The following is a 72,089-nucleotide window of genomic DNA, read 5'->3' as shown; positions in this document are numbered from 1 at the left end:
GGCTCCAATTATCTAATACCATGGAACAGCTGATTGGTCAGACTGATGCAAAGCTACCATATGTGGGTGTAAGGGGTGGCCCTGGCCCTTACTTTCCCATTACAAGGGTCAGAATTCAGCCTAATAACTGCAACTGGTGTGCTCCTATTCAGATGGTTAGCAGAATTCTCTTCGAGCCTTTTGCTTGGCACCCCATTATTTTCTCTACTGCCTGAGGTGGACTGTTCAGACACTGTTCCTTTTAAATTTTGCTTCCTAATTCACAGCCAAATATAGATGTCAATGTACTTCTGAGGACCCATTGATGTGATCTCATTTTATTCCTGAAACCTTAATCCAGAATGTAGTCCTCAATCAAATGTTTAGTATTTTGTTTTCCTACCAGCAAGTAGCTCATGAAGGATGATCATTATCCACAAGTTAGTGCAGTTCTACATGCAACTTGAGTGGAATGGGAAATTCCTGCTGCATTAAAGCCCAGCGTTAGAGACGCTAAGGTGCTAACATGCAAGCTAACATGGAGAGTGGCTATACCGCTCCTAATCAGGATAAAGTTCTTTTTTTCAGCAGGGGGCTTATTATTTCAGCAAATTACAGTGTGGAATTCTTGCTTTCATGCTTCTGAATTTATATGTTGAAGAGTAGCCAAGTTCCTTAACAAAAATAAATGGACAGCTGCAGTATGGTGTGTTGCAGTAATTATTTCTGTTTAGCGGGGAAAGTTACACTGATATCTAAGCAGGAGTCTAGTAGCAATATGAAGTGTACACACACGCTGGTTAAAGGGAACAGTCCAGAGAAGGGAATGGCATACCATACATTGTATCAGGATTTTCTCCATCCACACTCCCCATCATGAGGTTGGTAATGAACATGCTGTTTGCTAGTATGGTTTTGGCCCAGTTTACCATCCATTCATAGCTATTTTTAAGAAGACTCTTTGAGCATGATTGATCTTGTAAATGTGTTTGTTGCTGATAGGGCCCATCTGTCTGACATTTAATGTGATCTGGTAAGCAATGGTAATGAAAGTGCTGGAGCCACTTCTCCAAAATTGTATTGTCACAAAGAACTGAACTCCCTTTAGGAAAGATAGAGATGATGCGAGATTCTTACACCGTTCCAGTTTCAAATACACAAGCCCAAACATTCTATTTGTTAGCTCCCTGGCACATCAAACATATACATGATCTATCAGGAATTCCCCATCATATCCCCTCTCACCCCCTACAGATTTATCAGCTGAGAAGCAGGTGTTTTTCACATCTAGGCCCTTATCCTGCAACCTGGGTCACACAAGTGGACCCTCATTAACTTCAATACATCTTCCTGTGAATTAAAAACTATTCACATGCATGTGTGTTTGCAGGACTGGGGCCCTAAATCAGATTCCCTCTTTTCATATCTTAGATGCTCTGGGTTTCGGGTTTTTATATATATATATATATATATATATATTAATCAGAATGCTGATATTATGAGAGAAGAACATAAAGGAAAACTGGCAAAAAGCTGTAAGCAGATTCCAGTTCCTACCAGGCACTTGTTGAAATGTTTTTTTTTACATCACAGTGAAACACCCAAAGTTACCTTGGGCTCCACAATATTTCTCCTTTTGCAAAGTGCTATCTCCATATTTAAACAGAAACAGGAATTTATGAGTTGACAGGGCTACCAAGCCACCTGTTGATCCCTTTTACTAGAGATGGGACTGAACCAAAGCATCGGATTCTAACTTTGGGGAAGGCTGGAGCTGAACTTTGGCTGCGAATGGGTCCATCTCTACCTCTTAGTAAAATAAGGGGATGGGGAGTTGGAGGGTGAGCAGAAAATAAAATAATAAACGTGAAAGAAAAGGATCTTATGAAGGATCTGCAACACCAGAGCCTTCGGGATGCAAATGAGCCTGCAAACATAGCCCATCTGCTCTGCTTCACTTCTTTCCTGACAGTTCGGTGCATCATTTCTTTGGTTAAATATTTTTCTGACCTTCCTCCAATCCTCCCTGCTCCAAAGAAACAAACTTGACCTTAGAACTGTGCAGAGAACACTTACAAGGAACCATTTCCAAAATAAGCTCTAAAAACAGTGCATTGAAATAATTTAAAAAAAAACATGACAAAATGTTAAGAGCTGAAAAATTCTCATGAGCAGTGTGAAGAGCTTTTCTGCTCTTGGGCATCTGTTCTTCCAGGTAATGCCAAAGATGGAAGGAAGAATTCAATAACAGTAGTAAATAATTCATAGTTCCAGGGGACTTCCCCTGATTCGCCAAGGTTTTTATGCACAAAATCAGCCCAGCCCCAGTGGACTCACTTTCTGTCTTAAGTTCCACTAAGTGCAGGATATCTGTTCCCTGCCCTGACGTAAAGGAAACATCAGAGCATCACATTCGCTCTTCCAGCCATAACCATGTCTGGCTTGCAATGATAAATACCTACTGTAGGCCGGGAACAGCTGAGCTATGCGTGCAAGTCTGGGGAAGGCAAGAGGCAGCATCCGTGCTTAGCGGGGTTTTTCCAAATGGAGGGGAGGAGAGACTAGCTGCTCAAGCAAAAATGGGCTAAGTTTTCAAATTCAAGAATGTAAAACCAAAACAAACAAACAAACAAAACCCCTCACAGCTGTTATTACTGATCTTTTGTGTGACTCAGAAAGTAGACTATACAGTATAAATGGAAATGTGTTACTTACAATTTGACTGATAATATGCCTTGGTTTTTGTAAGAAAAATGGCTTTTGAAGAAATACTATAGCAGGGTGGCAAGCTGTACCATATGTTCTTTTCCACAGCTGACTTTATAATGCATTTCAGTTACACTTTAAACTGTATAGCACTGATTGCATTATAGCTGCTATGTCCTTCACAGATAACCTTATGTAAATATACTTCATAATGCTGATGCTTCAGTGATGTCCCATTTCAATCAGCAGGCATCAGAAGAGCACCTGCTTCTGTAAACTTTCTCCCCTTGCTTGCCTGCACTCAGAAGATTCGGAGCAGCAAATTCTCACTTTCCTGATTAATAATGAGCATTAGTAAAGTAGGGTTTAAAGCAAACAAACAAATTCAGGCATGCTGCTGTTGTGCTTTTGTTACATTTATTAACCTAAATGGGCTGGGAGCTGGAAAGGGCCTTTTGCCCTGGCAGGGGTCAGAGTATGTTCTCCCTGCACAAGAACAATGATAGAATTAAACTTCCATGCATCTCTGTGTCTCTCTCACACATGTTCCTTAAAGATGAAGTAGATTAGGGGCTCTATACAAAGCAGTCATTACAAGCCTTGCCAGCTGAAGCGTTAACTCTTAAAGAAAAGGAGATACTTAGCTATGGCTTGTCTAATATTCCCATAGACAAACATTTGCCCGCTTAGCAACCTGCTACATCCCAACCTCTCACCATGGAAATATCAATGGTGATAAAACTTTGACATGACTAACAAGCCTATTAAAAATGAGAAGCCTGGGGATTTTTAGCTGGGAGGAAACCAAATTTAAGTATTTTCTGAGTCAGAAAAATGCCTTCTCCCTGGCATATCTTGAGCTATGAGTCTGCACATCCACAGCTTGCTACACTATACGCAGCTTGTTTTGGGGAGATATGCAGCTATGAAACTGGTTTTCCCTCTCCCCTCATGCAATGTCACTGAAGGCCTCCTAAGAGGAAGCTTTTTAAATTACAAGAGAGATGTTTGGAGGATAGGCCTGTGTGGAGCCAAGAAGCTAGGATACCTTTATTCTTTATGTGCCGCAGAGTACAGCGTCTGTGCAGGGAGAGCAGCCCTTCTGCTTGGAGACCTGCAGTAGCCTGTGCAAGGGAAATATACCCACTGAGCTCTCTCAGACAGCTAACTTTTGTTCTTTTTTGTGCTTCTTTCCCTTCATCTACAATAAGCCCCAAATATATGATTAGTCCTTGTTTATGGAACAACCCAGCATAATTCTACCCGGGGATAGAAACCGATCGGGAGTCTCCTGTTAATCTGGAAAAAGCCCTTCCTGCCATTGTAATTTGTTTATAGGGGCTTCCCCCCACCCCTTCTACTTCAGAAAAGTCACTTATCCATACTCTCAATCTATTCCCTTCCTGCAGCTTAATAGCACACAGCCTCCAAACAAAAAGTAAAAAACTAAACCATGACGCTCTCATACTTCAGTCTACCTCTTAAAACTTGGGTGAAATGTGCTTAGCTCCTTTTTAAGTCTCTCAGCTTAACTGGGTTCAGCTGTACCTGATTAGCTCAGTTGCAGAGAGGAAGGTGGTATTTTACCCTTTTACATCCACATCACTTTGTCTAAACTCCCCCCCGCACCTCCGATAGAAGGAAAAGGGCTTGGTCCCTTTTTATACATTCTGTGTTTAAATGAGAGCTCTCTTTCTTTATGCTCACATGATGTAAAGATGAGCTGCAAAGGGAACTTCCCTCCACTTGAGTTCCCTGAAAGGAAGGCTAAGGACTTATCTACATTAAGGATTCTTTGTAACCCCTCCCATAAATGTGTTGCCCTGATATAAAATGGAGCCCATCAGTGTGGTTTATCCTGGTTTGAAGCATTTACCAGGCTTTAAGCCAGGATGAGCCACACTGATGCAGGATGTGCAGTGGTGGCTACACAATGCAAAATAAATGTAGACAAGACCTAAGAAGGGCAATTGGCACATTAGTACCTAAAACCTTCCTTATTTCTTTTTCCATCATAGAACTCACAGCATCTAGCCCTCTGGAGTCACGGGCTTCTATCATAGAATATCAGGGTTGGAAGGGACCTCAGCAAGTCATCTAGTCCAACCCCCTGCTCAAAGCAGGACCAATTCCCAACTAAATCATCCCAGCCAGGGTTTTGTCAAGCCTGACCTTAAAAACTTCTAAGGAAGGAGATTCCACCACCTCCCTAGGTAACGCATTCCAGTGTTTCACCACCCTCATAGTGAAAAAGTTTTTCCTAATATCCAACCTAAACCTCCCCCATTGCAACTTGAGACCATTACTCCTCGTTCTGTCATCTGCTACCACTGAGAACAGTCTAGATCCATCCTCTTTGGAACCCCCTTTCAGATAGTTGAAAGCAGCTATCAAATCTTCCCTCATTCTTCTCTTCCACAGACTAAACAATCCCAGTTCCCTCAGCCTCTCCTAATAAGTCATGTGTTCCAGTCCCCTAATCATTTTTGTTGCCCTCCGCTGGACATTTTCCAATTTTTCCACATCCTTCTTGTAGTGTGGGGCCCAAAACTGGACACAGTACTCCAGATGAGGCCTCACCAACATAGAATAGAGGGGAATGATCACATCCCTCGATCTGCTGGCAATGCCCCTACTTATACATCCCAAAATGCCATTGGCCTTCTTGGCAACAAGGGCACACTGTTGACTCATATCCAGCTTCTCGTTCACTGTAACCCTATGCCAAAGCGATGTCCCACGCTGTGCTAATGACCTTGTATCAGCAGGCAGAGTCCTGCTAAAGCCTGGAGCTATAGCTATCCTGCATGGGGTTAGATACATGGTTGTTTGGTTCTTAGTCCAGTGCACATTTCTGCAAAGTTCTTTACTTTACTTTGTTACTTTTGAAGCAACGAAAATCGGACTTTCATGTCAGGGATCCTGCCTCCAGCCGCGGCCAGTACCGGATGGCTTAGAAATACCACTCTAAAGAAACCTCCAGAATGCATCTAGATATTATTGCTATCTGATGATGGGGAAAAATCCTACCTGTTGGCACAATGTGCAGCCACCTGGAGGTTCTGAGTTAGAACCTGACCTTCATTATTCAATCTCTTGGCCTGCAGAGCCTGGAAATCCTGCAAAAGTAGTACACACCGGGATCTATTCCTTGTGGCCCTACAGTGCCTTCCCACTAACTATGCTGGTGCCAAGGAGTCATAGCACAGGGGTGAAGCCCTCCCAAAGAATAGCATCAGCACAGAGGGCCTATCAGACACAGAGCCACCACCATTGCCCACTCTGCACATCCCCTGCAGGAGCCCCTCCCTCTGGCGTGGCAGACATATTAAAATTGTTCCTGGCCAGGTCAGGGCTTGGCAGAGGATGGGAGGAATCATGACCAGGGTTTTCCTCTAGCAGAGCAATTGTCAACAGTCCTAATGAGTGCTATAGCAGCAGGGCATGCAAATTAGGGCAGCTGTTGAAACTATCCTAGCCTGCTCCGGGAGTTGCACTGACCCTGAGAAATGGTGAGCAGAGGAAGTACAAGATGCCTCTCCTCTGCTTGTCCTTGCACTAACCCTAATATTTGCACAGGGATGAAGTCCATACCTCAGTCATAGCTTCTTGTGAATGGATGGAGAACTTTGTGTCATACTGTTTCAAGCAACTCCCTCCTTGGACCCTCCCTCAGCCAATTCAGTCATAATTGTAACACCGCTGAATTTCCGGAATGCGCCTTTTTGAGTCTTCTGCAGTCAGGACAGGTTGACACATCTGTATGAACGTGTTTTGTAAGGCATCTAGTGTTCAAGACAGGCTGGGACCAACGGGAGGGCTGTGGAGAGAATCTGAGAAGACATCCCTCCCTTAAAAAATAGTTTCTGGAGTAGAACCTTTAAATCCAAAAATTCAGTTTGAATTAATTTTAGCTCAGTGTTTCTTAACCTTTTTGATACCAGGGACTAGCTTGCTGCCTTCCTAAACTGTGTCAGGGAAATCTCAGGGACTGGTGCCGGACCGTGGACCGGTCATTGAAAAATACTGTTTTAGCTGATACTTGAATCTCTGGAACCTGCTCTCTGGAAGTACAGACACGATGTGGAACAGCTCTGGCCTGGTCAACGCCCCCACAATTATTGCTGTATTAAAATTTGATATTGAAGAAGGTTGAAATCATCTGAAGTGCTGCAATGCTTTCTCCAGTCAATATCTTGCTGTGGTTTTTACTAAAGAGAATCTCGCATCACTCTGTCTGTTGGAAAACAAACTGGCAAGGCTTCTAGCTGCACTTGAAAGGCTATTTATTGACCAAGGCAGAGCATTTTAATGCTCCAACTAAGGGGCGCGCCTTATCAAATCTTTTAAATAAAAAAACCAAAACATGCTCTCCCTTAAAAATTTTTATTTTCTCCTGTGTCACTTTGCTCCAGACCAGTGACTCAATTCACCACTGCCTTGCAGTTGTATGGTAATTTACAGCTGTACAAAGTGGTTGTCAACTCAGAATTCTACTTCTGTAGTACTTATATGACACCCATTATATAGTATCTGAGTCCCTCAGAATCTTTACCCATTTATCCTTATGACCCTCCCCCCCCCGGAATATATTCTCATTTTATAGTTAGGGAACTGAGACACGGAGAAAAAAGACTGACCTAAGGTCACACAGAAAAGCTGTGGAAGAGCAGGGAACCAAAGCTGGTCTCCCACATCTGAGGCTAGTGCCCTAACTACTGGACTTCTCCACTCACTCAAAGCAGCAGTAACAGTTTGTGCCTGCTTTGCACATAAATGGCCACCCAGTATGCAAGGCAGTGGGAAGCCAGGCCCACCGTGTGCCAGGCAAGCCCAGCTGAATATCAGCGGAATAGCGGTCTCCTCTTCCACAGGAAGAACTGTAGCATCAAAGAGGACACAAGGAGGCCCACTGTGCTCTGAAGAAGGAAGAGTCCATTTCTGCAGATGATCAAAAACGGATTGTTGATAGCCAGAGGACGAGGAGAGTTACCAGTGTTAACAATGCTATTCTTAAATATAGCCAGCTAGGGGCCATGTCGAGGGCTGCAGCTGAACTGCACAGAGCACTGGTCAGGGCTGTGTGTCCACGAAGGTGGGTCTCCTGATTCTGGTGTAGCCTCTGTGCAGAGCCAGGCTCTCTGTGCTTACTAAGAGCAGCCTGAGGATTGTAGTCAACAGCAGCTGCAATCATCATAAAGGGCCAGAACCATAGCTGGGATCGGTATTGCACAGATGTGTCCCGGCCATGTCCCCTTTGCTGCAACCAAGCCATTTTTCCTTTCCACGCCACCAGCAGGGGGCAAGGAATTATAGATGAGCCCCTATGCTAGCTCAATGTCACTGGAGGATTGCTCTTACCTGAGGGTGATCCTCCCCGAGCTGGTTATGGTGCATTCAGGCCCAGATTCTTCTGATGGTTCATCAGTCAGAAGCTGCACCATACCAGAGAATCTGTTCTTCCTGTATTGTCCCTGAGCGAGGTCACCCTGAAAAGTTATCATTTAATCTATGCATTGATCACAGTTATTTCCCAGCATATCTGGCAAACAACTAACAAACAGGAAAATGTTGTGAAATTCAGTGCTGGAGATGATAGTGCAATACAGTGTCATAGGTCTCATTTGTAAATAGCAGCTGTAACACATAGTATCACAAAGTGCTTTATGGTAAGAGATAGGCTAAAGATTGAACAGAAGATTTAATGTGAGGTTTAAAGAATGACTCAGTGGCTTGCAGAGATCATTCCAGATATGGTCGATGGGGCAGCACAAGAGAGAGACTGACTCACAGCTATGGAGAACTGCAGGGAGGAGATTGAGAAGAGGCCAAAATTGGAGGAGATAGGGAACAAGGTGGCTATAAGGTCAGGCAGGCAGGCAGGATGGAGCAAGCCCATAGAAAGTTATGAAAGCCATAAGGACATTTTGGAAATGGACTCACAGGTAGGCAGGAAGCCACTGTAAATAGCAGAAAGAGGTGAGTGACATAGCATATAGTCAACAGGCCTCCTGAAGTTTAGAGAGCAAGAATTTAGGAAGATCAAGAAAACAAGAAAAAATTATCACAGTAATGTAATTAGTCACTCTCTTTGTTAAAAGCTCCCCCTTGTGGTTGAAGGGAAGAAAGCAGAGATGTCCCTGAAGCATGAGCAGGGCCTGATCTTGCAATGGGCTGAACACCACCTGTGAGGTGCTGAGTGCCCTTGCTCAGCACCTTGAGGGAAGTGCTCCATGTCTTGCAGTATGAGATCCTCTATTCAATACTGATACATCAGATGTGTGTGGATTAAGCAGCAGGGTGTTGTTCAGAGAGGTGGAGCAAGCTTGGTTTGATGATAATTTTATGCTCTGCTCAGTATTATATTTAAATGGAGCAACTTAAAGGTGAATATCTATCTGAGACTATTGCAAAGGGTTTGATTTGAATGACAGGGTGGAAATACTGGCTCCAGTGAAGTCAATTTCAAATCTTGTATTGACTGGGCCCAGGATAGTGTCTGCTATATTCCTATTTGTTAGGAGTGCCTGGGAACAGTCCAAAAGATATTGTAACTAATGCTCTAGTTATAATCTGGAGCTGTTTGAGAGAATAGTCTGGAATCTGGTAATGAAGAACTCTTTGCTGCCTTTAAGAAAATTAAAGCATCCCAAGTGGATGTGCCATGATTCTTCCCTACCCAGCCCTCAATAACTTCATTTCCCGCTCCTAGATAACCGCCTTGTTGAAAACAACCATTTCTGGCATCCATTGGGAATAACTGTATGAGATACTAAAAAGGTTTGTTAAAGACATCTGTGGCATAGCAGCCCCTTTCAGCTAGGGACTGAAGAAATCAATACAAAAAAAGCCGTGGCAGGTTGATTATAATGTAGAAACCGAGGCGCCACCTACTGAGGAAAAGAGAAAATTGAAAGATATGAGCTCATGGATATATGCAAATACCTTCTCAGATTGAAGCTCCTTGGGGCAGGGACTGTGACTTCTTGTCTAACTGCATGGCCAGCACCCAGCACATTGTGGAGGCTACCATAACACAAAAATAACAATAACTAGAAGCAAAATGAAATCTGATTTATTAGTATTTGTTAAGCACGGAGGATGGTTCAGTGCTTCACGAGACATGGATATGAAGATGGTTGTTGTTCCGCTCTTTGAGTTAACTGTGGCAAATTGTAATATTTTGGAAATAGCTTTAGTGTAGCAGGGGGAAGCTGTCTCAGTGAGTTAGCAAACTGCACTAAGAACACGAGACTGGAAGAAGGTAAGGCCCCAATCCCTAAACACATACTTAAGTGGTTTGCTAGATCAAGGCCTAAGGTAGGAATAACAATTTCAGCCAAGGTGAAAAGAAAGATGAACTCTAGCAATAGTCCAGAAATTATAATAGGATGTTTTACAAAGAAGGGAGATAAGGAAGAAACAAACTTCGGATCAAAATTACCTCCAAAGAGGACTTACCCAGGAAAACTTAAGTCTCCAAAGCCTTCTGTAGCCAGCAGCTGGGATATAAGTGGTAGCTGACAAAGCAAGACAACCAGATAAAGACAATCAGATTAAGATCCAGGGAGATATATAGTTCAGTGTCAACCATAAAGAAGCAATGGGTAAGATTGAAATTACTAAGGGAATGTCCCAGAAGGAAATAGGAGCTGGAGTTGTTGAAGAAGGCCAGGAATACAGCAGCCTTAAGGCACTCTCAGGAGGCAAGAAGAAAGAGTTAATGTAAAGCTTCCATTGGAAACTATAAAGGTAGCAGTTAGAGAAATAGGAGTGAATCAAAAGAGAAGATGAGAGCTCTCGGGATACTGGTCTCTTGCTTCAAGTGCTCAATAAAGAGAGATTGGAACTCATGCTAACAGCAGCTGAGCCCTTACTACACCTAGCAGTACTGAAAGCACAACTGATACCAAGTACGGTAAGGTGAGAAAAGAAAGGAACCCACAGCCACAGAAAGCAGTGACTTCCCACTGCCTGGGAAGTATAACACCACCTTTGTAACTATGTAACTATTCAATGTGCGTTGTGAAGGGAAAAATACAAATATTTATTGCAGAATGTGAGTCTAAGCAATGAAAAGTCAGGCCTAACACTGAGAACAAGACATTTTAAGTAACTGTTTGCTGTAAGGTTTCAGAGTAACAGCCGTGTTCGTCTGTATTCACAAAAAGAAAAGGAGTACTTGTGGCACCTTAGAGACTAACGAATTTATTTGAGCATAAACTTTCGTGAGCTAATGCATCCGATGAAGTGAGCTGTAGCTCACGAAAGCTTATGCTCAAATAAATTGGTTAGTCTCTAAGGTGCCCCAAGTCCTCCTTTTCTTTTTGCGAATACAGACTAACACGGCTGTTACTCTGAAACCTGTCATTATGCAAGGCACTGCACTTATCCTGTCATATCCTGTGGGCCTCCTAGTGAGATTATGATCCACGATTCACTCTTGTGGATACTGTTGTACAGTAGCTGTAATGTGTAACCTTATTTGTACTTTGCCAGTAATTGATGTCCATTCTCCCCTTTTTGCAGCTAGGCACACACACATGTATCTGTATGACTACAAGGCTGAGCTACAGTTGTAAAAAATATGATATTTATATATCACCATTCATCCAATCATATCAAAGTACTTTATGTAGATGAGTATTTACATCCCAATCTCACTAATGGAAAAACTGAGGCACAGAGCTTGTAAATGATTTGCCTACAACAGGGAAGTGGTCAATCAGAAAAAGAATGTGAGACCAGAGATCTTGGTTCTCAGTCGCAAACACTCAAAGCTTGTGTTCTGTATAAAGGCTTGGGTGCGCCAGCTCTTCTGAGGTGAATGTTTATTAATATGTCAATTTCACAAAATAAAGATTTCTTACTAAATGTTTGTGCCAAGAGAAACTGCTCACTTGAATATTTCAGAAAAGCCAGTAGAAAAGGGTACAGATGCGGATGGGTCCAATCAGCAATCAGTTTTAGCAAACAGGCTGTCAGATATATTTCTCCCCACATACCCTTTGCACAGTTCTGCAGCTAGTACTCAGTTGGCAATTGTCTATATATAGCTAACACATCTTCTGGTGAATGCCCATGAAACTGCAGTGTTGGAAGAAATAGAAACCCAACTCAGAGGGGTCCGTTACACATGCCTATTAAATTCACCCCTTACAACCTTCTCCTGCCTTTTCCATGTGAATGATGCGAAACAGAGTGTTTGTCCCTCTGCTTTTCCAACATTAAGATGTCAGGGACAGCAAAGGCCCCAAAGACAGCAAAGAAAGATCTACAACACAGTTGCTGCTTCTTGCTTCTGACTAATTAAATAGCTCCTGCCTCCTTGACACAGCTCCAATGCAATGGAGCTTGACTAGTTAAACATTAGTGAGGCACTCTGGCCAGTCACTGTCACTAATATGTGGATTGTTTGATGGAAATAAGTTATAAAAATCTGTCAATGCTTTTTAATGGCTCTTTTGTGCACACTGTGTCTGGAGAATGGAGGAGAAAATGCATTCTCCCCATAGGATTGTCAGGGATAGGGAGGGAATCAATTGGTGTCCTCCATAAACCTGACTCTGATCTCACTTAACTTGGAATTAATTACTCCTGATTTAGAACATGAGTAGGTAGCATCAAAAGCAGACCCTAAATGGGCATGGGTGGGAATTTTTCATGTTATCACCCAATTGCTAAACTAAAGCAGGGGCTGACTTCTGTCCTTTCCAATCTCTAACATCAGCAGAACTCCCAACTCCTAACACTTCCCCTCACTTGAACAAGACTTCACCTCCACCACTACTCTATCGCCCTCCACCCAACAGCAAAACGGCTTCTATTCCCCAGAGGAGACCAAGAGCTTTACCCTCTTGAGCTGCCTCCCTTTAACCGCCAGCTCCCCTCCCTGCCTGGAGTCACTCTGGGCTCCATGCTAGTTCCTTTCCGATCACAGCATGACCACTCAGTGACTCGCACCTTCCCTTCCATTACTCCCCACTTGAGAGAGGAGTTAGAAATTGGCAGTGAGATAGCCTACGCCAGAGAAAGAGGTGGGTCCCCAGCAGGCAATCCAGGCAACAGCCCGAATACTTTCCTGATTCCCAGCAGCCATAACTCTGTATATAACTCAACCCTTTCCTAAATGGACATCTTTTACCCATGGTAACTTCCCCTCAGACTACAAAGGGCTACTCCATAATGCTTAGGCCAGTCCCCTAGTTATTAAATACCTAGCGATAGAGCTAATTGACTTGTTCATTGTGAATAACTTCTCCAACACACTTAGCTCCTTTTTTGTTCACAAATTAGCCACAATCAGGTCATAATTTCTACAGATTTGCTTGTTATCCTCAATTGTTTAGAGCCTAAGGTTTGTTAACAAACTGGCTGCTATTAGTATTCATGCCACACGATTGGTCACATGTTATTGTTTCTGTTCCCTGACTGGATACATTAAGCTTCATAAATGAGACAAATCCTTTTTTTTCTGTTTGCAAGTGATACATGAACATTTGTAGCTGTTTGAAAATTTCAGTGTGAATAATAAAAGACACTTTCAAAATGCCGGGAATGGAAATCCAGCGTGAATACTCCTGCATATACTTAATTGTGCTAGTGTTTGCAATGTTTTACTGTTTAATGGATTTATCTACGGTATTTATCAATCAATTATTATTGCTTTTGTTAATGAATTCAAATTTAACTAAGTAGTATCCAGAAAAAAAATCTATCAAAGCTAAAAGAAAACTTCCCTATAATATAAAAACCATTGGAAATAATTACAATTGGTTATAGCCATATGGTGTTTAGACTCTGCATAAATGGGTACTTTACAAATAACTTTGGAAGCAAGCAAGCCACTACAAAAGTGTCTTAAATATAATAATCAAATAGAAAACTGCCACCTCAGCAATTTGGTAATGCAGAGTAGGATGAAGAGAATAGTTGTTCTCCTTACCGGTAGTGGATGTACAATAAAGATGAAAAGAGGTTCAAAACACAAAATATGAAGTAGGGAGAAAAACAGAAATGTATAAGTAAAAAAAAGTCATAAGTATGAGACAGGCTTAGGTAGATATCATACATGTTTAGTTATTCAATAGTTTTGGGATTAGCAGTGTACAGTCTGGAAAGTCCTGACAGACCAGCACAAGACGAGCGCCATTCAGTAGGGGCGTAGCATCCTCAATTGCACCGCATTTGTTGTGTCCTCCCTTTACATGATAGGTTGCAGGGCAGCTACTAGCAGATCAGGCTTCTGTACGCATTTGATCTGGCTAGAGCACTTCCATCATGGAGAAAGATACAAGAGATGTGTTTTCTTTTTGAGATATTTTCATGCACTGCCAGCTCTGGCTAATACCAGCTGTCATAAATATAAAGGGAAGGGTAAACCCCTTTGAAATCCCTCCTGGCCAGGGGAAAGCTCCTCTCACCTGTAAAGGGTTAAGAAGCTAAAGGTAACCTCGCTGGCACCTGACCAAAATGACCAATGAGGAGACAAGATACTTTCAAAAGCTGGGAGGAGGGAGAGAAACAAAAGGGTCTGTCTGTCTGTCTGATACTGGTTTCTGCCGGGGATAGACCAGGAATGGAGTCTTAGAACTTTTAGTAAGTAATCTAGCTAGGTATGTGTTAGATTATGATTTCTTTAAATGGCTGAGAAAATAATTGTGCTGAATAGAATAACTATTTCTGTCTGTGTATCTTTTTTGTAACTTAAGGTTTTGCCTAGAGGGGTTCTCTATGTTTTTGAATCTAATTACCCTGTAAGATATCTACCATCCTGATTTTACAGGGGGGATTTCTTTATTTCTATTTACTTCTATTTTTTTATTAAAAGTCTTCTTGTAAGAAAACTGAATGCTTTTTCATTGTTCTCAGATCCAAGGGTTTGGATCTGTGGTCACCTATGCAAATTGGTGAGGCTTTTTATCCAACATTTCCCAGGAAAGGGGGGGGTGCAAGTGTTGGGAGGATTGTTCATTGTTCTTAAGATCCAAGGGTCTGGGTCTGTAGTCACCTAGGCAAATTGGTGAGGCTTTTTACCAAACCTTGTCCAGGAAGTGGGGTGCAAGGTTTTGGGAAGTATTTTGGGGGGAAAGATGCGTCCAAACAGCTCTTCCCCAGTAACCAGTATTAGTTTGGTGGTGGTAGCGGCCAATCCAAGGACAACGGGTGGAATATTTTGTACCTTGGGGAAGTTTTGACCTAAGCTGGTAAAGATAAGCTTAGGAGGTTTTTCATGCAGGTCCCCACATCTGTACCCTAGAGTTCAGAGTGGGGGAGGAACCTTGACATGGTGGCATAGTGGTGGGATTAACCTGAAATCATTTTGAGATCCAGTTGAGATTTTTTTGAACTAGAAATACAGATTTTAAAAAGGAATTTTTTTTTCCTTTGGAAAGGAAGTCCAGAAAGCAGCTGAAACTGAAAGCAGCTTGTTTTTTCTCTGCTTTGTGGCCAAGCAGAGACAAAAGGGGATTATCTTTGTGAATTGCAGGTTTTCTTTGCCTGGAGGCAGGGTACTTAACTCCTGCAGGGAAATTCACAGTCTTCCAACCCAGAGTTTTTTTTTTCTTTTCTTCCTAAAAGTAAATAGGGGGGGTGTGTTCTACCCATTTGCTTTTACTTTGGGCTGGGTAAGCAGGTTTCCAAGTAGTTGGAGGTTTTTTGCTTTAATTTGGGCCCAGAGCAGAGACAAAGGAATTGTCTTTTTCTGTAGGCTGACAATCACTATCAGAGAATAGGTATTCTATTCCAGCACAGCAAAATTTTACAGCCAAGTTTTGTTTGTTTATTTCTAAACCTCGGGTGTAAAGTTAATTAAAAACAGAGAGGTTAGAATGACAAAATCCGCAGCTCGACTACAGCTGGAATTAGCCAAATTTCAGGCTGAGGAAAAACAAAGGGAACATGAAAGACAGATAGAACTCATGCGGCTGGAGAAGGAGGTACAGGAGGCTGCCTACAAGAGGGAAATGGAAGCAAGGAAGCATGTGGAGGAGGAGAAGGAAAAAGAGAGGAAGCATGTGGAGGAGGTGGAGAGGATAAAGGCCCAGCAGAATATACCAACAAACCCTAGCAATCCTTCTCCAGGTACCACTTCCCATCCCAGAAAGTTCCCCACCTACAAGGCAGGTGATGATACTGAGGCCTTCTTAGAAAACTTCGAAAGGGCCTGCCTTGGGTACAACATCTCTAATGACCAATACATGGTAGAGCTGAGGCCGCAGCTCAGTGGACCCTTAGCTGAGGTGGCAGCTGAAATGCCTAAAGAACACATGAACAAGTATGAACTGTTTAAATCCAAGGCGAGAGTCAGAATGGGGATAACACCCGAGCAGTCTCGTCGGAGGTTCAGAGCCCTAAGGTGGAAACCAGACATGTCATTTACCCGACATGCCTACCACATTGTGAAACATTGGGATGCCTAGATATCAGGAGCAAGTGTTGAATCTCCAGTAAATTTGCCCTTCCTAATGCAAATGGAACAATTCTTAGAGGGTGTTCCTGAGGAAATAGAAAGATACATCCTAGATGGGAAACCCAAAACTGTAATCGAGGCATGAGAGATTGGGTGGAGGTGGCAGAGAAGAAGAAAACTGGTCGCAGTTGGAGCAGAGACCAGAAGGGACCACCCCAGACCACACCCTATTACCGGGGGCTGCCCAAGGCCCCACCTACCTCCCAAAGAACCCTCCAGACCCCTTATCGTCCCACCACCCCGTTCTCCAGCAACCCACCTCGCCCCAGTGACCCGTTAGCTGGACAATGTTTTAAATGTAACGAGCTGGGGCATGTAAAGGCCAACTGCCCCAAGAACCCCAACAGATTACAGTTCATTGCACTGGAATCACACCAGAGGTCCACAGGCCCAGATACCTCCCAGATACCCTTGGAGTGGAGGGAAACTGTGAGTGTGGGCGGGAAGAAGGTCACCGCGTGGAGGGACACCGGAGCACAAGTGTCAGCTATCCATGCTTCCTTAGTGGACCCCAATTTAATCAACCCAGAGATCCAAGTGACGATTCAGCCCTTCAAGTCCAACTCTTTCAATTTGCCTACAGCCAAGTTGCCTGTCCAGTACAAGGGCTGGTCAGGAATGTGGACTTTTGCAGTCTATGATGATTATCCCATCCCCATGCTGTTGGGGGAAGACTTGGCCAATCATGTGAAGCAGGCCAAGAGGGTGGGAATGGTCACCTGCAACCAGGCTAAACAAGCCGTGAGGCCTAGCTCTGTTCCGGAAACTTCTATCAGGACCCAATCAGAGGTGATGGACCCGGACCCCAGGCCAATGTCTGCAACAGCAGTAGTGGATCCAGTCCCAGAGACCCAGACGGAACCAGTCCCAGAACCGGAACCAGCCGAACAACCAACACCAGACCCCGTGTCAGCACTGAATCCAGTACTTGCAACCTCAACACCAGAGGGCCCCACCGACCCTGAACTGGCAGCAGCCGATAACCCGACACAAGAGGCTCAGCCGGAGCCTGAATCCCAACATAGTGCACCAGCGGAGAGCGGTTCAGAGTCAACAGAAACAGCTCCATCCCCTATATCGCTTCCAGAGGGACCAAGCCTAGGTCCACAATCCAATGAGGGACTGATGTCTCCAGCATCAAGGGAACAGTTCCAGTCCGAACAGGAAGCAGATGAAAGCCTCCAGAAAGCTTGGACGGCGGCACGGAGCAACCCACTGCCTCTCAGCTCTTCTAATCGATCCAGGTTTGTTGTAGAAAGAGGACTTTTATACAAGGAAACTCTTTCTGGTGGACACCAGGAAGACTGGCATCCTCAGAGACAGTTGGTAGTTCCAACTAAATACCGGGCCAAGCTCTTGAGCTTAGCCCACGATCACCCTAGTGGCCATGCTGGGGTGAACAGGACCAAAGACCGTTTGGGGAGGTCATTCCACTGGGAGGAAATGGGCAAGGATGTTTCTACCTATGTCCAGTCTTGTGAGGTGTGCCAAAGAGTGGGAAAACCCCAAGACCAGGTCAAAGCCCCTCTCCAGCCACTCCCCATCATTGAAGTTCCATTTCAGCGAGTAGCTGTGGATATTCTGGGTCCTTTTCCGAAAAAGACAGCCAGAGGAAAGCAGTACATACTGACTTTCATGGATTTTGCCACCCGATGGCCGGAAGCAGTAGCTCTAAGCAACACCAGGGCTAAAAGTGTGTGCCAGGCACTAGCAGACATTTTTGCCAGGGTAGGTTGGCCCTCCGACATCCTCACAGATGCAGGGACTAATTTCCTGGCAGGAACTATGAAAAACCTTTGGGAAGCTCATGGGGTAAATCACTTGGTTGCCACTCCTTACCACCATCAAACAAATGGCATGGTGGAGAAGTTTAATGGAACTTTGGGGGCCATGATACGTAAATTCGTAAATGAGCACTCCAATGATTGGGACCTAGTGTTGCAGCAGTTGCTCTTTGCCTACAGAGCTGTACCACATCCCAGTTTAGGGTTTTCCCCATTTGAACTTGTATATGGCCGTGAGGTTAAGGGGCCATTGCAGTTGGTGAAGCAGCAATGGGAGGGATTTACACCTTCTCCAGGAACTAACATTCTGGACTTTGTAACCAACCTACAAAACACCCTCCGAACCTCTTTAGCCCTTGCTAGAGAAAACTTACAGGATGCTCAAAAAGAGCAAAAAGCCTGGTACGATAAACATGCCAGAGAGCGTTCCTTCAAAGTAGGAGACCAGGTCATGGTCTTAAAGGCGCTCCAGGCCCATAAAATGGAAGCATCGTGGGAAGGGCCATTCACGGTCCAGGAGCGCCTGGGAGCTGTTAATTATCTCATAGCATTCCCCACCTCCAACCGAAAGCCTAAGGTGTACCATATTAATTCTCTAAAGCCCTTTTATTCCAGAGAATTAAAGGTTTGTCAGTTTACAGCCCACGGAGGAGACGACACTGAGTGGCCCGAAGGTGTCTACTACGAAGGGAAATGTGCTGGTGGTGTGGAAGAGGTGAACCTCTCCATGACCCTTGGGCGTATGCAGCGACAGCAGATCCAGGAGCTGTGCGCTAGCTACGCGCCAACGTTCTCAGCCACCCCAGGACTGACTGAACGGGCATACCACTCCATTGACACAGGTAATGCTCACCCAATTAGGGTCCACCCTTACCGGGTGTCTCCTCAAGCTAAAAATGCTATAGAACGGGAGATCCAGGATATGTTACAGATGGGTGTAATCCGCCCCTCTGAAAGTGCATGGGCATCTCCAGTGGTTCTAGTTCCCAAACCAGATGGGGAAATACGTTTTTGCGTGGACTACCATAAGCTAAATGCTGTAACTCGCCCAGACAACTATCCAATGCCACGCACAGATGAACTATTAGAGAAACTGGGACGGGCCCAGTTCATCTCTACCTTGGACTTAACCAAGGGGTACTGGCAGGTACCGCTAGATGAATCTGCCAAGGAAAGGTCAGCCTTCACCACACATCTCAGGCTGTATGAATTTAATGTACTCCCTTTCGGGCTGCGAAATGCACCCGCCACTTTCCAAAGACTTGTAGATGGTCTCCTAGCGGGATTAGGAGAATATGCAGTCGCCTACCTTGATGATGTGGCCATATTTTCGGATTCCTGGGCAGACCACCTGGAACATCTACACAAAGTCCTTGAGCGCATAAGGGAGGCAGGACTAACTGTTAAGGCTAAGAAGTGTCAAATAGGCCTAAACAGAGTGACTTACCTTGGACACCAGGTGGGTCAAGGAACTATCAGCCCCCTACAGGCCAAAGTGGATGCTATCCAAAAGTAGGCCTGTCCCAAAGTCAAAGAAACAGGTTCAATCCTTCTTAGGCTTGGCCGGTTATTACAGACAATTTGTACCGCACTACAGCCAAATCGCTGCCCCACTGACAGACCTAACCAAAAAGAAACAGCCAAATGCTGTTCAGTGGACTGGAAAGTGTCAGAAGGCCTTTAACAAGCTTAAAGCGACACTCATGTCTGACCCTGTACTAAGGGCCCCAGACTTTGACAAACCGTTCCTAGTAACCACAGGTGCGTCCGAGCGTGGTGTGGGAGCAGTTTTAATGCAGAAAGGACCTGATCAAGAATTCCACCCTGTAGTGTTTCTCAGCAAAAAACTGTCTGAGAGGGAAAGCAACTGGTCAGTCACTGAAAAAGAATGTTATGCCATTGTCTACGCTCTGGAAAAGCTACGCCCATATGTTTGGGGATGGCGTTTCCACCTGCAAACCGACCATGCTGCACTGAAGTGGCTTCACACCGTCAAGGAAACTAACAAAAAACTTCTTCGGTGGAGTTTAGCTCTCCAAGATTTTGATTTTGACATCCAACACATCTCAGGAGCTTCTAACAAAGTGGCTGATGCACTTTCCCGTGAAAGTTTCCCAGAATCAACTGGTTAAAATCGTCCTTGAGATGTGGAAAATATTGTTAGTCTTTATGTACTTGGTAGTATATTTAGAGATGCATGTGTCTTATTAACTCTGTTTTTCCTAGAGCTCCAGGAAGAAATCCCAGCCAGTGTTTCACCCTAGCTGAGATTTGGGGGGCGTGTCATAAATATAAAGGGAAGGGTAAACCCCTTTGAAATCCCTCCTGGCCAGGGGAAAGCTCCTCTCACCTGTAAAGGGTTAAGAAGCTAAAGGTAACCTCGCTGGCACCTGACCAAAATGACCAATGAGGAGACAAGATACTTTCAAAAGCTGGGAGGAGGGAGAGAAACAAAAGGGTCTGTCTGTCTGTCTTATACTGGTTTCTGCCGGGGATAGACCAGGAATGGAGTCTTAGAACTTTTAGTAAGTAATCTAGCTAGGTATGTGTTAGATTATGATTTCTTTAAATGGCTGAGAAAATAATTGTGCTGAATAGAATAACTATTTCTGTCTGTGTATCTTTTTTGTAACTTAAGGTTTTGCCTAGAGGGGTTCCCTGTTTTTGAATCTAATTACCCTGTAAGATATCTACCATCCTGATTTTACAGGGGGGATTTCTTTATTTCTATTTACTTCTATTTTTTTATTAAAAGTCTTCTTGTAAGAAAACTGAATGCTTTTTCATTGTTCTCAGATCCAAGGGTTTGGATCTGTGGTCACCTATGCAAATTGGTGAGGCTTTTTATCCAACATTTCCCAGGAAAGGGGAGGGTGCAAGTGTTGGGAGGATTGTTCATTGTTCTTAAGATCCAAGGGTCTGGGTCTGTAGTCACCTAGGCAAATTGGTGAGGCTTTTTACCAAACCTTGTCCACGAAGTGGGGTGCAAGGTTTTGGGAAGTATTTTGGGGGGAAAGATGCGTCCAAACAGCTCTTCCCCAGTAACCAGTATTAGTTTGGTGGTGGTAGCGGCCAATCCAAGGACAACGGGTGGAATATTTTGTACCTTGGGGAAGTTTTGACCTAAGCTGGTAAAGATAAGCTTAGGAGGTTTTTCATGCAGGTCCCCACATCTGTACCCTAGAGTTCAGACTGGGGGAGGAACCTTGACACCAGCTCAGGTAAAGTATGTTACACATGGTGCCACCTAGAACATTATAATATAGTTTTGGCATTCCATCACTTCTCACCGTTTGAGATTCACATTCCCACCGTTTACAAAATTTATACTATCTTTAAAGTTCAGTATGTATCAGTCTGTTAAGTGTCTCTGAATAGTTCTGGCTTTCTAATTACACAACCCAAATGTGTAACCACTTGGTCATCTGGATGTCCATTAGTTGCAACGACTGGCTGTGGTCTGTTTGGAATCTTTCAGTCATCTTCTTCTTGTTCTGCATCCACCATCTGTGGAGTTTGCTGTATTGATTGTTCTTTCTGAAGAACAAACTGAAGATGTCAATGGTTTCTGTTGAACTCTCCACTTTTAGTCTCAATCACATATAATCTGGGTGATGACAGCTGGAGTTCTCCATCCTTTTTGTCCATCGGTTTGACACAAACACGGTCACCAAGTTCTAGATCCAGCAATTCTCTAACAGAGTGACATCTGTTATAAAAGTGTCCATAAGTTCTTTTTGCCTTTTTATCTGATTGGCTATTCTCTTCATTTCTGCCCACTTTGGAGACAGATTCTTTTCCAAAGTTGGAACAGTAGTTCTGAGTTGTCTTCCCATCAGGAGTCGTGCTGGACTATGCCCATTAGTGGCTATCAGTGTTGATCTGTAGCTCAGAAGAGCAAGGAATGGACCTTCCTGCTGTAAGATTTTCTTGGCTGTCTGTACTGCTCTCTCAGCCTCTTCATTCGCTTGTGGGTAATGTGGGCTGCTAGTAATATGATCAAAATCATATTTTGTTTGGAATTACTTAAATTCTGTTGTGTGAATTGTGGCCCATTGTCCATCACTAGTTGTTCTGGAATACCAAAGTGAGAAAAAATGCTCTTCGGTTTCTTGACAACACTGCAATGTGTTATGTTGTTCAATTACGTTATTTCTGTATACCTGAAAAAACAGTCCACTATGACCAGGTAATGATATCCTCTGAATTCTCATAAATCCACAGCTAGTCTCTTCTGGTAAAAGTGTTGTTGTTAAAGGTTCTTTTTATTGTGTTGGTCTGTTAGTTTAGCAATGTTAACACACAGATATTTTATTCTTTATGTCTTTGTTGATGCGATGACTAGTTGGTCTGTTTAGGGTATTTATTTACTCTTTGATGTCCTTCATGGATGAGGTTTAGGATTTCTCCTCTCATTGCATTTGGAATTATGATGCAGTTGTCTTTAATAATGAGTCCATTTGACTCCCTTAATTGTCCATGTATCACAAAGTAGTCTCTTGTCCCTTCCTTAGTGCCCTTTAGATAATTGGGCCTGCTAATCTGTGAGCATGCATCCTTACCTCCAGGGCACCTCCTCCTGCCCAGGCATGACATAGCAGGGGACTTTGCCTCTCACACTTCTCTGGTCACCACTTTCTCAGCCATGATGACCAATCCCAGGCAGTCTCTTCCCCAGATTCTCTGACTAGGTCTTCTGTGCTCTATGGGTCAGCCCTCAGGCCAAGTCACACAATAGTTCAGTCCCCTTCTGGTGTTCAGTGCTAAACAGAAGGTCCCTTAGTCCTCCTGGGGCTTGACTTCAATTCCTCCCCTTCTTAGGGTATTGTCCTCCCAGACTTTTTCCCCGCTTGGAGTCCTAGTAACTTATGGGCTTCTATCTCATTCCCTGGCATGGGCAGCAGTTATCAAAGGCCAGGGGAGGCTAAGCCTCCCCTAACCCATGCTGTAGCCCCGCCCATGCTCTGCCCCAAGGCCCCCCACCTTCCCTGAAGCCAGCAGAGACTCAGCTCTGGCTGGCGGCCCGGATCTGGGGCTCTGCCGGCGACCAGGGACGGCTTGGGCTGGCTGTTGGCCTGGGGCAGCGGACAGCTTGGGCCAGCCAGAGGCCCAGGGGTTGGGCTGGCCAGCAGAGCCCAGAGGTAGGGCTGGGGTTCCTCTGGCCGTGGGGGTGGGAGGCTCGGGGTTCTGGCGAGCAATGGTGGCCAGAAGGGGTGGGGCCTTGGGTGGAAGGGGTGGGGCCAGGGGGCTAGCCTCCCCAAAGGGGCATTTCATGTGGCTCCCATGTTCCCTGGTCCATGCAGACCCTAGCTAGGGCCCCACCACAGGAGTTAATTCTGTTCCTGTAGCTCTGCTTCCTGGCCACAGCCAGACCCAAACTACTGCATCTTCCTCCAGGTCCTTCCCAGGGAGAGAGATCTCTCCCTAGGCTCTTCTCTCCTGCATCTCTCCCCTCCCTGCTGAGTTCCCAGCTCTATTTAAGTAGTGCTCAGTTTGGTTCATCACAGCTAATGCTGTTTTCTAACAGAGCTCCATTACATCCAGCTGTGGTCACCAATTAATCCTTATATTGCCAGCTCAGCAGTGAGGCAAGTCATGGGCAAGGCTAAGCCCAGCTTGTCTCAAAGGACCAGCGAGCCCATGATCATGACCCTAACGTAACTTAGAAATTTTTAAAGTTGTGTGTTTGTCGAGGATGCTTGTTGTAGCTAGTTTAGTCTGACGCTGGTCTGTATGCTTCCACAGCAACCACTGGTATGCCTTTCTGTCATCTTTGAGCTCAGCAGAAGTTGAGTGTGATGCTGGACTCTGTGACAGAGTGTTTGCTACTAACAGATTTTTCCCAGGAACATATTTAGCAATTGGAATAAATCACATTAACATTATCAAAAAACCTTGGCATCTCAGCAGTGCTTGATCTAGGTATTTTCGATTGATGAAGGTTACAAGCGGTTTATGGTCTGTTATCAGTGTAAAAGAATCCAACCAGACAGAACTCTTTAAAAGTTCTCACTTACCTATATGCATGCCAGGCATTCCTTTTCAATCTATGCTTATTGTTTTTCTGCTTCTGTGAGTGTGCGAGAGCAAAACACAACTGGCTTCCTCTCGGATCCATGTTGTTGCAATAATATGTAACCCTTCTGCCTGTCAGAGCTGGCAGCAACAAGGGCCGGGTTCAGTATCTAGGGGTTCTGTTCCAATAACACAATGCAAAACTGGCTCGAGCCCCTACCCAGTGACCTGGGACAAATATATACCACCCCCCGGGTGCCTCTAAGAGGCAATACTTCCCCTCTTGCAAGAACAGAGTCTGAGTGTAGCAAAAGCTTTTTAATAACAGAGAGAAACAATGTGGCCTTATGTTGGGGAAACACCACCAACAGGATTCATAATACAAACCATGAGCAAAAACCCACCCCAACCAAATTAGGCCATATCCTTTCCCTTTGGTTCTTGAGTCCAGCAACCCAAAAGTCACCCAAAGTCTCAAAAGTTCAACAACCCCAAAGTCCAGCAACCCAAAAGTCTCTGTCTCTGTCCTTGGCGAGTCCAGAGTTCAAAAGTTCCTTTGCAGAGTTTGAACTCCCCCCAGCCTGTGTGGAAATGTGGGGGAGGGGGTAAATAGGCACCTTACATGCTCCAATGGCCGATTGCCCCACCTCTCCGTGAGTTTCTTCTGCAGCCTTCACTGCCAGCCGCTCCTCTCCAGTAGTTGTCCTGGAAACCACTCCACCAGCTGCTCCTCCCTGGTAGCTGTCCTGCGAGCAACTCCGCCGCTGCTCCTCCCCAGTAGCTGTCCTGGGAGCCGATCACCAATATATCTTCAGGCCCCCTACCACAGTACTCAGTGATTTCAGCTCATAGTAGGGGAACCCCAGTGCTGGTACACCATTAGCCCAAAGTGAATTCAGGTCTGCAATCTGTAACCAGACTCCTAGTAGAATCAAAACTAGCTCTGCTATTACACAGCAGAGAGAGGAGGAGCTGCAGTTGGCATATAGGACCCTCAGAAGGGGCCCCTACCACAACATACAAATGCCTATCCCCAACCTCTCTCTCTTCACTGAGTTTTGGAACCCATGTCCCTTCCCTAGCAAGTGCTACTTAGCTGATGCTGAGTCCCTCCATCATACCAAAAAGCCAAGTACAGTTCCACTGTCCTTGATTCACATTATCAAGATAACAACACTTTATTCTTCCTGCCCCAATAACAGAGAAACTGGGGATCCCACAGCAGCCAAAGTGACCATCTAGGTGGGGTGGGTGTGCCTATGCAAATGAGATCAGATCCTGAAGTTCTTTTCCACAACCCACCACAACTCACCACCAGATGTCAGGGTAGAGCTCATTCTGACTGCTTACAAATATATCACCTAGCTGCTTCCATTTGCACTGACCAGTGTGTGTTTGTTTGCACCATAGTAGCCTGAGAACTAGACCTGTTGAGCTCATTTCTTTGACCTGTTGATTTGGCCCCTGTAGCCACAATGTGTTGGACTGTAACAGTTCATTCAGTGGTTTTGTCACTGAAGAAAGGTCTTTTAGGTATCGACCAAGGAAATTTACCATCCCCAGGACGCATTTCACTTCTGGTACATTTGTAGAGGTTTAGCATTCCAATGCAGCAGCTACACACAGGACTATGCTAAATCCCCAGATGGATTCATTTGCTGCACACCTCACCACCCCGCAGCTGACACGGGTGAGCTTGCACCAGCGATGGCGTTGTAGTGTGAAGCCAGGCAAGTTGTCATCAAGGCTGAGTGATGAGAAAGGAGTTTTTTACAGTGAGAGAAGCTCATTTCCATTCTGCTCGCCACAATGTGATAGCTTCTGCCATGGAGATGTTTGGTAACATAGTCCAGCATGGCCTCTTACTGATGAGTCCATGGCGAGGCACCTCCCATATAACTTTGAAAAGTGGCAGGTGTCTCCTGGATTTGTCAAGATGGTTCTTTGTGGCAATATAATGCCTGATGTTAAGTGGTGGGATATTAGAAAGGACTGGTAGCCACTTAGTGTTTTGTGGTCTCATAGTCCCAGTTATTATTCTGATTGTTTGACTCAATTGCACATCAGTTGGCTTTGTGTGGGGTTTAACTACATAGGAGCACAGTGTTCTCCAACTGTGTATCAGAGAGTTAACTTGGGGAGCTAATGCGCAAACACTGCATAGTTTGGCATTGAGAGTACAAGCGAATTTAAGAGGCCATTTCTGCTCTTCATCTTCTGAGTTATCTTGGTGAGGGGTCCTTATAGGTACGTGTATGAGCTAGAGTTACTCCTATGGCTCTGGGACATGTGCCAGTCGTTCTCCCTTCAAGATGTTGAGTTCTTGTGAAGTGTTAGTGTGGCTGAGATGTGAGCATGACGACACTGTTTTTGACACATTGGGCTGAAGTCTCCACTTCTTGAAATAGCCATGGATGGCTACCATATCTTGGTTCAGGTTGTCTCAGTCTTTTTGAAGTCTCTTTCTGTTGAGGCTAGGCAGGTGTCATCTGCATAATTAAATGGCCTTGAGATTGTTGGAGGCAGATCATTCATAAATATGGAGTGGGTTCTGGCAGTAACTCCAAGAGAGAGTTCCTCCAAGCTTACGTAGCATCCCAAGGAGGAAAGGACAGGGAGGAGTAGGAATAGAGCTATGCTCCACTAAACCAATGTTCCACACGTGTATGGTGCTTTGAGGACCCATACATCAATAACTTATGTCAGAATTGGTGCAGGAATAGACCAACCCTCACAGCCAGAGAGCTGTAAACTTCCTTTCTTTTGCACCTTGTGGAGCTTGGCCACATAAGAGAACCTGTCCCTATATTATATACACAAAATCCTTAAGATATGTGAAGAGGTCATTTCCGGTCTCCTGTTACTACTTCATTGGAAGACAGAGGATCTAGACTACAAGAAAATGGTTACTTTCAGAGATGTTTGGGAAAAAAGACAAGTGGGCTGGGTTCTGATACATTCATGACATATATAGTAGCCATATTTTTATTAGCAGGATCCTAAAAGAGGAGCTCCCAGAGTACAGTGAACCAGTGCAACCTCCTCTCATCTGCCCCTTTCCCTCCAAGCTAAAGGTTTGATCCAGCTGCCATTGAAATCAGTTGAAAGACTCCCATCAACTGTCTTCAGTAAGAACTGAATCAGGCCCTAAGTTAAAGTGATGAACTGCGGAAATCCCTGAGGGCCTATGAGAACTATGATAGAGCTTGAAGAAAGAAATAACTAGGACATCTTTGTGGCCTCATTTGGATGGGTGGGTAGGGAAGTGGAATTGGAGAAAGGGAACATCTCTCAATAACTTCCAAAATGGTTGGATTTCACTGAAATTAAACATGCTCAAATGCTGAAGAGTCACAGTCTTAATAATTGTTCACTTACCTGATAAAGATGGACACCTTCTCTCTCTTTCAAATTAGTATGTCTGATGTACATATTTTCTGAATATGTGGTACCAGTATGTATTTCTGTATGGAATAGTAATCATGGATTCCAGGACTGACTGATCTGCCTTAGCTGGTTCTGAAGCACCAAAATCCTCAAAGCAAAGCTGTTTCCTCTGGCTGTCTGTACATGAAGTTGATTTATGACCAGTTTTCTGTTCGAACCACTGTAATTTTATGAAATGATAGCAGTATTGATTCCAGAAAGAATTTCACTCCACTGAAACTACCAGGGCCGAGGAACTAAATGGAGCCTTGGAGTGAATAATCTAGCTTTGCACTTTATCAATTTCATCCCTTTTGCTCCCCACCTTTGCTTAACAACCTACATCTCGTCTTTTCCTCCTTCTTCTTCCTTTGTGGCTCTGATCTTTTGCTGTGGTTCACAGACAAACTACAGAGACTATTTGCTTACCTGTGAACTTTCAGCAGCAATTCAATTCATATACATGAGTTTAAGAATCAGAGCTGGGAATAGGCTGCCTGAGATCTCCGAGCTTTTTGTGCTTTTGTATCCTCTGGGGGATTGCTCTGAATCCAGATCTCAAGAAATGCTGATGCATGGAATTGATAGACTATTTCCTAGAGGATTATTAGAAGGAAAAATAATATGTCTGTTTTAGTTGATCTAAAAATGCCTATGAAAGAAAATGTTTATATATATAAGGAGTACATGATTATTCTTCTTCATGTGTGTTTCATGAAAAGAGGATCACAGCTAGCCTGGCTGTAAAGAAGAAGATAAGTACTCTTATCTGTACTAGTGTGAATTGAGAGTAACTTCACTGAAGTCAATGAAATTACAACAGTGTAAAACTGGTGTGAAATCAGAACTAGGTGCACTGAACAGACAGGCATGGCTGGGGAAGAATGGAATACAACATCATATATGTGAGCAGAAATTCAATGGGTTAGTCACATTTCTGGCTTGCTAGCCTTGACAGTGTCCTTTTAAAGAGTGATAATCATCAAAATAAATTAGATGCAAAACTTGCAGTAATATATGTTACATTTGCAAATCAGAATGAACACCTCCCTCTCCACAGGAAATGCAAAAGTTCAACTTCCAATGGCAATGTTAACTCAGCCCCATTGCACAGAGAATACATCAACTTACACCTTTAATAACTTAACCAGTTACCAAAATTATTTTATTACTGTATGGTTTTGTAGTTGATTCACCATCATGTGTGATTTTTTAATGAGCGACATTAAAAGGAAAATGGGGCCATATAGTATTGTACCACTGTAAGGTTGCACAATTGTGTTTTGTACAATTCCACAGATCCTAAACTGGATTGGTCTATAGTCACACAACAGAACTACAACTGAAGGACTATGGAATAAGTGACACCAGCAAAAATGTAACTAAAAGCCAAACAAAACATTTTCACTTAGCATAACAAAGCACTGTTTTTAATTATTTCAAAGTTCCTTATTTTAAAATCTTCTTCCAAACTCTCCAAGAGGCCATTCCTTGCTGAGGACTATGTAGCCACATTAGAAGTGTGCAGTTTTAGGACCCAGATTTTCAAAAACCAGCCTCTTTCCATGGGTACAACAATTTGGATAGGTAAATAGTACAAACAAATATAAGCACAGCCAATTGATTCCGAAAGCAAAGCCTACCATGTAGACAGCAAAGTACCCCATCGGCTTGTGCAATGAAGATTTCTGCTGGCAATTAAGTGTGGCCTCATAAAATGTAGGCATAATTACAGCAGACACAAATTGCACTCTTCACCCACCCACCCCAAAAAGGAGGAAAGTGTGACCCAGGGACCCTTTGGTGCCAGCTGGTGCATAGGGTTTTACAGGGATCATCTGGGTCAGATATCTACATAATAGTTCACAGAAGGGTGGCACGTGAGGTCCCTACTGAGCCAGTAGGCCACTGATCATCATAATCATATTATGTGTAGCTAATGTTTAAGGAGTTATGTATCTACATTGAAAATTATGCTTATAAGGTCTTGGAGTTAAGGCAAGTCGCCAGCATGTGTGTTTCATGAAAAGAGGATCACAGCCACCCTGCTGTAAAGAGCTGCAAGGATTTTGGGTGAGCAATACTCACCTAGGCATCTATCCTGTTAATTAAGTCTCAGTTCTAGAATGAGTGTTATGATTATATTTTGTGTGTAACCAACTGTTTCCAAACTTTCTACTTGCTGCTACTTGAACATCTATGTTTTGTTAAATAAACTTGTGTTTGATTTCACTATAAACAAATCTAAGTACTATGAGTTAAGTGGAGTGGTGATCTGATGAGGAACCGGTAAGCTGGGGTGTACTGTTTCTTTGGGAGCAGTGAATTGGTGAATACTGCAAGTTTCCAGTGGACCAGGGACTGCATGCTCCAGGGAGACTCTCAGAGGGCTCTAGGGCTGGAGTATACCTGTTGCTAACCTGCAGAGTGACAGTGGCCTGAGAGGCTAGAGGGGAGTGCTTATATTGCCAATGGCTGATGAGGTTGGGAAGCTGACCCATGGCAGGCACAGACAAGGCTTCTTCATGCAAAGGGCAGGTGGTCCCAAGGTGCCTTACAACCCTGGCTGCCCCCGGGAAGTGTCACAGAAAGATAGAGGTCCCTTTAAAAACCTGATTTTAAAGGTTCAACAGTTTTTCAGTTGTGTGCATTTTTGTTTGCTTGGGGGGAGGAGGAGGGGCATTAGGTCTTATGACTATTTTAATTTGAAAAAAAGTTTTGTTTGTTTTCTCCTGGTCATCTAACTCAAACGACAGAACACATTTCATTCAAACTTTCTTTACCACACAAATTGACCTTGTGGCTGAGACCAAGCATAGTGTAAAGTACTCCAGGAAGGGGAGAGATGGCACACTTCCTGTAAACTCTAGAATGAGTCTTTGGTTTCCGATGAGACACTTCCTGCTGGGGGCAGAAACAGAGAAGCCCAGGACAGGGCAATTACAGGTTGTAGCTACATAGAGCAGCAGAAAATTGGTTACCTTATTCTGTCCATAGTCCCTATTCATAATAAAGGGCTCATCCTGACACCAGTCTGCTTGGCAGTAAAATGCTACAAGCATGGAAAGTTTCAACCCTAAAGGAGAATTTTAAGTAGGTAATTAACCTAATAAAACAGGAAGCAATAATGAAATTTGAGCTACAAATCTCAGCTATAGATTTTGCTACTGTGAAAGTTATAAGGGAGTATTCTGACTGTATGAATGGTTGAATGTGAATTTTTCCTAGCCTATTCAATGTTGAAGGTCATACCATTTGTCATTGCAAAGGTAATTTCCCCCTTGATTTGCATTAGGGCCTGAGGTTTGGCCTATAACTTATGGGTCAAGAAGTGTTAATGATATTCAGACATGGAAACCAAGAGCCCTGTAATACAAAGTGCTGAGTCTCTCAAATCCGATTGACTTTAATAGGAGCTGAGGGCACTCAGCACATCACAGGATGAGGCCCAAACATACATATATTTTTGTGCTACCATTGTATTAAATTTACAGTAATAAACTCAGCAGTAGCACCACATTTTAAACTCATTCTTTACACTGAATATATCGATTCCATGGATGAGTAGCTGCATTAGTGACAAGCAATGTGCTAAAATGCTGACGTGCAACTGCACTTGCCAGCACTCATCTTTCACAAACAGTGACGGGGGTGGGGAAGCGGGAAGTATTCATGGCTTCTCTTTTGCTTTTTTTGTGTCCACTAACTGCTGGGAAATTTAGGGACCCTCCCAATCGGAAAGCTGCTAGAGTCCCCTAGAACAGCTCCTTTCTCACAAGGCAGTTCCACTCTGAAGAGTGACTGTAAAAATGTGGCATGGCATTTCATGATTATTATCTCTCAATTATTATCTCTGAATCTCCCTGCAGGGACTGGAAAACTCAACATGCTTAGAGACTAGAGTCAAATAACGGCTCAAAACTTACCTGTATGGCGTTTTACCCTGGCCATGCACTCTTGTGTAGAATCTGTCATGACCAGGGCATGGGCAGTCACATCTAATGGCTAGAGCAGGAGTCAGACCTAGTGGGTGAAGCAGGAGTCAGAAACCAGAGTCAGAAGCAAGCAAGGAAGAAGAGCTGGAGCAGAACAGGAGCAAGGCAGACACAGGAATGATTGCACTTGCCCGCATCTAAAGGCCTCTCCCCCTGTCTAAGAGGAGGAGCCGCTGAGCCCAAGACTCAAGTAAAGTTGGGGGACAACAAATGATAAAACAGGGATAGAAGTGAGGGTTACAGGGTCAAAAGCATGGAGCCAGAGGGGGACACTGAGCATAGAACCCCAGACAGCACCAGCTGTTCCTCGAAGGCATCCAGGGAGCCCATGGACGCGGCCCAGAAGAACTCTGCCTGGAGACATGATTTCAAGGAGGAGCGGACATCGGCCCCAGAATCACAGAGCACCTCTCTGTCCAACATCCTCCTCCTGGTGTGTGGATGGCCACCATGACCAGCGCCAGGAGGAGGTTGACAAGGAGGTCTTGTGACTTCATGGGGCCTCGGACGGGGTGAGTGTAGATCAGGAGGTGTGGGGAAAAGTGCAGCCAGGACCTAAGGAGAGGAGGAGCTGGAGGAGGAGTTGCAACCTGGTGCACTCGATGTAAATGCGCGCCAGGGTTTCCCTCTCGCTGCAAAAGGGGCAAGTGTCGGGGGGGAGGGGTGAACTGCACCAAGCACACACCTGTGTTCACGTGAAGGCATCGCCAGTTAATATCCCCAGCAGGCTGTGGGACCAGGATGGAACACAGACTGACCCACCAGGGCAGGAGCAATTGCAACTGCAGATATACACATTGAGGAGTCAGCAACCTGCTGCTGCTGAGCTTAAACGCAGGCCTGCTGGCTCCCTTAAACAAATCAGGTGGTGCTACCACAACCCAGCTGAGCTTATTTATCTGCCTGGAGGCTGGGCTGGCTAGGCGCCAGGCTCAGCTGAAGGAGCTCACTTCTGGCACAACTGTGTTCAATGATCCAAAGCCCTAACACAGTGTAGCAGTCAGTATAGTGCAGGATGACCCCTTTGAACATGGTTGAACTAAGTGGGATTAAACCCTCATGCCACATGTTCAGCCATGGTAAGATTCCCGTGGATCTTGTGCCCTTAACTCCAGGGCACACTTTGGAAAATCTCACACTGATCATGGTATACCAGTCCTACAGAGCTCTTTAAAACCCAAGAAAAGGGGTTACTCTCCCAAACTGTAACAGTCTGAATATTAATCAATGGGTGGCTGACAAAAAAATAAGTAAATTGCTATGCTTAGCTGGCTTAGCTTGAAAAGATCCTTCTCTGAACAAAGGGTCAGTAATAATACACAGAAGTTAAAACATTTATATTTTTTTTCATATGATTATTTCTTTTAATATTGAATTCCTCCAAGCTCTATCATCACATATTATAATCCTCTATAAAAGGGAAGCATGTTTGTCAGCCCAGGATCCTCATGAATAATACTTCCCTCACAAAAAGCACAGGTTTTGCTTCTTATCTGCAGACTCTGTGTGATCTACAATCAACAGCCCATTTAAGGCCCTACAGAAAAACAGTTTCTCTCTCTAGCCGTGCCAGGAACCTGAGCCATATATATATAGCTGGCCTGGGGCTTTAGAACACGTTCCCACGATTGTTCCCTGAACTTCACAGCTCTGTGGCAATCCAGAATTAGGGCCATTAGTGCTAACAATGATAGATCGTTCAGACTGCTGACCAGATTCAGCCTTAGGGTATGTCTACACTACGGAATAAGGTCGAATTTATAGAAGTCGGTTTTTTAGAAATCGGTTTTATATATTCGAGTGTGTGTGTCCCCACAGAAAATGCTCTAAGTGCATTAAGTGCATTAACTCGGCGGAGCGCTTCCACAGTACCGAGGCTAGAGTCGACTTCTGGAGCATTGCACTGTGGGTAGCTATCCCACAGTTCCCGCAGTCTCCGCTGCCCATTGGAATTCTGGGTTGAGATCCCAATGCCTGATGGGGCTAAAACATTGTCGCGGGTGGTTCTGGGTACATATCCTCAGGCCCCCGTTCCCTCCCTCCCTCCGTGAAAGCAAGGGCAGACAATCATTTCGCGCCTTTTTTCCTGAGTTACCTGTGCAGACGCCATACCACGGCAAGCATGGAGCCCGCTCAGGTAACCGTCACCCTATGTCTCCTGGGTGCTGGCAGACGCGGTACGGCATTGCTACACAGTAGCAGCAACCCCTTGCCTTGTGGCAGCAGACGGTACAGTACAACTGGTAGCCGTCATCGTCATGTCCGAGGTGCTCCTGGCCACGTCGGCTGGGAGCGCATGGGCAGACATGGGCGCAGGGACTAAATTTGGAGTGACTTGACCAGGTCATTCTCTTTAGTCCTGCAGTCAGTCCTATTGAACCGTCTTATGGTGAGCGGGCAGGCGATATGGACTGCTAGCAGTCGTACTGTACCATCTTGTGCCGAGCAGCCATGAGATGTGGATGGCATGCAGTCCTTCTGCACCGTCTGCTGCCAGCCAAAGATGTAAAAGATAGATGGAGTGGATCAAAACAAGAAATAGACCAGATTTGTTTTGTACTCATTTGCTTCCCCCCCTCCCCTGTCTAGGGGACTCATTCCTCTAGGTCACACTGCAGTCACTCACAGAGAAGGTGCAGCGAGGTAAATCTAGCCATGTATCAATCAGAGGCCAGGCTAACCTTCTTGTTCCAATAAGGACAATAACTTAGGTGCACCATTTCTTATTGGAACCCTCGGTGAAGTCCTGCCTGAAATACTCCTTGATGTAAAGCCACCCCCTTTGTTGATTTTAGCTCCCTGAAGCCAACCCTGTAAGCCGTGTCCTCAGTCGCCCCTCCCGGCGTCAGAGCAACGGCAAACAATTGGGCATCTGAGAGTGCTGTCCAGAGCAGTCACAATGGAGCACTCTGATGGGGCTAAAACATTGTCGCGGGTGGTTCTGGGTACATATCGTCAGGCCCCCGTTCCCTCCCTCCCTCCGTGAAAGCAAGGGCAGACAATCCTTTCGCGTCTTTTTTCCTGAGTTACCTGTGCAGATGCCATACCACGGCAAGCATGGAGCCCGCTCAGGTAACTGTCACCCTATGTCTCCTGGGTGCTGGCAGACGCGGTACGGCTTTGCTGCACAGTAGCAGCAACCCATTGCCTTCTGGCAGCAGACGGTGCAATACGACTGGTAGTCGTCCTCGTCGTGTCCGAGGTGCTCCTGGCCATGTCAGCTGGGAGCGCCTGGGCAGACATGGGCGCAGGAACTAAATTTGGAGTGACTTGACCAGGTCATTCTCTTTAGTCCTGCAGTCAGTCCTATTGAACCGTCTTATGGTGAGCGGGCAGGCGATACAGACTGCTAGCAGTCGTACTGTACCATCTTCTGCTAGGCAGGCAAGAGATGAGGATTGCTAGTAGTCGTATTGTACCATCTTCTGCCAGGCAGGCAAGAGATGAGGATTGCTAGTAGTCGTATTGTACCATCTTCTGCCAGGCAGGCAAGAGATGAGGATGGCTAGCAGTCGTACTGTACCATCTTGTGCCGAGCAGCCATGAGATGTGGATGGCATGCAGTCCTTCTGCACCGTCTGCTGCCAGCCAAAGATGTAAAAGATAGATGGAGTGGATCAAAACAAGAAATAGACCAGATTTGTTTTGTACTCATTTGCTTCCCCCCCTCCCCTGTCTAGGGGACTCATTCCTCTAGGTCACACTGCAGTCACTCACAGAGAAGGTGCAGCGAGGTAAATCTAGCCATGTATCAATCAGAGGCTAGGCTAACCTTCTTGTTCCAATAAGAACGATAACTTAGGTGCACCATTTCTTATTGGAACCCTCCATGAAGTCCTGATTGAAATACTCCTTGATATACAGCCACCCCCTTTGTTGATTTTAGCTCCCTGAAGCCAACCCTGTAAGCCGTGTCGTCAGTCGCCCCTCCCTCCGTCAGAGCAACAGCAGACAATCGTTCCGCGCCTTTTTTCTGTGCGGACGCCATACCAAGGCAAGCATGGAGGCCGCTCAGCTCACTTTGGCAATTAGGAGCACATTAAACACCACACGCATTATCCAGCAGTATATGCAGCACCAGAACCTGGCAAAGCGATACCGGGCAAGGAGGCGACGTCAGCGTGGTCACGTGAGTGATCAGGACATGGACACAGATTTCTCTGAAAGCATGGGACCTGCCAATACATGCATCATGGTGCTAATGGGGCAGGTTCATGCTGTGGAACGCTGATTCTGGGCTCGGGAAACAAGCACAGACTGGTGGGACCGCATAGTGTTGCAGGTCTGGGACAATTCCCAGTGGCTGCGAAACTTTCACATGCGTAAGGGCACTTTCATGGAACTTTGTGACTTGCTTTCCCCTGCCCTGAGGCGCATGAATACCAAGATGAGAGCAGCCCTCACAGTTGAGAAGCGAGTGGTGATAGCTCTGTGGAAGCTCGCAACGCCAGACAGTTACCGGTCAGTTGGGAATCAATTTGGAGTGGGCAAATCTACTGTGGGGGCTGCTGTGATGCAAGTAGCCCACGCAATCAAAGATCTGCTGATATCAAGGGTAGTGACCCTGGGAAATGTGCAGGTCATAGTGGATGGCTTTGCTGCAATGGGATTCCCTAACTGTGGTGGGGCTATAGACGGAACCCATATCCCTATCTTGGCACTGGAGCACCAAGCCGGCGAGTACATAAACCGCAAGGGGTACTTTTCGATAGTGCTGCAAGCTCTGGTGGATCACAAGGGACGTTTCACCAACATCAACGTGGGATGGCCGGGAAAGGTGCATGATGCTCGCATCTTCAGGAACTCTGGTCTGTTTCAAAAGCTGCAGGAAGGGACTTTATTCCCAGACCAGAAAATAACTGTTGGGGATGTTGAAATGCCTATATGTATCCTTGGGGACCCAGCCTACCCCTTAATGCCATGGCTCATGAAGCCGTACACAGGCAGCCTGGACAGTAGTCAGGAGCTGTTCAACTACAGGCTGAGCAAGTGCAGAATGGTGGTAGAATGTGCATTTGGACGTTTAAAGGCGCGCTGGCGCAGTTTACTGACTCGCTTAGACCTCAGCGAAACCAATATTCCCACTGTTATTACTGCTTGCTGTGTGCTCCACAATATCTGTGAGAGTAAGGGGGAGACGTTTATGGCGGGGTGGAAGGTTGAGGCAAATCGCCTGGCTGCTGGTTACGCGCAGCCAGACACCAGGGCGGTTAGAAGAGCACAGGAGGGCGCGGTACGCATCAGAGAAGCTTTGAAAACCAGTTTCATGACTGGCCAGGCTACGGTGTGAAAGTTCTGTTTGTTTCTCCTTGATGAAACCCCCCGCACCTTGGTTCACCTTCCTTGGTTCTACTTCCCTGTAAGCTAACCACCCGCCCCTCCTCCCTTCAATCACCGCTTGCAGAGGCAATAAAGTCATTGTTGCTTCACATTCATGCATTCTTTATTCATTCATCACACAAATAGGGGGACGACTACCAAGGTAGCCCAGGAGGGGTGGTGGAGGAGGGAAGGAAAATGCCACACAGCACTTGAAGTACAGCACTTTAAAAGTTTACAACTTTAAAATTTATTCAATGACAGCCTTCTTTTTTCTGGGCAATCCTCTGTGGTGGAGTGGCTGGTTGGCCGGAGACCCCCCCACCGCGTTCTTGGGCGTCTGGGTGTGGAGGCTATGGAACTTGGGGAGGAGGGCGGTTGGTTACAGAGGGGCAGCAGTGGCAGTCTGTGCTCCAGCTGCCTTTGCTGCAACTCAACCATACACTGGAGCATACTGGTTTGGTCCTGCAGCAGCCTCAGCATTGAATCCTGCCTCCTCTCATCACGCTGCCGCCACATTTGAGCTTCAGCCCTGTCTTCAGCCCGCCACTTACTCTCTTCAGCCCGCCACTTACTCTCTTCAGCCCGCCACCTCTCCTCCCGGTCATTTTGTGCTTTCCTGCACTCTGACATTATTTGCCTCCACGCATTCGTCTGAGCTCTGTCAGTGTGGGAGGACAGCATGAGCTCGGAGAACATTTCATCGCGAGTGCATTTTTTTTTCTTTCTAAGCTTCACTAGCCTCTGGGAAGGAGAAGATCCTGTGATCATTGAAACACATGCAGCTGGTGGAGGAAAAAAAAGGGACAGCGGTATTTAAAAAGACACATTTTATAAAACAGTGGCTACACTCTTTCAGGGTAAACCTTGCTGTTAACATTACATACATAGCACATGTGCTTTCGTTACAAGGTCGCATTTTGCCTCCTCCCACCGCGTGACTACCCCCTCAACCTTCCCCCCTCCCTGTGGCTAACAGCGGGGAACATTTCTGTTTAGCCACAGGCAAACAGCCCAGCAGGAATGGGCTCCTCTGAGTGTCCCCTGAAGAAAAGCACTCTATTTCAACCAGGTGACCATGAATTATATCTCACTCTCCTGTGGATAACACAGAGAGATAAAGAACAGATGTTGTTTGAATGCCAGCAAATATACACTGCAATGCTTTGTTCTACAATGATTCCCGAGTACGTGTTACTGGCCTGGAGTGGTAAAGTGTCCTACCATGAAGGACGCAATAAGGCTGCCCTCCCCAGAAACCTTTTGCAAAGGCTTTAGGACTACATCTAGGAGAACCGCAAATGCCAGGGCAAAGTAATCCTTTCACATGCTTGCTTTTAAACCATGTATAGTATTTTAAAAGGTACACTCACCAGAGGTCCCTTCTCTGCCTGCTGGGTCCAGGAGGCAGCCTTGGGTGGGTTCGGGGGGTACTGGCTCCAGGTCTAGGGTGAGAAACAGTTCCTGGCTGTCGGGAAAACCGATTTCTCCGCTTGCTTGCTGTGAGCTATCTACAACCTCCTCCTCATCATCATCTTCTTCGTCCCCAAAACCTGCTTCCGTATTGCCTCCATCTCCATTGAAGGAGTCAAACAACATGGCTGGGGTAGTGGTGGCTGAACCCCCTAAAATGGCATGCAGCTCATCATAGAAGCGGCATGTTTGGGGCTCTGACCCAGAGCGGCTGTTCGCCTCTCTGGTTTTCTGGTAGGCTTGCCTCAGCTCCTTCAGTTTCACGCGGCACTGCTTCGGGTCCCTGTTATGGCCTCTGTCCTTCATGCCCTGGGAGATTTTCACAAAGGTTTTGGCATTTCGAAAACTGGAACGGAGTTCTGATAGCACGGATTCCTCTCCCCAAACAGCGATCAGATCCCGTACCTCCCGTTCGGTCCATGCTGGAGCTCTTTTGCGATTCTGGGACTCCATCATGGTCACCTGTGCTGATGAGCTCTGCATGGTCACCTGCAGCTTGCCACGCTGGCCAAACAGGAAATGAGATTCAAAAGTTCGCGGTTCTTTTCCTGTCTACCTGGCCAGTGCATCTGAGTTGAAAGTGCTGTCCAGAGCGGTCATAATGGAGCACTCTGGGATAGCTCCCGGAGGCCAATACCATCGAATTGTGTCCACAGTACCCCAAATTCGAGCCGGCAACGTCGATTTAAGTGCTAATCCACTTGTCAGGGGTGGAGTAAGGAAATCGATTTTAAGAGCCCTTTAAGTCGAAATAAAGGGCTTCATTGTGTGGACGGGTGCAGGTTTACATCGATTTAACGCTGCTAAATTCGACCTAAAGTCCTAGTGTAGACCAGGGCTTAGTGTAACACCACTGAACTTAATGGAGTTACACCAAGGATAAATTTGGCTCATCATGCTCATCAAGAGATTGCAGGCTGTAATGCAAACAATTTCCCATTGGGAAGGGACGTGGTGTCTTTCAGTTATTACATTTGGGCTGGATTTGAACCAGTGAGTTAGATGCAAAAGACGATGTCCCGTTATCAACACCACAGAGCCATTCAGTGTCCCACCTTAATCTGACCAGCACATTACGTTCCCATAGTGTCAGAGCAGTAGAGTCATTTTTGTTACTCTTCTTTGTGGACAAATGGCGAGCAGCTCTCCTAAAAATGTGTGTGTCTAAAGAAACCTTACAAAACAATGGGGAGAAGAGAAAAAAAAAAGATACAAATGATGACAATTTCAGGTTAGAAATGATCATTTTAAGGAGTCAGGACCTCAAAGGCTATTGTCAGCAAAATAAGAGGAAAAAAGTATAAAATAAAAAGTATAAAATATAGAGCCGGTCAAAACAGAATTGTTTGTTTTGTTTTTAAGGAAAAAATGGCCTTTTTCCCAAAGCTAAAGCTTCTGTAAAAAGTTTTATTTCATTTGAAATTTCTATTTCTGAAAAACCAACATTTTGTACTTCCTTTCTCAATTTTTCATGGTAAATACTTACCATTTTCCCATAGTATGCACTATACATTCTTTGTGCTTCAGATGTAGGAATGGCAATCCGGCAGCTAGCCCCCAGCACATTGTTGGTGCTCATTATGGCAAGACAAATGCTATTTTTGTCCTTAATAGTGAATAGTCGAAGCAAAATAAAAGAGCAATGGTGTTTGATAAACAACCATGCCGTAATCTATTTGCCTGATGGCAAGTGAAAGTGAAGTGCCACATAGATGAAATGGTCCAATGTATATTGCCACTTGCTTATGTTATGATTCACACTGGATACACAGATACTGGGCTTCTATTCCATCGTACTGCAGCCAGATCAGGCAAATACCAGGAGGGTTTGCGTCCCCATGATTTTTTTTCTCAGATGGATTCTACAGAGTGAGGCAGTGATTGCTACCCTTACACTGGAACAAACGAGCCTATGTTCCCAGTTGGGGGAAATTACAATACATACATTACTTCGTCACAAGGGAAACAGCAAAGGGAAAATATACACAACTTTTGTGTGCAAGAAAAGAACTAGATAAAACTCCAATATTTTCTCCATTTCCAAATGCTTGTCCCTTGTAACCCATTTAAAGCTGGTCTGTGCCTACTCAAATTTTGTAACTATGTTCGCTAGGGCTGGTGCTCAATGGCATTACTTCTCAGTTCGTTGTAGCTTTTCTGTTACCAAATCCAATTTTGAGTTTGCTATCTCAGCCATATTAAGGTATGTGAAAAGCAACCATATACATATAGCACCATTTCCCTCAGCAGATCTGATGTTTTAGTGTGTTCAGAATCCTATTTGCTTACTTAAAGTGACAAATAAGTTTTTGGCATTTTACTCCTGTTTAGCCCTGCAGAGCTAACCTGGCTACAAGAGCAGGAGCTTGATTCAAGTCCCTTTTGTGCATTATCAATACAACTGTTAAGTTTCAATCACTTCCACCTGTGCACAACCACTGACGGCAACGGTATTGCAGGGATGTCACTGCAGACCTGCCCCCTCCCCAAAAATGTATAAAGTTTCGTGGCCAAGATTTACAAAAGTGACCGATGGTTTCAGATATTCAACCGGAGGCAAACCTTAAAGGCACCTAACCTCTAAAAAACTAAGCCCCTTAGAGGTGTCTAAAATGGGGCACCCCACAGCACATTTGGAAACCTCAGACAATACTTTTGGGTTCACTATGCTTACACTAAAGAAAAGGAGTGGCCACAAGTCCTCCTTTTCTTTTTGCGGATACAGACTAACAAGGCTGCTACTCTGAAACCTATGCTTGTACTGCATCTCTTCACACTGAAATCCTTTTCTTAACAGACTGCTTATGTCTGGTTTTTGAGCCTGCCTCCCCACACTTCTTCCCCACATCTTACTCAGAGAATTCAAAATTTCATGGATTCGCTTTGTTTTCTGAAAAACATGAAGGAAAAAGTCTCCGTGACTGTTGCAATGCTGATGACAGTAAAGCTTAACTAGGATGGGCTTCCCCACTGAAGCACTTAATCAACAAACCACTCTTGCCTTCAGCAGTCTGACTCCCATCTCAAAGTATCAAATGCCAACTGAGATCACATCATGAAATGTGCTAATCACTGACAAATGAGCCTGATGATGGCACAGTAGGAGCTGAACAGAAGCCTTCTCTAAATAAATGTGCTTGAGTTTCATAAGCTACTACAAGGACAATAGCTTCAAACGTTTCCTATGTTCGTCCAAAGGCATCTTTTAACACAATCCAGAGACTCCCTTCTCAAAATACCCTCAGATCAGTACCTCTGAATCTATTACAACTCAGGGCCAATTATCTGCTGGTGTAAGCAGGCACAATCCTATTGATGTATTAATACTTCGTTTATGATAGTGCCTACTATGTGCTAGATCCATCCCAAACATGCATGAAAGATGGTCTTTGCTCTGAGAGTTTTAGTCTGCAAACAGACAAGTAGACAGAGCTTAGGGGGATGGGGAACAATAACAGGCAGTTTCACTACTTCCCTGGAGTTGAGCCATTTTTTACTTACTTTTGCCATTGGTGAATTTGCCCTTTTAGCCATTGTGCCAACTTGCTCTTCTGGAAATTCAGTTGTTCTACAAAGTCATCAGCTTTTCAGGCTACTGTCCTCTCTGAAACACTATAGAAAAGAACTCTTTTAGCAGGATTCAAATATATTTCAGTTGATTTCACCAACACAACTACCCTATTTTTCTCACAGTGTAGAGTTCACTTTAGTGAACACTACAGTGGTTGTGTATTTACCCTCCCAACTTCACTCCAGGCTGGATGATTACAGTCTCTCTCTCCTCTGGATAAATTGTCTTTAGTTGCTCAGCAACCTACACATCAGAATTAAATTAACTCTGATTACAATTACAGACAGCATAAATCTCAGGCCTGCACTGTCAGAAGAAAGCAGAGAGCATGCTGTTTTTCTGCAGGATTTTCTTCCTGAAGTGCTGCTGTGGAATAGGAGCCTCAGGGGAAATCACATCTCCCTAGGTGCAAATGAAACTCACCCTTTGTTTTCAGTAGTGAGTACAGATGCATTATGGTCTTGAATCATTTAAAGTGTGAGTGATTTGGGCACAAAAGAATGGATTTATTGTTCTAAAAATATCTCCACACACATGCAGCAAATGAAAATAGCAATCAGCTCAATCAGCTAGCCTAATAATATATGTTTATTAACACAAAATGAAACGAATCACTAGGGTTCAAGTGCCACTGGGAAAATCTGTAATTTTGCTGCTTTCCCAAAGTTACTCTAACATGACACAGAGAGAAGGTCCTAGTTGTGCTGACAGCACTGGTGTTGCACAAAAGTCCTGAATCCCACTGCACTGAAGTCGCATCATTTGTGGTTTGAGATACTTGCTTTAGGATCCTGAGGTCACTCGGCTGATTCAACAAATTAACACAGGAATGCAATTGTTAGGCATAGTCTAACAGTTAATTAGAACAGATTGCCAACTCGGGGCCTGCTTCTGCTCCATGAAGCCACTCAGGGAGGGAGCAGGCTTTAGGGGACCCCCTGAAGAGATTAGACGTTAAGGGTGACTAGCACCACACTGGAGGTAGTCAAACCCTGAATAGGGGCTTTATTGAGCACAAACTAAGATTATTTAAATTTATCTAGTTGCTTTCATAATCTTACATGATTGTATTGGGTTTTCATTTGTCTTCCTAAGAACATATTCAGAGGGCCTATTCCGATACACTCATGTTGAGTGGTATGTTACTCTTTTGATTTCAGTGGGACTCCTTGAGCATAAAGCTCAATATGAGTAAAGACCATGGCCTTTATCTAGGATACTTTAGCTTACAAGGGCTAATGCCTTGTGGGGCCAGTTAGTTGAATTACCATTTGAGATTACTGAACTTTTTTTTTTAAGTTAAGAACAGTCATAAATATCACACATTTTCATATAACCACTGAATGGTGAGGTTGCGCCAACTGTCTTTTGTTGCTCATTGAAATTTTACTACCCTTTTTTCCTTCAACTCGACCCTCTTTTTTTCCCCTTGAGCTTTATTCCTTGATCTAGCTTGATCATCAAATAATTCGTGCTAAGTGTGAGGCTATTTCCCGGATTCACTGTTAGTGTATGGATCCTACCTCTAAAACCACTCCCAGCAAAAGATTCCAGATGGCTCAGTGATACCACTCTTCAGAGACTTTTGTTTGTTTAGGAACACACAAACAGACAAGGGATATTTGGGGTGGTTTGAATAAGCTCACTTACTGGACCCATTTTGTTCAGGGCAGGAGGTGAAACTCCACCCAGGGAACAGCATTTACTGCCAAGTAAAAACTGGGAATTGTATTTTAAAACAAGATCCTTTAAACGGCAGCTGGTTTTTCTAAGCCCCTTGTACAGCAATCAGAGCCACCGAATCCAGCTCCCAGCCCCACTGTCAGAAAAAAAAGAGGCATCATTTGCAACACCATAAATTAGCATGGGAGGAGACCAGTGTAAAGTGGTTTCTATCCTGCTAACTAACAAACAGGAGAATTCTGACATTTAATAATTAAAAGATAGAGGGGTTATATTATGGCTTGCACTAAGCACCTGCATAAATGGGTAGGAGGCGTTACCTACAACTTTAGGTCTCAGCATGCAGGAGGAAGGGGGACTATGGATTTGCTTAGTCTTTCTGGAACAAGTGGGTGGAGAGAGGCAGGCAACGGGTGGAGCTTTTGTTCCACCCTATTATTCGCTGGCGAGCACAGTCGAGTTGGCACACGAGTGGAGAAAAATAATTTTCTGTTGATATTGTCCAGCAGTAAATTATTATCCCCAGGAGCAAAGTGGGAGCAGGGAAGGTATTGTGTATAAAAATTTACTTGAATTACTGAGGACTTACATCAGCGTAACTGGTAATAGAATCTGTCTCTCTCCCTCACTCTCCTCCTAAAGATCTGATTGTACCAATCTGTAATACAAAGGTGCTCAGTGCCGCCTGTCTTTAAAGCTTATGCATGCATAGGCAACAGTGGACTTTCCAGAATATGTGGCAAAGAATTTTCCCCTGTGTCTAAGATTAGATTAAGGCCCTGTTGTGCTGAAAATTTTGAAGTTAAATAAGTGTTGCTAGATTTGCTGAACCAAGGTGGGTAGAAGGTGCTTAAAGTTGTCTGGACTTGTAAATGCTTCATTTTAAATTGCTGGTAAAAACCAACACAAAAGAGTCAAAGGAATCATGTGCTAAATCTGTTAGGTAGTTAAAGTACTGCGTGTTGGGTAACAACATGAGAGGACTCCATGCTTGTAAAACTAAACTGGCTGTTTATTAAGAGAACGATTGACTAAAAAGCTGCAACTGCAACTAGAATTCCAGTCATGCATACAGATGGACTTCCTGGTGCCTCCTCCAAAACCCTCCCTCCTGAACCTGTGCTCCTCCCTCCAAGTCCCATGCAGGTTGCTATATTAGGCTGACATTTGGTGGTGCAGTGATCTCCACAGACTCTTATAAGGTCACTGAAGTGAATGTGAAGCTGCTAGGTAATACTCTAAGAACAGCACTATGCAATAATTTTATGAATATTGGATGTGCCCTGGTCAGTGAGGTAAAGTTACTGTATAGCCAGTTTGGGTTATTAGACTATCCCATATGGATGCATTGGTCTAGATTAATAGGGCCTGTTGGCAAAACAAGCAGAAAAGGAATATAGTGGCTCTATATAAGCAACCTCCCAACAACACTTTGTTTTGGAATTGGCACCATAGCCTATGTCCAGGCTCTAGCCCAAAGTTATGCAGCTGTTCTGCAAGGCAAGGAGCCTAGAGCTATGGGGACACTAAGCAGTTAAAAGGACTCTGTAGAGAGTGGACTGGGGAGTTGTGAGTGTGCTACTGTTTCTGGAGAGAGAGACTGACATGGAAGACAGAGACACAGGTCCTGTGTAGCTTGAAGCAGATGGGGCCTCCTTAGCTTCCAGGAAGTGATAAGCTGCGGGGAAAAACAGGGAAGCATTTAGGCTACGTATTGTTTTTAGATCGGTTTCAGAGTAACAGCCGTGTTAGTCTGTATTCGCAAAAAGAAAAGGAGTACTTGTGGCACCTTAGAGACTAACCAATTTATTTGAGCATGAGCTGTCGTGAGCTACAGCTCACTTCATCGGATGCATACCGTGGAAACTGCAGCAGACTTTATATACACACAGAGATCATGAAACAATACCTCCTCCCACCCCACTGTCCTGCTGGTAATAGCTTATCTAAAGTGATCATCAAGTTGGGCCATTTCCAGCACAAATCCAGGTTTTCTCACCCTCCACCCCCCACACACACAAACTCACTCTCCTGCTGGTAATAGCCCATCCAAAGTGACAACTCTCTTCAAAATGTGTATGATAATCAAGGTGCGCCATTTCCTGCACAAATCCAGGTTCTCTCACCCCCTTGCCCCCCTCCAAAAACCACACTCACAAACTCACTATCCTGCTGGTAATAGCTCATCCAAAGTGACCACTCTCCCTACAATGTGCATGATAATCAAGGTGGGCCATTTCCAGCACAAATCCAGGTTTTCTCACCCCCCCACCCCCATACACACACAAACTCACTCTCCTGCTGGTAATAGCTCATCCAAAGTGACCACTCTCCCTACAATGTGCATGGTAATCAAGGTGGGCCATGTCCAGCACAAATCCAGGCTTTCTCACTCTCCCCCCTTTTTTTTCCCGGGGACACACACACACAAACTCACTCTCCTGCTGGCAATAGCTCATCCAAACTGACCACTCTCCAAGTTTAAATCCAAGTTTAACCAGAACGTCTGGGGGCGGGGTAGGAAAAAACAAGGGGAAATAGGCTACCTTGTATAATGACTTAGCCACTCCCAGTCTCTATTTAAGCCTAAATTAATAGTATCCAATTTGCAAATGAATTCCAATTCAGCAGTTTCTCGCTGGAGTCTGGATTTGAAGTTTTTTTGTTGTAAGATAGTGACCTTCATGTCGGTGATTGCGTGACCAGAGAGATTGAAGTGTTCTCCGACTGGTTTATGAATGTTATAATTCTTGACATCTGATTTGTGTCCATTTATTCTTTTACGTAGAGACTGTCCAGTTTGACCAATGTACATGGCAGAGGGGCATTGCTGGCACATGATGGCATATATCACATTGGTGGATGTGCAGGTGAACGAGCCTCTGATAGTGCGGCTGATGTTATTAGGCCCTGTGATGGTGTCCCCTGAATAGATATGTGGGCCCAGTTGGCAACGGGCTTTGTTGCAAGGATAAGTTCCTGGATTAGTGGTTCTGTTGTGTGGTATAGCCCGTTTGTTTCATCCCGTTGCCAACTGGGCCCACATATCTATTCAGGGGACACCATCACAGGGCCTAATAACATCAGCCACACTATCAGAGGCTCGTTCACCTGCACATCCACCAATGTGATATATGCCATCATGTGCCAGCAATGCCCCTCTGCCATGTACATTGGTCAAACTGGACAGTCTCTACGTAAAAGAATAAATGGACACAAATCAGATGTCAAGAATTATAACATTCATAAACCAGTCGGAGAACACTTCAATCTCTCTGGTCACGCAATCACCGACATGAAGGTCACTATCTTACAACAAAAAAACTTCAAATCCAGACTCCAGCGAGAAACTGCTGAATTGGAATTCATTTGCAAATTGGATACTATTAATTTAGGCTTAAATAGAGACTGGGAGTGGCTAAGTCATTATACAAGGTAGCCTATTTCCCCTTGTTTTTTCCTACCCCGCCCCCAGACGTTCTGGTTAAACTTGGATTTAAACTTGGAGAGTGGTCAGTTTGGATGAGCTATTGCCAGCAGGAGAGTGAGTTTGTGTGTGTGTGTCCCCGGGAAAAAAAAGGGGGGAGAGTGAGAAAGCCTGGATTTGTGCTGGACATGGCCCACCTTGATTACCATGCACATTGTAGGGAGAGTGGTCACTTTGGATGAGCTATTACCAGCAGGAGAGTGAGTTTGTGTGTGTATGGGGGTGGGGGGGTGAGAAAACCTGGATTTGTGCTGGAAATGGCCCACCTTGATTATCATGCACATTGTAGGGAGAGTGGTCACTTTGGATGAGCTATTACCAGCAGGATAGTGAGTTTGTGAGTGTGGTTTTTGGAGGGGGGCAAGGGGGTGAGAGAACCTGGATTTGTGCAGGAAATGGCGCACCTTGATTATCATACACATTTTGAAGAGAGTTGTCACTTTGGATGGGCTATTACCAGCAGGAGAGTGAGTTTGTGTGTGGGGGGGTGGAGGGTGAGAAAACCTGGATTTGTGCTGGAAATGGCCCAACTTGATGATCAGTTTAGATAAGCTATTACCAGCAGGACAGTGGGGTGGGAGGAGGTATTGTTTCATGATCTCTGTGTGTATATAAAGTCTGCTGCAGTTTCCACGGTATGCATCCGATGAAGTGAGCTGTAGCTCACGACAGCTCATGCGCAAATAAATTGGTTAGTCTCTAAGGTGCCACAAGTACTCCTTTTCTTTTTGTTTTTAGATCGGTTTTCTTGGAGACGATTTGGTTCTAAATAAAATAATATTTTGCTTAAAGATGGTTGTTTGGTCACCATATTAACCACTTGTTAATTGCTCCCCGAGGGAAAAGAACTGCTAATACTGATCTGTGTTAGGCATGCGGAGGTGATCATGTGTACAACAGGGAACTGCAGCCCAGGAGATTTCCTCTCCCTCCACCCTGAGGGAGGTAATGACTTGAGACCTGAGTTAGTGTGTAATCAAAGACACCAGGAAGGGCTAGAGGTGCAGTTAGATCAAGAAGTCATAAGTGCAGTTAGTCATGAGTTGACTGTCACAGTTATCGACAAAGGACTAAAAATGCCTTAAACAGGAAAGAAATTCCTGTTTTTGGAGCATCAGAAATGATGTCAGTTGGACAAAGTGATCAGACAGCATAGGTACCAATCCCCTTCTAGATGTTTTAGAGAGAAAACCACAGGTGTATCTGGAAGGTTCTGGAGGCCATCAGAATGGGGGATCTCATCTAAGGGATCATCTCTGACAATTCTCTGATACATCCAGCACATAAACCAATAGGTGAGAAAGCCAGCTCTTTGCCATCAGATTGGTTGAATGCTAAGCATCTTCTAGGATTTAAGGATTGCTACTCCTACTTCTCTCTTCCTCATGGGTCACTTTATCACCATAAGGTCCTTCTTGTCCATCTGTTTGGCCTCCATCTGATTCCAAGCTTGGTTTCAAGAAGCTGAATTATTTCCATAGGCAACTTCATCACTCTCTTTTAAGCAGCCTTGCCTCAGCATACAGGAGAAACTGTGAAAGAAAACCAGAGCATGGATGATGTTTCAGACCACAGAAGTGAGCAAAAGTTCACACTGTTCATGACTGTCCAGTCAATGCCTGCAGCACATGAATGAAACTAGTGTGAAGGAAGCAAAAGTTTCCCCTTTTCCTTCTTTTTTGTGCATGTTGGTTACATTGGGAACAGTTTGTTACTGTTCCTAAACAGCAACTGTCTTGACAATATTAACAATTGAGCCAAAATCTAATAGTGCACTGACACATTTCCCTCCTAAAAGGCTTTTGGTACAAGCAAGAGGCTTTTTAACCAAAAATTTCCCCTTTGAAGGATTTACTGAAAATAAAAGAAAGCAAGCTTCAGTTTTTAATAAGGGTAATGAGGAGCTTAGGGCTAGTGGCAGGGTGGCTAATGGAAAAGAGGATATGGAAGTAGAAATTACCACATCCAAAGTGGACGTCAAACTCAAGCAGTTTAATGGGACCAAACTGGGGGGCCCAGATAATCTCCATCCAAGAATATTAAAGGAACTGACACATGAAATTGCAAGCCCAGTAGCAAGGATTTTTAATGACTCCATGCATGCAGGAGTAATACTCAATGACAGGAGAATTGCTAATATAGTACCTTTTTTAAGAAAGGGGGGAAAAAGTGATCTGGGAAACTAGAGGCCTGTTAGTTTGACCTCAATTGTATGCAAGGTCTTGGAACAAATTTTGAAAGAGAAAGTAGTTAAAGACATAGAGGTAAATGGTAATTGGGATAAAATACAGCATGGTTTTACAGAAGGTAGATCATGCCAAACCAACCAGACCTTTTTCTTTGAGAAGATAACTGATTTTTTTGACAAAGGAAATGGAGTAGATCTAATCGACCTGGATTTCAGTAAGACATTTGATACAGTTCCACATGGGGAATTATTAGTTAAACTGGAGAAGATGAGGATTAATATGAGAACTGAAAGATGGATAAGGAACCGGTTAAAGGGGAGACTACAATGGGTAATACTGAAGAGTGAACTGTCAGGCTGGAGGGAGGTTATTAGTGAAGTTCCTCAGGGATCAGTCTTGAAACCAGTCTTATTTAACATTTTCATTAATGACTTTGGCACAAAAAGTAGGAGTGTGCTAATAAAACTTTGCAGATGATGCAAAGTTTGGAGGTATTGCCAATACAGAGGAGGACTGGAATATCATACAAGAAGATCTGGAACACCTTGAAAGCTGGAGTAATAGAAATTGGATGAAATTTAATAATGCAATGTGCAATGTCATGCACATAGGGACTAACAACAAGATTTTTTTCTATAAGTTGTGGTCTTATCAGTTGGCAGTGACAGAGGAGAAGAAAGACCTGGGTTGATCATAGGATGACTAAAAGAGCTGCCAATGTGATGTGGCTGTGAAAAAGGCTAATGCAATCCTAATATGTATCAGGTGAGGTATTTCCGGTAGAGACAAGGAAGTGTCAGTACCATTATATAAGGCACTTGGGAGACCTCATCTGGAATACTTTGTGCAATTCTGGTCTTCCACATCTAAGGAAGATTAATTCAAACTGGAACAGGTGCACAGAAGAGCGCCTAGGGTGATCAGAGGAATGGAAAACCTGCCTTATGTAAGGAGACTGAAAGAGCTTGGGTTGTTTAGCCTAACCAAAAGGAGGCTGAGAGGCGATATGATTGCTCTTTATAAATACATCAGAGGGATAACTACCAGGGATGGGGAGGAGTTATTTATATTAAGCACCAGTGTTGACACAAGAACAAATGGATATAAACAGGCCATCATCAAGTTTAGGCTTGATATTTGATGAAGGTTTCTAACCATTAGAAGAATGAACTTCTGGAACAACCTTCCAAGGGGAGCAGTGGGGGGCAAAAAAAAAACCTAACTGGCTTCAAGACTGAGCTTGATAAGTTTATGGAGAGGATGGTCTGATGAGACTGCCTACCATGGCATGAAGTCGATCGGCGGCTGCTAGCAGCAAATATCCCCAACAGCTGGTGATGGGACACTAGACGGGGGCTCTGAGTTACTACAGAGAATTCTTTCCCAGGTGTCTGACTTGTGGGTCTTGTCAAAATGCTCAGGGTCTAACTGATCATCATATTTGGGAAGGAATTTTTCCTTGCGTTAGATTTGCAGAGACCCTTGGAGTTCTTTGCCTTCCTCTTCAGCATGGGGCACAAATCATTTGCAGGTTTCAACTAGAGTAAATGGTGGATTCTCTGTAACTTGAAGTCTTCAAATCATGATTTGAGGACCTCAGCCAGAGGTTATGGGTCTAGTACAGGAATGGGTGGGTGAGGTTCTGTGGTCTGCAATGTGCAGGAGGTCAGACTAGATGATCATGATGGTCCCATCTGGTCTTAAAGTCTATGAGTCTGTGAGTAAAGGAGAACCTTTCCAAAACGGATATCCAAATAGCTTTTCAATCCCAAATATTTTAATTTTCTTTTGTTTTTCTTGTTACGTGTTTAATAGATGTTTAAGAGGATTTGTACAGCATGATTGTTACAGTAAAAGCAAGCCAAAGTCCCTTTAAGCAAAGCCAATGAACTACAAATAGCTATCTAATTCTGTAAGAGTGAAAAGTAGGTTTTTTAGCATCTTAAAGGTGGCATGCAAATGATTTTTTAAAACTGACTTTTCTCTTTCTCTCTCTTTATGTAGAATGAAGGCCTGAAAGGAGTTCCTCTTCTGATTTTTTTTTTAAATCCTAAATTTCAGGAATCTCACTTCTGGTATTCTCTGGTTTTGTTGCAAGACTAACTTGTATATTGTGAGCACTCTCACTTTAAGTGAACGTATTGAATCTTTAACAAAGACTTCCTTTCTCTGTGATATTAATTAGCCATTGAAGTGTTAAACAAATTTAAAAAACCTAAACTAAAAATTAGGAGTTTTAAACACTCCAGTTACAAATGCCTTCCTTCTGTTAACTGTTCAACTTTCTCCCTCTTCGTGAAATTAAGTTCTCCAGTTATCACAGCATCTTCCAGAGCAAGCAAAACCTAAATTTCTAGTGTTAAAAACAGGGGAAAAAACATTAAAAACTTTCAAGTCTTCTTTATATATTAAAGGAAATAAATAAAAAAACAGCACAAGCCCAAATTCTTTTCCTCTTCCTGTCTCTCTTTATACTTTAACATCCAACACTTCCTCACCTCATCAGTCGTAGAATTTTTGTTATCAATCACAGCGTATGAATCTGTTCTTGCTGTCTGCAGCTATCTTCTAAGCAATCATCTTATTTTCCCTTTCTTTTCAGAAGTGTGTGTCCATGTCATGCTTTTTTTTCATGCACACAAATCCAACTTTCAGAATATGAAGGACTTTAGTTCCGTTTCAGTGTTTATTTGCTAACACAAAGGCTAGTGCCCCCATAATTTAATATTTCTCTGGAAGTAATTGGATAGAAGTCCTTTGGTTCTTTTCTTCCTGTCAGACTCCATTTGTTTAATTTGGCTGTTGTGACCTAGAGTGACAGATTCCATGCTGCTTTTTTACAGAGAGCAAAACTCTAGGATTCTTTTTATATATTGTTATAAATTTGCGTATTCTTCCCATTCACTCAGCTCACACTGATGTGTCAGATTACTGACTCCCCTAAAGAATTAATGCATTTTATTACAGCTGACCCAGAAACCTTTCAGAGGGGGAGATAGTATAGCTCCGAGAGCCAGCTGTATTTGCTGAAGCATAAAGAGGTATATGAGAGGGGTCCAAGGTATGCATTGACTCACAGCCATAGCTATTTCCTTTTATCCATGGATGTCAACACTCCTTGCTCTTCAAAATAGCCTAGTCTTGGGGCCCAATCATCTTTTCCCATGGGAATAGCGCTAGGGAATGGTTTGGGCAGTGGGGAGGGCGGGGAGGAAAATGTCATTAAGCTCCTTCGGCAGGGTTTCCCTTTGGATGGAATGGACAATGGAGTTGTCTCAGCTCTGGATCCCCCGGATCTAGAGGAAGATACACAGGAGGTCAGGTCAGTCTACATCTACATCAAGATCCTCTTCTACTTTGCTGGTTCTACAGCTCACAGCTGCCTGACAGCACAACTGCATCAAAACACAATTGCCAAGACCTTTTTAAAGGTCTTTCTGAGGACAGAGGGGTGCTACACAAACATTAATTCACCCTCAGGCTTCACAACCTTTTGTAAAAGTGCGATAGATAAATACGGCATTTTGAACTCTCCTGTAGACTGAAATATTCCTGCTCTAAAATTCTGTAGGCTGGAGTTATAAATGCCGTGGCACAACAGCACCATTACACCAGATGTTATCAGGTGAAGTCTTCTTCAAAAGGAGTTCAGTAATGCTGCACGGAAAGCACGTGAACAAGAAGCGCTGTCCCTGAGGTATATGCAGCCATACAGCTACACAAAGGGGCCTGAAATGGCCAGAGACAGTAGTAACGAAAGGAAAGACAGGCTGGTTACTCTAGAGGTGACCAGGACTGTTGCTGGCTGTTGTAACGCTCAGTCAGCAAAGGTCAAACAATCAGCAAGCCGGGTGACGTGGAAGCAACCCTTACGGACATATCAACAAGGTATTGAAATGGTAAACAAGGTCATTCCTTGTAGATAGTTATCAAAGCCATGTTAAATAGACTTGAATCTTTAAAATGTTTCCCTGCGTGGTTTGAGAATCAAGAGTGGATGCTACGTGTATTTGTCTGTGTTTACCTATTTCTTATTAGAAGTTTAACAGTGTAACCAGATTAGTTTGTAGATGCTCATTTCCTTTCATGTCTTAATGGCATTATATTATGCATGTGAATGGTTCAGCTAACCTTAAGATCAAAGATGTAAGATACTGTAGGAACTAATAATATTATTTACATTGTCTTCAGTTTATTTATCTATGCTATTATGAAATGGCTTGATGTTTGAATGGCTGATTTCCTTATGTGAATGAATGCAGCTAGTTATCCGTGTATGCATAGGAAACAGAAGATTAGCTTCAAAGCAACAATACACATTGCCTATTCTTCATCTGAGGAAGGGCCTGCTGTGACAATTGCTGTCGAGAGGCTTATGAGTTTGCTAAAAGCCTATAAGTAAAAAGTCCTGGGCCTGATCCTTTTTAATCTCAGGTCTGTTTAAACGTTGATTGGGAAGGGCTAAGCCACAAGGCGGAGGTCTCCAGGTTTACTCTAGATTTACCCAGGAATTCTCATGGAAGAATTTGAGCACACTCTGCACCTGAACTGCCTACTGGACTACAACCTTTTAAGTTGATTCCAGAAAGACTTTTACAAATCAGCAGCCTCACCATCTCTGCTGTGAAACTGACCTCAGGACCTTACACACATTTGTATGTATATTGATCTCTTAATCTTACATAACTCTTTTTTATTAATAAATCTTAGATGTAGTTAATAAGGATTGGCTGTAAGCCTGTATTTGGATGATATCTGAAATTTTAATTGACCTGGTGAGCAATGTGTCCAGTCCTTTGCGACTGGCAGAACTTTAAGTATGGTGAATAAGGTTTTCAATAATCCCTCACTATATTGGACTTGGCTGTCTAGATGGGAACCAATGGCTGGATTCCTTAAAGGGGACTATATTTGACTTCTGGTTAACCAGTGTGGCATTACAGAAGCTCTTTTGTTACTGGCTTGGTGAATCTAATTATAGAAGAAATCATCAATCTTGGGGATTATCTGCCCTAATTCTGCCCTGAGTTGGCATTCTCAGCATGGCCCATCCAGGCACCTGGTCACAGTGGTATTTAAAAGACATTACAAGGGTTATTACAAAGCCCAATTTGAGGGTTAATAATATGTCCATTATAATTTGCATCAGGATAAAACACAACAGTCAGACCAGAGGAGGCCAACCTGAGCCTGAGAAGGAGCCAGAATTTACCAATGTACATTGCCAAAGAGCCACAGTAATACGTCAGCAGCCCCACCATCAGCTCCCAGTGCCTCCCGCCCACCGGCAGCCCCGCTAATCTGCACACCCGCCCCCAGCCCTGATCAACCTTTTCCTGGCATGCAGGAGGCTGGGGGTGGGTGGGAGGAGTGAGAGCATGGCAGGCTTGGAAGGTGGGAAGGGGCGGAGTGGGGGCGGGGCCTGGGGCAGAGCCAGGGGCTGAGCAGGGAGCACCCCCGGCACATTGGAAAGTTGGCACTTGTAGCTCCAGCCCCAAAGTCGGCGCCTAGACAAGGAGCCGCATATTAACTTCTGAAGAGCCGCACGTGGCTCCGGAGCCCCAGGTTGGCCACCCCTGATTTAGACTGTAGGTCAGGTCAAACATTGTGTGTCAAAAAATGGCTTAATTCAGTTACCTTTATGTTATTAACATAAAGATTAAGAAATAGATGCCTCTGGGCTTTGGAAATGTGCTAGAATGGTGGCTCTGGGCACTGAAATCCTCTATATGTAATTTTAAGCACAGCACAAATCTTCCCACAATGCCATGCCAATTTGTCTCAGTCCTAACCTGGAGGCATCACTTCCTGGGGTGAGATGATAGCAAAGTATTCTTGTCTATTCAGTCCTTGGCTTTTCAGTTGCCAACAAGGGTATCAAAGGTTATGGTATAATTTATTTTGTGGACATCTGTCTATTAGGACCTGAAGTGAGAGCACCAATTGGTTTGCCATAGGGTACTAAACAACCATCAGAAAAGAATGGCTTTTGATCACGTGCACCAACTAGAATCATATTTGAACCAAAGGGGTGACCAGGAGATGAAAGACTCAGTAGCTTATTATCAATCACCTGAGGAATCCAGCCTCCTAAACAGGCAAATTATCATAACCTTTTTTTAAAAAAAAAAAATAGCTACTATGCAGGTGTGCAATCTACTACCTACATGGCACAGAGTAAGTCTGCACTGCAATCAGGCGATGTGATTGCTGCTCGTGTAGACATACCTGATTGATCTAACTAGATCAAAGCTAGCTCAAGTAACAATAGCAGTGAAGCCATGGCGACTGCTCAAGTGCGTACTGCTGTATTAATTTAGATGGAATAAATGGGTCAAAGATATTAACATAACGCAATCGCTGCTCAACATTAAACAGTGTTAAACAGGGTCTGGGGTTTGGTATACAGAGACCTCTGTCTGCTTAGTACCATGGCAAACACACCACTAAAAATCTTGTAACCCTTTGATTAAAAATAAAGAAAAGAAAGAAAAACAGTTAAAACATTTGAAATGTAAAGTATTAAGTAAGGTTTTCATTTTAACAACATTTTTTGGTCCCTTTTCCTTTAGCTGGAGAAAGTTTTAGAAGGAAAACCCTCCTTATTTGACACTCTCTTAAATGGTATCGAAGGTGGTAATAACCGTCTTTTGGGTAAAAGAGAAGACAGTTGAAATGAGCTGGAGCTATTGTTCCTAAAGTACAATCCTGTTCCATCTCAGCTGGTGCTTAGGGTTCAGCTGGAGCTTGTAGCGGTGGTGATGTCAAATGGAGCCCCCTCTCTGGCCTGGTCCTGTCAGGCCACCCCTTAGAATTAGGACAAAGAAGGTCCGGGGTCCAGGAGACAGTGGGATTGGCAGTCATGATGGTGAAGTTTGCTTCAGTAGCCTCCCTCTGTTCTTTCATTTCTACCCTACAGTCTCTTTCTTTGAGGACTCAAAAAGGGAGTAATGGGTGGAATAGCCTAATTATTTGTCCACTAGTTAGGCCTAATATCCAGTACAAACCAAATTTTGGTTAATTAATTTCCTGTTCCACATCTTCTGTTTTTACCAAGTATGGTTTCAACACAGTCCTTGAGTTATATCGGTAGGCCTTTTTGTTTAGACAAATGCAGCCTGTCTCCTTTTCATATCTTTTTCCATCAACACTTGTTATTATAGGTCATTGTGACATTTTATGAACTTCCACATACTTCTTACAGTTCAACTCACAATTAGAAATTTGTGAATTTGTAGGCCCAGATATTATGACAGTAGCCAGAGCCCTGGGTGGGTGGAGCTATAGCCCATGCATCTGCCCTGGCTGCCATGGGTTAACAGATTCCAAATAGCAAGGGTAAGATTGTGTATCATTTATATTCTAGGGGAAGTTGAACAGACTCATTGGGGTTGCCCAGCACTTATGCAAAAGTGGGATTTTCTGACTGAACTCCACTTTTCAATCTATTGCAAGATGTGTGCTATGGTTCAGGCTCATAGTCAGACACACTGGTGGCTCATGACTGCTAGTGTAGACTAAGTGCTCCAAAATAAATGTTTACTATTTTGTATTCCTGTTAGCACTGTTGAGCGAACACGGTGAGCAGAGCAAGCTGGGTTCTACTCCAGTTCACCATTCTTTAACTGAGTTCTTAATCAAGTTTCACTTGGAAAGCCAAATTCTGCCCTCAATCATATCACTGCAGCCCATTTGAAGACAATGGGAGTGCATTAGTGCAACAGAGAGAATTTGCCCTGCAGCATCTTTATTATTGGTGATGATGCACAAGCCGGGAAGGGAGAGGAGTTTGAACGTCAGATTTCAGGTTGAGTTTGCATGACTGGCAATAAGAAAAAACATCTTTTTGTGTGTAGATTGAGCACGTTTGCTCTGGAAGCCATCGAGAGGAAAGAAACATGATGTGGTTTGCACACTTTTCTAAGACGAATGGCACTTTGAAGGGTTATGGATGTCTGGATAATGTTGATCTTGCATATGAGTAATACAGAAAGATATGCTTTTTAGGAGATTACAAAACAGCCACTGTAAAATTTCTACAAATGCCTAATCATGCAGTGAAGTAGGCCGTTGAGGAAAATGTATTTCGGATGTTTTTCCTACACATGCACGTGAGTGTGCACATACAAAACACAGACAGTACACACACACACACACACACATGGTGCACACAATGCATGTGCGTGCACACAGACAGTGCGTTTAGATGGAAGGCACATTAAACAGTCTGGTTTCAAGGCTCGTGAATAGGTTAATCTGACATTGTAATTACATGTGCTTGAAAGATTACTTAGTAATTATACTTGAAGCTACCAAGTGTTTCTATGATGAATTACCATGTAACTTACAGTTTTAGTTGAGAAAGAGATAGGGGGAAGGTTAACAGGGGTCTAGTTTAGAAGACAAAAAGCACCAGATAATTATGCTGTGATTATACAGTAGCTGTCCTATAGTTACAACATACAGTTGCCATGAATTTGCAGCCTTGTTGCAATGTGGTTATTTATGCACTCTAAAACACAATTGTACCAAATTATTTCCACATCACGGCTTGGAATTTCCTGTTCATCTGAATTAGTTGTTTTCCATATTTGGTTGGGGGTGTGTGTGTGCACGCGTGCGTGCGCGGGGGGTGAGGAAGAAAGGGAGTGTGCCAACACGTGTCCAGAGTTTGAGCTAGTGAACACCTGCAGGTCCCCAGGGAAATCAACAGGTGTTCATCACCTGTGAAAATTCTCTCACTCTTGTTTAGGTGCCTTAGTATTTCTATGCCTACCCTTAGGTTCCCAAGTTTAAAATGATGGCCTTAGATTTCAGTTAAATAGCTATACCGAACTATTTTGAAATAAATACCCATTTTCAGAAATGAAAGCAGTCAATTCCTGAATAATGCAAATATAATGCAATGTAAAAGGCCATTGTTTGCCTGTAACAGGTAAATTATCTTTTATTCAATTAAAGAGAATCTGGGATGCGGGGGCTGGTGATTGACGTTGAGAAGTATATTTTTACATGTCAACAGCTTTGCAGCATACTTTAAAAAGAAATTTAATTTAATCCTTACAGAGCTAAATTCTGCCCTCGGCTTCACCCTGCTGTACCGCTGAAGTCTAGGATGTTGCAAAGGAGTGACTGAGGGCAGAATTTGGTTCCCCAGAGACTTCTTGCAACCTCATGGACTGGTTGACAAGGATCAACTGTACTATCAGTTTAATATTTGATATGTGCTCTATTAGAAGACTGTATCCTGCCCCTGTGTGGTTAACTCAATGATTTAGTAGGTCTTTACCATCTCTATCTTTTCTATATACTAATATTCAAGTGAGGACAGAAATCAAACTGATATAGAAAGAGCATGCTTACACACAGGCTGGGATTTTCAAAGAGGCCTAATGGAGTTAGGCACACAGTTCCCATTGAAATACAATGGCAGATGGGTTCCTGTCTTACTTAAGTATGTTTGAAAATAGCAACCATATTTAATGTCTTGCACATAAGAATCCTGCCAGTAAACGCTGAGAAACTGTGCAACTAAAAATGCATATTATTAAGAATAGTATTAGTCCACAATAGTGTGACTGTAAACAAACGTTGCTGAGTGCCACACTGTGCTGCAGAATAGCACCCTGTAACTCCATGTTCATCATTTGTATATGATTGTGATATTTCATACAAAGCAAGCCATGTAAAATAGCATAAAAAGGCCATAATCTGCTGAAGCACATTGTTCTGTCCAAATATGCTTATCGTTAGTGTGTATAAAGTTATGAGATTGTTGTATGGTTGTTACTGAAATATACTGTAAATTTGCTTTTGACATGCAAAGGCCCCCCACCGAAAAGGGTGCGCCACAACTATCAATCAGCAGGGCAGTTGTAATCAAGGGATTTATAATTCAATGACAGTTGCCCAAGTCCACACAATGAGGCTTTACTTGATCATTGTGACTCAGCAAAGCTCACTGGTTCATGTCTAGGCAACTGTCTCCCTGGCACATGGATTGCGGGTATAAAATAAGGAACAATTGCGACATGTCTTTGCCTTTCTCCTCCCACCTACGTTGGAACCAACTGGAAAACCAAGATGAGGAAGGTCATCTGAGAAGACTGGTCCAGGCTTAAGGGGAAGCCTGTGTGTTAAGAACTGTAACGTCTGTTGGGGTGAGAAAATTGCTGATCTAAATACTTCCTGGTGTAATACGATTTTAAGATTTAGATTGTGCATTTTTATTTTATTTTCATAGAATCATAGAATCATAGAATATCAGGGTTGGAAGGGACCTCAGGAGGTCATCTAGTCCAACCCCCTGCTCAAAAGCAGGACCAATCCCCAATTAAATCATCTCAGCCACGGCTTTGACTAGCCTGACCTTAAAAACTTCTAAGGAAGGAGATTCTACCACCTCCCTAGGCAACGCATTCCAGTGTTTCACCACCCTCCTAGTGAAAAAGTTTTTCCTAATATCCAACCTAAACCTCCCCCACTGCAACTTGAGACCATTACTCCTTGTCCTGTCCTCTTCTACCACTGAGAATAGTCTAGAACCATCCTCTCTGGAACCACCTCTCAGGTAGTTGAAAGCAGCTATCAAATCCCCCCTCATTCTTCTCTTCTGCAGACTAAACAATCCCAGTTCCCTCAGCCTCTCCTCATAACTCATGTGTTCCAGACCCCTAATCATTTTTGTTGCCCTTCGCTGGACTCTTTCCAATTTATCCACATCCTTCTTGTAGTGTGGGGCCCAAAACTGGACACAGTACTCCAGATGAGGCCTCACCAATGTCGAATAGGGGGACGATCACGTCCCTCGATCTGCTCGCTATGCCCCTACTTATACATCCCAAAATGCCATTGGCCTTTTTGGCAGCAAGGGCACACTGCTGACTCATATCCAGCTTCTCATCCACTGTCACCCCTAGGTCCCTTTCCGCAGAACTGCTGCCTAGCCATTCGGTCCCTAGTCTGTAGCTGTGCATTGGGTTCTTCCGTCCTAAGTGCAGGACCCTGCACTTATCCTTATTGAACCTCATCAGATTTCTTTTGGCCCAATCCTCCAATTTGTCTAGGTCCCTCTGTATCCTGTCCCTGCCCTCCAGCGTATCTACCACTCCTCCCAGTTTAGTATCATCCGCAAATTTGCTGAGAGTGCAATCCACACCATCCTCCAGATCATTTATGAAGATATTGAACAAACCGGCCCCAGGACTGACCCCTGGGGCACTCCACTTGACACCGGCTGCCAACTAGACATGGAGCCATTGAGCACTACCCATTGAGCCCGACAATCTAGCCAACTTTCTACCCACCTTATAGTGCATTCATCTAGCCTATACTTCTTTAACTTGCTGACAAGAATTTTCTTTGGGAACTTTCTCTAATCTTTTATACTTACCATGTATAATCACTTAAAATCTTTTTGTAGTTAATAAATCTGTTTTATATTTTACCTAAAACAGTGTGTTTTGCTTGAAGTGCTTGAGAAACCTCAGGTCAGGTACAAAAGCTGATGCATGTCCTCTCCACATTAAGGGAGGGGCAGACTGAGTAATAAACTTAACACTGGTCAGGCTTCTGACCAGGGCAAGATGGTACAGCCCTGGGGTGTAAGGTTGAGGAGCTGGGAGGAATTGGCTGGAGCCTCTCTATTGTTAGTTCATGAGTGGCTGGGAGAAGCATTTATGTAACTCAGTTGGGTGTGTCCCTGCCTGTGGATGTTTGTGTAAGTACAGGACCTGACAAAGGTTTGCAGCTTGTCACGGCACCACAGTGTGCGAGGGAGCCCAGGTTGGTGGGACAGAGGGCTCATCGGTACCCCAGTTCTAGGTTGCACCCTGGAGACCCTATCACACTGAGTAACAGTGTCAGGCAATCACATTACATGATAACTAAAGTCTATGATATAAAATGTCTTCTTCCTCAGAGAATGCATTTATCTTAGCCATAATGCACAAGCAAAACAGCTTGGGGATTCAGGGCTTGATCCAATACCCACTGAAGTCAATGAGAGTCGGTCCATTGAACTGCAATGGACTCAGGACTAGACACTAAAAGAAGGATCCTACACCATTTATATCAATAGAATTTTTACCACTGACTTCAGTGTGTGCAGGATTGGGAAATAACTTGAAAAATAATTTAGCCCAGGTCACAGGCTTAGTGGTGGTGTATACACTCCAGGCAGGAAGCCTGAGTCTGACTCTGGCTCTGCTGTGGCGCCCTGTACTGGCAGAAATAATGCACTATGACCCTGGTGTAAGGATGGATGGAGGACTGTCTAGCTTTGCTCAACAACAAGCCTACTAGACCATTAAGGAATGATATTGGCAGGCTCCAAAAGCTGTCATCTCCAGTCCTGCTCACTATGTTATCCTTCGTGTGTGTGTGTGTGGTTGTGTGTGGGGATGGGTGGGTGGGTTGTGTTGAAGTCAGAATCTGGATGACTGCCTTCTCAGCACTCAGACAAGGAGGGGAAGGATAGCCTCATTCACAGAAAATAAAATATGGGGCCAGCCTGATCCCTGCTGCAACTCCAGGAATGTCAGCAGAGTTACACCAGGGACGACTTTCATCCTTAATGTCTAAATAGGGGAGAGGGGGATGCTGAGTGAAATCTCTGCAGCACTTAACTTTCCAAGTAAACATCTAATTAGAAAAACACTTGATTTTCAATAATAAATGAGCAAAAGATCAGGAGACAAAAGTCTAACTGGCAATGTACATCTATACCAAAGACTTTATGATGAGGGCATTTTTTGGCCTGCCGTCCTATTTAAGACCTTGGATTAAGTGGAAAGGCCTTGTATGCCACTATTAAGGGTAGGGCACGACTTCCTTCACAGTAGCGCTAACAATTTGGAGGCACCCATCGGCATAGCTACCCTCATCAATTCTGCATCTTCCTGAAAATGTACTTTTAAGCACCTTAATTGCATTTCAGAGATAACCCTGCAGGCAAAGTGACAGGAAGAGAAACCATATAGAGCAGTTTGGCGGTCAGGCTCTTTGTTTTAAATCAATCAAACATCTGCGGCTAATGCAGCTTTGGGCTGCTCCTCAGGAAGCATTAGCCCTATTAGTCTGGGCTGGCAGGAACACAAAATAATATATTTATGGACAGAGCACATGTGCATTATTCCAGAGAGCAAATAAGGAGGAGGAGAAGCAACTTTGGTCAGCACTTCTACTTTATTGGGAGGTCAGCTCCAACATTCAAAGAGCAGGTACAATAGGATCATCATGATTACCCTTGTCTGCAACCTGATGCATCACCCTCCTGGAAGATATTTCTTTCTCTACACCTGTTATCCCTAATCTGCGCTACATGAAAGAGAGAAAGGTAGCCACAAAAAACACCATGCTTTTTATTTTCTTAAGTAAAATGAAGTTAAACTGTCTACAGCCTGACACTTTGTCACTCATCACTGTTACCATTGTGAATGTGAGCTCAGAATAAACATAGCAGGGCGTGTCTCTGTGTTTGGGGGAAGAGTAGGGGCAAGGATTTCTGTAGTCACTGTCTGATGCAAGCAGAGCAATGTTGATTTAGACTGGTAAATATTGCACAGTAATTGTTCTAATTTGCTGAAAGAATGAACCAAGGAACATCTGATTAAAAATGGTGGAGTGCTAATGTACTGAAGTAAATGCTTCCCTTTCACTACTGAGAATCCAAAGAACAAGATCAGCTGCTCGTCAAACAATATTTCATATTTAATCTGGAAAGCCTTCAGTTTGTCAATCCCATTTTCCTCACCGCTTGGCTTTATACCTGTGCTAAGAGGCATATTGCAGATTCAAAGAGGAATTAAGAAATAGATCATGAAGTTGGTTAATTTGCACATGCACAATATGAACAAATGAGGGACACAAAAGATAGACTGCAGCTTGTCAGCATATCATTAATATATCCAAATTCAGGGCAATAGGTTCTGGTTACAAGAAACTGGAGGGGCAGATGGGGGGGGGGGGAAGGAGCAGGAGGAATCTCTCAGCCTGCCATGGCTCAAATGTGGGACAAAAAAAATTATGAATTCAAGAAACTGAAAAAGCTGTGGCATTCCTCCTGGTATGGTAAACAACTCTTTCTGTAATGTCAGTTTTATTATTCATTATTTTTAATTCCAAAACAAAAAATATAGGAAGATGGAGGTAAGGTTGAGAGTATATATTAGTAATTTAGGGTAAAATACACTATAGGGGTGTTATTATCCTAAAACCAACCATTATAAACCAAGGAAATGCAGAATGAAGGTTAAACATAAAAAAATCTAAGAAGAATGAAAATCTACAGTTAGAGCACCCAAACAACCTTAACTCAGCCCTGTAGTGACACCTGCCACAATTATATGATTAAGGCATTGTGATTAATCTTGTGGTCCCAGATTAGATTAGTCTGGTTTTTAAAAAACAAATTAGATTATTTTCCTTTACCGACTTACCATGGTGTCACTACAGGGAAGAGATAAGGCTGCTTGGAAGTGCTAACTGTGGATTTCCATACAATTTTAAAGTTTAACCTTAACTCTGGATTTGCTGAATTTAAAATGCTTGGTTTTGAGATAATTGCAACATCTGAGTAATTACTGGCATCTGCTCTCCATCTTAATTTTTTTATTTGAAAAGTATTTTGTTTTTTTTCCCTCCCATTAAAAAACAAACAACAACAGTAAACAAGAAACTCAAAGAGACTGCTATCATATGATGTTTCTAATGATTTAAAGACAGGAATTATAAACTGAACATAATCACTTATTAAATATTAACTTTTATGGCCATATTCATCTGTACATTCTGGCTGCTGTATGCCACTTTGGAGCAGCACGAATCAGCCAGAGCTATGCTATGAAGTATACACCCCAGCTTCCCCCGCCTCTAATCCTGCAAATTCCCTCTGCCTCTTGTGCCTCCCTCCATTCCTGCCTCCTTAATCCCCCTCGTTCCTGCATCACACATTCATTCCACTGTGCCCGTGTGCACACACATATACCAGTTTCCCCCTCCTTCTTGCACCCCACAGTCCTCTGCGCACACCCGTCAGGTTTGCCGTCCCTCCACATACACATTCTTATTCCCCTCCTCATATCCTCTCTGTTGAGTTGAACAAGTACAATGGGTAGCTCTTGAAAAGACATTTTTATGATTAATGGTCATTTTTTGCCATTGTTTTCCACAATTGAAAGTCTGTCTGTCAGCAGAAGCTGGTGCATAAAAATCTCCTTCAGAGAAACTCACAAATAATTATACTTTTTCAAAATGGCTGCCATCTCCCATTGTTCTCAATGGTATTGAGGCTACAGCTGCCCTCAGTTACTGTGCTTTGTCTCAAAATGGCCACCACCCCCCTTTTTATTTTTTCCAGAAAGAGTTGGAGATTGGTGCCCTTCTCAAAATGGTCACCTAGCTGAGGGCAAATTCTTTCCTCAGCCCTACTGACGATAATGGGAGATGGCATTTGTTTTGAAACAGGGCAGTTTCATGTGGAATTTCTCTGTAGTACAACCTTATTTGTCAGCCCCTGTGGAAGAAGACACTTTCAGTCATGATGACTAAGTGGGGGAAAATGACCTATAATCCTAAAAAAATAAAAATAAAAAGACTTCAAATGTAGCCTAATCACAAGATTTCAGTGAGTTTAAACCATAAGGGAAGCTTGAAGCATCTGCGTTATTCCTTTATTAAAATAGTTTGGGAGAAAGAAATGTCTGACAATAGTTGCTAAATTTATTAAAGGACCCATTTTTAAATGCATTTTACTTCATAGTCGTTAACCAATTCGTTTGTGAAATTCTCAGAAAATTCATTCTCTACTCAAAGAGTAAGTGCTGTTATTTAGAGAAGAATACATTACATACGTAAGTGCTTGAACACTGCTACACTTCCATCAGGTAAATAAATAAAAATGAAGGGGACATCACATAGGTGTAGAACCAAGGTGACTTTAGGACCAAAATGAGGGACATTCAGGACAGTGGGACAGACAAGCAAGGGAGATTGTTCTCCACAGTGCATTCTAAATTTGTTTAATGGCCACTTGGGATGGCAGGAAGATGAAGCAAAGAGTGTGGGGTGGAAGGTGGGGATGGGGCACAGAGCTAAAAGGGTTTCTATTTTTAAAACTCATGCACATAATAGACTGAATTCTCACAGCTTTCAGCAAAGAATATTACTTATGAGTAACATTAGATGGCTCATTATATGGTAATCATCATGTATAAGAATGGGGAAAAAAATTCTTACTTTTTGACCTGTGCTCTGTAGAACTATTTTCTGGGCCTCTCATTAGCCATGAAAAATGATCTAGAAACATGGACATCAATCCCTTTTGGATCTCAAAGAGCTTGTGTGATCCAGGGAGGCAGATGCTATGAAAGTGGAATTATAAAGTTGTTCAACAGAACTGAGAGTCATATTTCAATAGTGTTCTACTGTGAACATACCTTTCAATCACTTGAGGCCAAGATATGGGACACAAAAATGTGACCAATGTCCAAAATGAAGGACACAAGAAAAATAATTGTGCAAGCAACATAAAATTATATGGATTTAGTTCTTTACTTTAAATATCATTGTCTTTAGCCACAGTGTCACGATTCCACATTCATGAGGCACTTGATTTACAATAAAAATAAGTGGGATGCCAGAAAAGGTGTATGGAATGTAGATAAATTTGAGACTATTGAAGAATTTCCCACATAGGGTCTGATTCAAATCCCACTGGGTGTCTTTCCTTTGATTCAATAAGTTTGGATCAGGCCAATTATGAGGGACAGCTGGAAGCATGATCATGGGCTGATGGGGAGCCCTGAGCAGAAAAGGACTGAGGTTCTTATCCAAAGCTCACTGAAGCTGATGGAAGTTTTTCCACTGACTTCAGTGCTCTTTGGATCAGGCCTTTATGATACCAGCATGATTTCCTCCTCCTCCCTCTTACCTAGGATGTCAGGTGTCCAGTTTTTGACCAAAAAGTCTGATCGAAATGGGGACCTGGCGGTGTCCGGTCAGGTCTACTGCCTGGACACCTGAAGTCTGGGTACTGCAGGCATGGGAAGCGGGAAGGCACCAAGTCATCACCCACGCAAGCCCCTTCTCAGCTGGGGTTGCCGCCTACCTGCACTGGGCAGCTCCCAGCTCTGGCTCTGACGTTGAGTCCCTCCCAACCCACTCAGGGCAGGGGGAAGAGGAGGAAATGGGGTGGGGCCTCAGGAGGAAGGGGCAGGGCAGGGGTGGGACCTGGGGAAAGGGGTGGGGCAGGGTCTCAGGGGGAAGAGGCGGGGCAGGAGAGGTGCTGGCACTCCTGCTGGAGTGTCCAGTTTTTATATATTACAAAGTTGGCAACCCTACTCTTACCCCCCCAATACCTTTAATTTTTCTCTACACTTCTAATGAAATAGGGCCAGCTCTGTGTGCAGCAGAGACACATCTAGGTACAGAATGCAGACTTTCTGTCCCATATAACGGGATAATTGGAGGTCTGGAAGGAGGAAGGTGGTTAGGAGAAGCCACGGTTCAATTATTTTGGAAACGTGATGAAACAAAATGAAGATGGAATTTTAAGTGGAAATAAAAGCCCCTGGTAACTATGGAGCCAAAGCTGAGTCAGCTTAATGAGGTAGGGATCTTTGTTTGTAGGTTTCAAGTTCACCTCACTACAGAAAAGCACCCTGTATAACTCGCAGCCTGCCTGGGGCAGAATACAAATGACAGTAAAGAGGCCACATGTCTCACAGCCTCCTACAGCAGTCAAACTACAGGGAAGAGAACTAACCCTTGTTGCCCAGGACATCGTTATGGTGGGTAATGACAGGGCATTTCATGAATGGGCAAGATTAATCCTATTCAAAAACTGAGCCGGGTTTGCTATTAGTGAGTATAACCACTTTCTGGGGGCAGAGGGTTGAAGTGGGGAGTCACGGGAGCTTTTCTTCTTGTTCCATAGATGTTGTTGCAATAAAGCATACAGTAGAATAGATGTAGCCAGTAATCCAGCAAGGCTTTCTCTGCATAACTTCCACCCCCACAACTCCAGGCAGGTATTGCAAGGGTGAGTGATCTCTCCTTACTGCAGTGTTTCCAACCTTGTCTGTGTAGCATGTACAGGCTAGCAGGATGGAGCTCCATTAATGTGACCTTTCTTTTCAGGATTTGTTTATATTACCATCAGGTTTAAATTCACAAAGCCTGCTGGAGGTCTTAGCTTGATCCTTCACTGCCCCGATGAATCAGCTACACAGAGTGCTGTGCAGCACTGAATGCTATAGAAGCTATGTTTGTGGAATAGTGTGACACATACCAGATCATCTCTCAGCTATAACTAGGACTTCTCAGACTGTACTAGCTACACACCATGGGTGGGATTTTCAAATGAGTCTCTGGGAGTTAGGCACCCAATTCCCAATAAATGTCAATGGAAGTGGGTGCCCCATTCTGTTATGTTCTTTTGCTAATCCTGACCCAGGGCTCCATCCTGATGCCATCCCTATTTCCCCCGACCTTGAGCATACTATTTTAAAACAGATGAAGTTCTGAAACTGGGAAAGCTTTAAGGGGTGTGTGAGAGAATTTCTAGAAGCAAAAAGATTGAAAATAAAATGACGTTGTGGTGCCTGGTTTTTATGACAGACGCACATACAGACCTGCAACAGAAAGGGGCAGGCAGAGATTGTGACAAAGGGAATTTTGCTCCTGTGAACCCCAAACTTGGCTCATTATCCCTGGTTTGCATTTACCCAGTCAACTTTCCTATTCATTAGAATGTCCTTATGCCGATTTATAAAGCACTTTGCAAACAGGCACCATATAACCTTGCACAACCTAGCACTCCTTACTCTCCTGATCACCAGATACGGTCAACTGATAGAGCTGCATTTTCACCTCTAAAATATGTCACTTTGGGTGGTCACTCGTTGAGCTTTGTGAAACTCATTGTCTATCCACCGAATGAATGTCCCTAACTTTTCCTTTTTTTAAACATAAAAATTAAGTCACATTTATTTTCTATGGCTTTCAACAGATTTTCACTAATTATTAATGGTGTGGAATGGATTACCATTGAATGTGAATGTTATTGTAAAGCATGTTGGCATGATAAGGTTCTCTAAACAGTCCAGCCATGCTTGTTTGTTTCTTGGTGTTCTTGTAAGATAAGAAAGACAATAAACAATGAGAAGCCAATAATCCTCCTCTTTTTTTTTTCCTAACCATTAATTTGATTCATAGCACTTTGTTTGCAGTGCATGAGTAATGAGTTATTTCATCTTCACCCTAGATCTGTGCAGGAGTGGTAGATACATATCATCCAATGTATATGAGATAGAAATTTAACCCTTTGCCACTGCAGCACTGCTTCTGTGGAATATGTTGTTATAATCAGTGCATCATACACTGGTTTAACACAGTGATAAAGAGTTAAAGTAATTTTCAATAATATACCTTTGATTAGGGAAATATATTTCCCTGCCAGAAATGCAGCGATACATGGGTTCTCATCATCTAAACCAGTGGTACCCAAACTTTTCCTCACGTGCCCCCCCCCCCACCAGTAATGGAATGTGTCCATGCACCCTCGGGCCAGAAGCAGAGTTGCAGCTGGGCTGGGGGCTGCAGCCAGGAGCAGAGCCGTGCCTGGGGAAGGGACTGAGAGCAGGGCCTGTGAGCAGGGGCCAAGCCACAGCTGGGAGTGGGGGCCAGGAGCATAGCTGGGGCTGCAGCTGCGTTCAGGGGCTGGGGCTGGGGGCAGGGCCAGAGGCAGGGCTGGGGACAGGGTGGGGCTGGGTGGCACTCCCTTCCCTCCCCCATTCTGTGGGGTCTGGCCCGGGTCCCACTGCATCTCCCCGCAGACATTCCTCCCTGACCCCCTAGGGGGTTGCGCCCTACAGTTTGGGGACCACTGATCTAAACCGACAGCTATGAGCAGCACAGTTCTCTCTCTAAAGGTTATTCCATTATATACATTTGCATAATCCGAGCATGGCATTAAAAGGGTAAAAAAGACAAGGAAAGGCTTGATTCCCTCTGCAGAGCAAAGATATTGAGCATTATTAATTTTAATACTTCCTCTTTGAAGGCATGGAAATTTTTGTTTGTTCATATTTAACCATACTTTGTATTCCCACTGACCAGACTGGGACATAAATGTCCAGACTAGATCAGACCAATGGCCCATCTAGTCCAGAGTCCAGTCTCTGACAATGTCCAGTACAAGAGCAGAAGTATAGCTTTGAACCATTTGGAATTGAGTAGCATAGGTTACCAAAACCTGCGAAAGCCTTTCCCAGCTGATGGGAAAAGTTCTATTTCCAGCTGAAGTAACAGCCCCTCCTCCACATCTGCAATCCACCACTTTCCTCATGCTCTCCTGAGTCACCAAAGACTGAGAATATGTGGGGTGAATAATAATGGCAGTAAAACAGTGACAGTCTTGAGATTCTCCATACTCCTGCATGCTTTTACTGATTCACAGGACAATGCTCAGCTGAGCCTGGGATGACAGAGGAATAGAAGGCAGAGGATGGAAAAAAAACTGCATCCCCATCAATTATCTGTTTTATGCACCATTTTCTCCTTCAGCCTGTTGGCGAAGAAGAATATTTGAACCCTGGTATTAAATGGGAAAGGACAGCTAATTTTAATTGACTGAAACTTCCTTAAAAGCCCAGAGTCTCACTACGCAATGTAAAATGCTCTAACTATATAAAAAAAAAAGACAGGAAATTATATTGGCAGTTTTTCTTGCCTTTAATTGGACAGTTTTTAGGCTGCCAAGCAACAAAATCAAAGTGGAATCCAGTTATGAGAGAGATTTTCCCTGAAATAGAAAATTATCCAAACCTCTCTCTTTTCCTTCCACTGCCCATAGCACCATGAGCTGATAAGCAGCTATATCTAATAGCCCCAACTTCTTTCCACCAGGAAGAGAGTCTAGACATTTTAATTTGGTGAAACAATTCACAGGAAGAAAAAGTCAGCTTCTCTCAAAATTTAGGCTAGGAAAACACAGAAGGATGCTTATGGGAAATGAGCTGGCAGCCTCATTTCAATTCCTACTATATCAGTGTACATGTCACAAGTCACCAAGGGGGTGTATGTAGCTATGTATCTTGTTATGATTTTGTTTTCTACATAAAGCATCTATAAATTTCTAGGAGTCTGCTGTCTACTGGAGGCAGCCACCATTTTGTTTCCAGTTAAAATGCAGATTTTTCCAGAGAAGAGGCACCGTACCCTCATTGGGATTTTACTTTTGTTCATTCTTGTTTTTTCCTCTACAATAAATCTTTAATAGAGCTTGTTGGAAATTTTCTGATAGAAAAATGCCAATTTGTTGAACCCCACATTCTGTCAGAAGGAAGTCAGTTTCGATGAAACTTTAGATGGAAGCCCAGCAGGAAGCACACCCACCTGGCTCTGCTACAGTTCACCAGCTGTGCTGCCAAGGAACCAGGGCTATCAGACCTTCAAGGCTTCACAGGTTGCCTGCCTCAATGGCAGGCTGCCAGAACGCCTCAGGCTCGTGGTTCTCTGATGAGACGGGCAGTCCAGGGAATAAGCCAAAAAAAATCCCTTTCTATTCTCCTAAAGCAAAATTTTTTCAGTCTTTCGCTCTTGTGAAAATTTTCAATTTTTTAAAAACTTTTGTCCAGATGGGGATTGAAAATTTCTTTCAAAAATTTGAAATTTTTCACTGGAGGGAAAAACTGGTTTCCAGTCAGCTCTAATCATTGGGCTGAAAGTAGGAGTATACAGTTGTTCTATGTGTATAGAAAACATAACACTGACATAATTGCCATCTTTGTTGAAAGTTTTAGTGGTAAGGTCAAGGACTGAGTAGACATGGAAGCTGAATCACTCTCTTATTCCAAAATAGGTGGTCTGTCCAGAGCAGAGTTAAGCTGCAATGGTGAGGAAGCCCACCCTGCTACTGTCCATATCATACCTGTCAATACTTGAAGAACTTGGGTCTCCTGGGCTGGTGATCCACAAAGTCCCAAGACCTCCTCATCAACCTCCTCCTGGTACTGGCCAAGGTGCTCATCCATCAGTCCAGGAGGAGGAAGCTGTATGAAGCGGGGAAAGCGGATGTTCTCTGGGGTTGATGGGGCCTTTTCCCATTCCCTGGTCTGTTCACGCGTCTGGGCAAAGTTCCTCTGGGTGTTGTCCGCTGATGGCTTGAACGCCTTCTTGGAGCTGTGGACATAGTCGAGGATTGTGTGTTTAGTGTCCACTTCTAGTTTCTTTGTTTTGACCAGTGACCTGCACCCCCACCACTCTTTGATCATTACTTCCCCCCTCCTCCCAGTATTTAGTTGATGTGGGGATTTTGGTGCCTTCCTCCACCTGTGAGGATGTGTGCTTTGGAGAGCTCTGACCACCCATCTCAGGATTTAAATAGGCTGACAACTTCATGAACACTAAATTTACTTAATAAAAACTGTAAAAGAAACAGATGAGCTATTGGCTCCATTGCCTTGACATATCATTGAAATGACACAAAGGCTATGATTATTGGGCAGGCTGTTTGTTATTCTGTTTGTTATTTTATTTTGCTTTCCTGGGTATTTTTTGGTAGATATTTTTTCTCTGCAGTCGTCTCTCTCAGTAGATGTGGATATAAAAAGAAATACATCTGGGTGGTACTTAACATTTAAATGCGGGTTATACTAATGGCAGGAGCACCTCGCCAAGTTGCATATAGCTGAATTACAAATACAATTGTGGAGTTTTCGGAACCGTGAGATTGCCCTGCTGTGACCCAGGCAGCGGCCTGTGTGGGTGTCACCATTCTCCCCCCTGGCCTCTCCCTGGCATTCAGCAATATCCTAAAAGGGTGCTAGGATATGTATATGTATAATTTGTGCTGCTGGTAACATTGCATCCTCATCCGCAGTACTTGCTAGCCCACAAACCTCACCAGTTCACACTAGGCTTGTCCCGTGCGGATCAGTGAGATTCTGCTGTGAATTTGTTTGACAAAATATCCCTGGGTAATGTGG

Source organism: Lepidochelys olivacea (assembly GCF_965140295.1).
Source record: "Lepidochelys olivacea isolate rLepOli2 genome assembly, chromosome: 2".
Lineage (NCBI taxonomy): Eukaryota > Metazoa > Chordata > Testudines > Cheloniidae > Lepidochelys > Lepidochelys olivacea.
Note: the sequence above shows the minus strand (reverse complement) of the source record.